The 70,764-nt window shown below is 46.6% G+C and overlaps 2 protein-coding genes across 3 annotated transcripts; both read left to right on the forward strand.

The window, feature by feature from the left end:
* Positions 1-6,293: 6,293 nt before the first annotated feature.
* PRPF6 (pre-mRNA processing factor 6) lies at positions 6,294-41,422 on the forward strand. Of its 2 annotated transcripts, XM_073308979.1 has the most exons (21): positions 6,296-6,550; positions 8,446-8,611; positions 9,279-9,397; positions 10,100-10,178; positions 11,187-11,363; positions 12,925-13,080; positions 15,079-15,173; positions 15,511-15,667; positions 15,918-16,080; positions 19,917-20,035; positions 20,724-20,942; positions 22,618-22,740; positions 23,649-23,770; positions 25,032-25,170; positions 26,234-26,353; positions 27,695-27,871; positions 29,091-29,224; positions 29,881-29,972; positions 34,104-34,218; positions 36,457-36,583; positions 39,912-41,422. In XM_073308979.1, exons 1-21 carry the CDS (start codon positions 6,369-6,371, stop codon positions 40,062-40,064), a joined length of 2,934 nt encoding a protein of 977 aa, XP_073165080.1. In that variant the 5' UTR covers positions 6,296-6,368; the 3' UTR covers positions 40,065-41,422. The 2 variants fall into 2 exon arrangements, with proteins under 2 accessions (XP_073165081.1, XP_073165080.1); XM_073308980.1 differs by lacking the exon at positions 26,234-26,353 and having other exon boundaries at positions 6,294-6,550.
* Positions 41,423-44,700: 3,278 nt separating this feature from the next.
* C13H20orf204 (chromosome 13 C20orf204 homolog) lies at positions 44,701-54,522 on the forward strand. Its single transcript, XM_073308839.1, has 5 exons — positions 44,701-44,919; positions 47,578-47,712; positions 48,191-48,259; positions 50,098-50,250; positions 52,185-54,522. Exons 1-5 carry the CDS (start codon positions 44,917-44,919, stop codon positions 52,332-52,334), a joined length of 510 nt encoding a protein of 169 aa, XP_073164940.1. The 5' UTR covers positions 44,701-44,916; the 3' UTR covers positions 52,335-54,522.
* Positions 54,523-70,764: the final 16,242 nt, after the last annotated feature.

Here is a 70,764-nt window from a genome sequence, read left to right on the forward strand (position 1 = left end):
AATTGGGAGGAAAATTGCTTTGCTCTTTCTTATGGGCCAGATCCTCAGCTGTTGTAAATTGGTACAGCTCCATTTTTTTTCACTGAAAATATCCCGATTTACACCTGGTAAGGATCTAGTCTTATATACTTATTTTCAGTTATTGTGCCTTTTATGTAGCAAAGCGAGCGGCACTGAGAGGGGTTTTTTTAAATCAGATTTAGGCAACGCAGACTCTCCTTCTTTATATTTACGAAAGCTCCTGAAAAAGCTTAAAATTTGGAATATACCAAAGGGATGAATGTTTGGGGATGAAATGGAGGACAAGAGCTATTATTTAGACCTGGATGGCCTAACTCATAGTTACCACATATAAAGAGGTCGATCCATCAAGCCATCTTCATTGCATGGCTGGGGATGCTAAAATTTGTCCTTCGTAAGCACTCTCCGGAACCGTCTGGAAATGCTCCAGCTATTGTCCAGGGACAGTTTCCACGGGGTGTCTTATGCCACTGATCTTGCTTCAGTCTCTATTGCAGGGCTTGCCTCAACAGGAATAATTTGTGAAGTAGTTGGGCAGTTTGTACCATCCATGATTGATCTTGGGCCAATATTGATGGGGAGGGTGGACTTATACCATTAGGGATTGTCCATGCAACACTGTGACCAGGATTATGATCTCCTTCTATCTTCTAAGCAGAACTGCGGTGCCGCAAAGCAATAGTGCTGAAGAGATATTAAAGCCCTTGTCAAAGGACTTATTTGGGTTGCTTTTGATTAAGTTCAGCTACGCTAGTCCTGTGCAATACTTCACTTTTCGTTTTTACAGTATCATACACACACGTTGTAAAAATGAAATAACTGCACAATAAAAATATTTTAAGAGGCATGTACAAAATGAATTACAATTGCCAGAGGATAAGCTCTTTCTTCTGCCCTGAGCCAAAACTGAAAATGTTGCTCTGTGCCAAGGGGAAGAAATAGAAAAACCATAAAGCCTTGTCCTGTCTCTGGGTACTTGTCCTAATTTTGGCAAAGAAGCAAAACATCAAGTAAGTATATGCAAGGATGCATTAAGTACAGGACATCCAGTTCACAGAACATCCAGTAATAGCAAAACGTACCATGGAGTCTGGTCAAACAGCTTTGGAAACATTTTAGAAGGGTCCAGAGTTACAAAGGGCGTTATGACAGGTTTCAGAGTAACAGCCGTGTTAGTCTGTATTCGCAAAAAGAAAAGGAGTACTTGTGGCACCTTAGAGACTAACCAATTTACCTGAGCATAAGCTTTCGTGAGCTACAGCTCACTTCATCAGATGCAAAGGGCGTTATGTGTTGCAATAATCATAGTTGTTGGGCAAGCCAGCAGAAGAATGATTCTATAGCTTGCTAGTTAGAGCACCCACCTAGGAGGTGAAAGACCCATGTTCCTGTCCCATTGCTCCAGTGATTCTTTAATTATTAATCCACAATGCAACATCTTCCATAGGAAAGAGTGAGGGAGACCTACAACAGAATAGCTCAGTGGTTAGCACCCCCCTCTCCCAAGAGGTGTTGGACTCCCCTATTCAAATCCTTTCTCCCCCCTCTGCCTGAAATCGGAATTGAACCTGGGTCTCCACATCCCAGGTGAGTGCCTTAACCACTGGGTTTATAAATTATAAAACCACCACCTGTCAGATTTTGAATGGGACCCAATCTAGTGGGCAGGCTATGAGCACACCTATCAGATCGTGCCCCATGGGTGAGAGGTGCTCCTCCACCTAGCTTCCCCCTGGTTTGTGGCTCAGGCTAGGGATTCGGTAGGATATAGGTATCTAGATGTGGCGAGGAAGGCAGCTGTGAGCATGCGCAGAGGCAGGAACATAGGCACCTGTGGAAGTTTAGGCACCTCCAGGGTTAGGCAACGCTGAAACAGTGGTTTTGTGAATTGTAGTGGTGCCTAAAACTGGGACTCATGTGTCTAAGTCAGGGGTTTAGGCATCAAAGTAATTTTGTGGCTCTGGGCTAAAGTATATATGTATCCGATTTCTCTTTCCACTGCTGTTGTTTCCTGCTGCCCCAGGTTGCTGCATGCACATGGGATAAAAGACTGAGCACGCTGCCAGTGCCAAGCAAATAATAACTCATAACAATGACACTGAGCACAGTCTAGAAGAAAAGAACACTCTCAGCCAAATGGAGTCCTAAAGAGAGAGCACGATCATTATTCACGACAGTGAAACCACTACTGACATTCAGACCCTATCTCCAGTGGTTTCACTCTTTTCTCCACACATGCCTTCCACTCTGGATCAATTATTCACATTAAAGACCCACCCTTGATCAGCTATGCACTTTCTGTCCTGCACTTCATCAGTAGTTAATGGAACCAGTTTTATGATTCTGGGGGACATCAGCATGACTTTTTAGGAGGATCAGGGCCTTCATAATGTCTTCCCTCCACATGCCCCATAAATCCCCTCAATCCATCTTTCTTTGCACCCCTCTCAATCTCCTTTCCCCCTCCCCCTGTAATCAATGCACTGACACAGCAACACACCCCATGTAAAATATCCTACTGTTTTGCAATTTAAGGCTTACTAGGAATGGAGTGGGACAGAGGGCTAAACTTATTTTGAGGGTCCTAAAAGCCAGCAGCAATAGTTAATTCCACCCACCTATCCCAGATATAAACATCACTGTAAAGTCCTACAAAGATGGTGATAGCAACACACCAGTTGAAAACCCTTTTGAGATAAGAATAGATTCCTAAAAGTGCTCTCTAATAGTACAATGGCAGTAATTGTCATGGTACTGAACGATGTTTGCAATAAATGGCACTTGCCGTTGATTAAATGCCATTGCTCCACTTCAGCATTTAATCAACAACAAGCTTTGCTTTGCATATATCAGTGCCATGCATATTATCCCTTAAATAAGCAATATAGCAAAATACACCCACACAGATTAAACTTAACTTCATACGGAGAGCTAAGATATGGCATTAATTTTCTCATAAAGATCTGTTACATGAGACACCAGTTCACTTGATGTACAAAACTAGGCTGTAATCATTAGGATGAAGAGTAGATAGAAATTTACTAAAGCTATGAAGACCTTTTTTCCCTTGAGTTTTGAATGAATTCTGGAAAGAAGTACAGTGTGAAGGTTTTATGTGCTTTCATTCAGAAAGGTGGGTTTGAATGTTAAGTGTGGACATGTAGAAAGAACCTTTAGCTTCTTTCTTTTCCTCTTCAACTATGCATCTGTAAGATGATTATTTCTGATGGACAAATTCATGTGTAAAGTGCTCCATCTGGTGGTAAACAAAAAAGCAAAGGCCATCAGGAACCATCAAGATTTCACAGAGAAAAGTCTTTACTCCTCAACAAATTCTTAAAAGTCTCTCACAGTGGAAGAGTAGCCACTTGAGAGCTGAGTCAATGCAGTGGAGTTTTGTAGAGCTCTGTAATATTTCTAATGCAGCTTTAAAGCAAATCTGCCTGTTTTGCTTCGTCATGCATCCGACGAAGTGGGTATTCACCCATGAAAGCTTATATTCCAATACGTCTGTTAGTCTATAAGGTGCCACAGGGCTCTTTGCTGCTTTTACAGATCCAGACTAACACGGCTACCCCTCTGATACTTGCTATAAATCTGTCACTCACTCCAGAATATGTTGAAAGTTCTGCCAAGGACATTTTTATGAAGTAGGGCTGAGATTCATTCCAGCGAACCTGGGTAGCTTTACTGGGTGAATGGAAACCAGGCAAAGCAAAGTAGCAGTGATGTTCTGACGATGCGAAGGACATGCTGACGTACAGACATCCCATTATCACGCTGCATCATGATGTGCCGAGGCAACAACGGGAAGTAAATGCCCTAACTTTACAATGTACCATTTTTCTCTCTCCGGACTACCCGCCTTCTCCACATTGATGAAGTGGGAAACCTCAGCTGTGCTTCAGAGGTACTTTATGAACAGAGGGCCAGATCCAGAAAGGAAACTATGCAGCTGCAACTCCACTTCCTTAACAGATTACTTTCTCCCATATCCCCATTGGTTTGGGCCCAAAGACCCCTGCCTCTCAAGTACTCCCTGAACTCTGTGCTACCAATGAATGGCCTCCAAGACAGCCCCCTTGAAAAACAAATCTGTTCATAATGCCCCACCCAACATACTCAGCACAGGTCTATGCAACACAGCTCTGGTCTACACTACAGGATTACTTCGGTGTAACTACGTATATAAGGTGTAGCTGCGCCGATGCAAGTTTCTAGTGTAGAGAAACCCACACTGCGTGAAACTCTAGTGGACACTTGGAGCTTTGTTTGCGCTCGCGCTCCCAGTTGCCGGCCCAAAAGAGCAGTAGCAACAGTGGGAAATTTAAGAAAAAAAGATTAGACCTAGTGTAGACAAGGTCCTGGCTTCCTCATTCAAAAGATCCCCTTGTCGTGGCGGATGCAGCATCCTCATGGCAGAAGCAGCATCTGCAGTTTGCCAGATATCCTGGGGCCTTTGGGGATGAAAGGTTCTGCATGTGCAATAGGGATCTTCGCAGGCCTGGGCTTAGGAAGGCTGCTGCCCCCTTCTGTAACATACTGAGGGGATGTGTATGTGTGTAACACGCTCTGTGTGTGAGAGAGTGTGCCGTTGTAATGAGCTGGGTTAAATCCTTGTTGAAACTGATGGGTGTGAACATGCCCTTCATGTAAAATACCTGTCAGAGACAGTTAAGGGGCCCTACCTAAAACAATCTATAATGGAGTCTGCTCAGAAATTAACACCACATGGGCAGAGGGCGCCACTGGGCCAGCGTGTGTGTGTGTAAAAAACAAGCTGAAGATGGAGTGCAGACATGAAACTGAGAGAGACTTAAAGGCAGAGCAAGAAAGCCACGGAGCAGCGTCAAAGCATGATGTGGCCCTGGAAGAAGTCCAGAAAGAGGCTTTGGGTCACGCATGATGGATGAATGAAGTTTGGGCTTGTACGCAAAAAAGCTATCCCCTGGTTTTGGTTCCTCCTGGTAAGAAGTAGAACCTTGTACATACCTTGTAAATAAACAAGATTGCATCAAAGAAAATACCAAACTCCATTGTCAATTTCTGCTCCCAACTGGAATAACCTACAAAGTCCTGACTAGCCATTCAGGTCAAAATGGGGGTAATAGTATATAAATAATGTATTGTGTGTGTATGTATATAATGCACTATGTGTGCCTGTGTGTATGTAATGCTGGGTGTTCACATGCATATCACTGTGTGAATGCATGGGTAATTATTGTGTGTGCATGTGCATAACACGCTGTATATATGTGTATGTATCTAACACTCTGTGTGCATATGTAACACACTCCAGATGCGTATGTGCATATGTAACACACTGTGTATACGTCTGTGTACGTAACACTGTGTATGTGTGTGTATGTCAATGTAACACTGTGTATGCAACATACTCTGTGTATGTCTATGTACATAATATTGTGTCTGTAGCATGTCTGTAATACTGTATGTAACACGGCGTATGACTGTGTGCATGTAAAATTGTGTAACACACCATATGGGTGTATGTCTATATATCACACTCTGTGTGTATCTGTGTGCAAAACGCTCTGTGGGTGTATATCTATGTATGTGACATACATCACATGTGTCTGGGTATGTAACACACACTGTGTATGTGTAATGTGGGTGTATATCTATGAATGTAACACACTGTGTCTGTTGTGTAACACACTGTGTAACACTGTAGGTGTATGTCTATGAATGTAACACACTGTGTGTAACATTGTGTGTGTGTATGTGTAACACTGTGGGTGTATGTCTATGAATGTGACAAGCACTCTGTGTATGTATGTAACATATGCTGTGTGTGTGTGTGTGTAACACTGTGGGTTTATGTCTATGAATGTGACACTGTGTGTGTGTGTAACATTGTGTGTGTATGTAACACATGGTGTGTGTATGTGTGTGTATAACACTGTGGGTGTATGTCTATGAATGTGACACACACTCTGTGTGTATGTAACACGTGGTGTGTGTGTGACAGTGGGTTTATGTCTATGAATGTGACACTGTGTGTGTAACATTGTGTGTGTGTGTAACACACGGGGTGGGTGCGTGTAACACGGTGGGTGTATGTCTATGAATGTGACACACACTCTGGGTGTATGTAGCACACGGGGTGAGTGTGACACTGCGGGTGTATGTCTATGACTGTGTGTGTGACACACGGGGCGGGTGTGACACTGCGGGTGTATGTCTATGACTGTGTGTGTGACACACGGGGTGGGTGTGTGGTGTGTGTGACACACGCCCGGCCTGAGGAGCGACACGGAGCCCGCCGGGCCCTCCCGGCCGCGCGCGGCTCGCCTGGGTAGCGCCGCCCCCTCGCGCGGCTCCCCAACATGGCGGCCAGCAGCGCCTCGGCCTCCGCTTCCGCCGCGGCGCCCCCGGGGGGCTCCAACCCGGCCGGGCCCGGCGGGGCCTCGGGCCTCACCGCCTCCATCACCGGCACCATGAACAAGAAGAAGAAGCCGTTCCTGGGCATGCCGGCGCCGCTGGGCTACGTGCCGGGCCTGGGCCGCGGGTGAGCGAGAGGCGGCCTGGGCCCCCCGCCGTCGCTGGGGACCCCCCCCCCCCCTCCGCCAGTCCCTCCCCAGCACTGCGGGCCCGGGAGAGCCGGGACGCTCCGGGCTCAGCGTCCCTATTTCCCGCCCCCAACTCATGTGGGTGTGTGCCCCCCCCCCCGCCATGCTGTGTGGGCGTGCAGGCCCCCCCCCCCGTGTGGGTGGGGGGCGCTGGGGCCGCCCGGCGTGGGTCCCAGGGCGGCCAAAGACAGCCCCTCTGCTGGCCCCTTAAGTCTCGTCCACATGAGACAGTTGTACCCCTGGGGTGAATTTAAACCCATTTAAATGGTGTACCTACTCCACTTCCAGGAGCGGCGGTAGAAGTCCTCCCGCTCTAAACTGGGGGTTGGGTTGGGGTAACTCCTCGCTCGGGGGTGGATTTGCGTCGGAAGTGTCTACACTGTGGTTGCTAGACTACCTTGCTCGCAGGGGTTGAAAAATCCACACTCCTGCGCGACCCAGCTCAGCTGACAGTAGACTGCGCTTCTGTCAACGTAGCTACCGCCTCTCGGGGGGGTGGGTTACCTGAATCAGTGTAGCTAGCCTCTTCGGGTGAGTGTAGACAAGCCCTAAATCAGTTTAAATTCACATCGTCGGTTAAAGTGGTGCAACTTTCACATGTGGGCAAGGCCTTAGGAGCTCAGTGTGAGAAACTCTAATGCAGTTAAAGAGCATTGGGAGAGTGGGGAAAGGCTAGGGACAGGGGACTTAGGGCTTCTGAGCAGCCAACAGCCTGCCCTCGGTCTTACATATTTTTAAAAAGGAGGTGGACCTGGAGGAGTGGCAGTGTTGGGATAATAGCTGGTGGGCGAACAGGGCTGTATAAAACCTGGGTCCATCCTGCACAAAACTGTCTCTTTAAGAGGACAGTTGTTCCTGCATGATATCACATCATTTAGCTATGGGGGCCAGGTAACATACCTGTGAATTACAAGTTTGTTCAAAATATTCTGGAGAAATGATCTGAAGCAGAAAGGATGAAATTCAATAAGGACAAATGCAAGTACTCCAGTTAGGAAGGAAAATCAGTTGCACAGATACAAAATGGGAAACAACTGCTTAGGAAGGAGTACTGCGGAAAGGGATCTGGGAGTCATAGTGGACCACAAGCTAAATATGAGTCTTCAGTGTAATGCTGTTGCAAAAAAAAAGCAAACATCCTTCTGGGATGTATTAGCAGGAGTGTTGTAAGCAAGACACGAGAAGTAATTCTTCCGCTCTACTCCATGCTGATTAGGCCTCAGCTGGAATATTGTGTCCAGTTCTGGGTGCCACAGTTCAGGAAAGATGTGGACAAATTGGAGAAAGTCCAGAGAAGAGCAGCAAAAATGATTAAAGGTCTAGAAAACATGAGCTATGAAGGAAGATTGAAAAAATTGGATTTGTTTAGTCTGGAAAAGAGAAGACTGAGAGGGGACATGATGATAGTTTTCAAGTACATAAAAGGTTGTTACAAGGAGGAGGGAGAAAAATTGTTCTTCTTAACCGCTGAGGCTAGGACAAGAAGTAGTGGGCTTAAATTGCAGCGAGAGAGGTTTAGGTTTGACATTAGGAAAAACTTCTCAACTGTCAGGGTGGTTGAGCACTGGAATAAATTGCCTAGGGAGATTGTGGAATCTTCATCATTGGAAATTTTTAAGAGCAGGTTAGACAAGCACCCGTCAAGAATGGTCTAGATAATACTTAGTCCTGCCATGAGTGCAGGGGCCTGGACTAGATGACCTCTCGAGGCCCTTCCAGTCCTATGATTCTAAGGTTTGTAATGGCTCACTTTCAGAGTGATTAAAACAGACATCTGTATATTGTAGCACTATTTCTACTAGGCTAAATGCTGGCTACCGGTCTCTCAATATAGTGCCACGGGTTTTACCACCCGTTCTGATATTGGCCCAGCTCGAGATGCCAATGACCCAGTGGATGATCGTCATGCTCCACCAGGGAAGAGAACTGTTGGGGACCAGATGAAGAAAAACCAGGCTGATGATGATGATGAAGATCTGAATGACACCAATTATGATGAGGTGATGTAACTGTAGCATTCCTGTTAGCTTTTTCCTCCTGGCTGAGGGAGGTGTCTATAATTCTGCTCCCCTTTACCCCTGCGCACGCGTGCACACACACACACACACACCCCAACCCCCTTAATCATGGCAGATCTACAGTAGAGGAGACCAGGGCAGAGTTCCTTGTAGAGTCACTTAACACTACGTTTTGTTTGTACAGATGCCACAGTGTTGTTTGTGGTTTTTGTTTTGATGTTTGTATGTTATGGTTTAATTGTCCATATCATGCCCTGAGTATCTTGGGAGGGATCTATAAATAAAACATTAGTCTCGGTACTTTGTGGGATACATCTTTCGTCTGCCTCCAGAAGTGAAATCTGAGCTTTGTTGCCCTTTGACGTGTCATTGTCTTTATTTGGACTGTATAGTCTCTTGAGTTGAACCAGGCAAAATTGAAGGAAATGGTTTTACCTTATGGGAATTTTTATTTACTAAAAGGTTTTGCTGTTGAAATTCATACAGTATGGGCAAGGGAAGGGTTGCTTTTATTTAGGGTTGTGTTAGATGGATGCTCTTGTTAGAAGTGGCTTGCTGAGGTCTTTTCCTTATCCCGAATGATGTTGATAACTGTGCTAGATATATAATAGCATCTTTAAACTGAAGTTATTGTTTTTAAAATTCTCAGTTTAACGGCTATGCTGGGAGCCTGTTCTCAAGTGGTCCATACGAAAAAGACGATGAGGAAGCTGATGCTATTTATGCAGCTTTGGATAAGAGAATGGATGAACGGCGTAAAGAGAGAAGGTATAATTATTGCACTGTCAAGAGAGGCATTATTTGCTGATTGTAGTGGGTCTAGGAGTCAGAACTTGTGACTTTTGTTTCCAGCTCTTCCACTGTCTCAATCTGTGTTCTTGGGCAAATCTCTAAAGGAAAAATTTTCAAAAGCAGCCACTGATTTTGGGTAGCCAATGTGAGAGATGGTGGGTCTGATTTTCAGAAGTGCTTTTTGCATGACACCTTGAACAGATGCTAATACTGACTAGCTTTTCTTGCATATGGTTGAAGTGGCTGAGGTTTGGTGATTTAGAGATATGCTAATCCAAAACTAATATGATTGAACTTAAATGCATCACACAACAAGTGAGATATTGTTAGAAAAGTCTTCTAATCTGGACGTTTTTTATGTTTATTAACAAACGTTACTAAAAACAGAGTATTTTATCAGATCCATAGGGAGCTGGGGATTAAGACTAAACCTGGATCCAAAGTTCAGTTTTTATTCTATAGTATTATTGCTTGAGGATCCTGAAATATGTCTTATTTGACTAGATATTTAATATTCTTCTGTAAATAGATAAATAACTTCAACTTGCTATATGCAGTATGTTAACAGTTCTCTGATACAGGCTTATGCCTTAAGAGCTCTGACAAACAGGTTTCTTTAATAATGGTACTAGATTTAGAGTTTCAGTGAGCTTGGCTTCAGCACTCTTTATTTTCTAGAGAACAACGGGAGAAAGAGGAGATTGAAAAGTACCGTATGGAACGTCCCAAAATTCAGCAGCAGTTCTCAGATTTAAAAGTAAGGAGATAACTGTCCTACACATTATGAAGAAAATAGCCCATTTTAAGAGTGAAGAGATGGACGTGACTTTGGGCATTTATTTGCACAGTTCCTATTCTATAGTATTTTGTTAAGAATGTTATGCATGTCCCCTGCCTTAAGACTAGAACTGATTTCCATTGAATAATAGACAAGAATGGGTATGAAGGTAGCAGCTAGTGATGCAGAAACCAATTTGGGGCTGATAATGTCTTAAGTCTTGTAGTATGATTTTCAGCAAATGGTTTTGGATTGGGGACACAGGTTGGTTTTTTTTTTTTTTTTTTTTAACTGGTCAGTATTGATTTAAACCGGAGTACTGTTGGTATATGCCGTTAACAGTAAATCAATATTATTGGTAGTTTGTGTGTGTATGTACTCTCAAGACTGGTAGGATTAAATACTTACCAGCCATTTAGTTGTAGGTGTATGTGATCATTGCCATTCCAAATGGGCATATTAGGGTTTTGAAATATACACAAATTTTGGTATCCAATCTTTTTGGCTCCACAAGTATAAACAAGCCCTGCACCCTGAGAGTTGGTTGGTCCGGTCACCCAGCTGAGAAGCTATGTTGCAATTCTGCTTTATTAAAATGTCCAGGATTGACATAACTGATGTGGAGGAAGAAAAATTTCAGTCCTGACTCTCAACGCTTTCAAGATGGACATTGCAGTTAGTCAGATTAAACTACATATTTATAACACCCTGTTAAAATTTAAAAACAATTTCTACCAATTAACAAGGCAAAAGTATAAAAATATCAGGTCAAGAGCCCAGTCTGTACAAAGAGGGTTCCTATTAAAAGTATACAACTCCCCTGTGCACTGAAATTCTTTAATGTTGACTTTTTATTTCAAAATGGGACTCAGTTGACCCTGAATTCTCTGAAACCAATGGATTGAGAGTCCACTAAACAATAGAAAAATTGTAAATTTTAAAAGCAGAATTTTCTAAAATTAGTAGTGACAGCTTTTGTTTGTGTAGAGGAAGCTAGCGGAAGTCACAGAGGAAGAGTGGCTGAGTATTCCAGAAGTTGGTGATGCTAGGAACAAACGTCAGAGGAACCCACGTTATGAGAAACTGACTCCTGTTCCTGATAGTTTCTTTGCTAAACACTTACAGACTGGGGAGAATCACACTTCTGTGGACCCCCGGCAAACGGTGAGCATGAAAACAAACACGGAGAAGTTACCGCTTTACTCATGGTAAATTGGAGAAAATGTTTAATAGTAGCTAGAGACAAGTACTTGGCTGTGAAATGTGCCTTATTCTTTGCCTAGAACACATCCTGCAATTCCATTTAAAATAAAGACAAGGCACTAGGTTTATAACCCTTTCTTAAGTGAATAGCATATGGAAAGACCTCTTTAGTATGAGAGCCTTTAGAAGAAGTTGCTGTGTGTTGCAGTCCCAAGCTTATTGGAAACTTCTATTTTAGTCGGCAAACTCTGGAGCTGAGCAGAATCTGAGCAAGAATAATCAGACAGCCTTTTGTTTTAACATCGGAAGCTTCTAAAAATCCTTTTGTTTTAGCTCCGTTTGGCTAAGGGATGTCCAGAATTAATTTTGGTCAGTAAACCAACATTGTATTTTTTATTGACCGAAACTTTTCCAAATACGTAACACGTAGCGGAATCTAAACTTCCCTTGGTGGCTGCTGTATTCAATTTCTTCTAGAATTAAGACATTTCACTTTCAGTTGACAGGTCAATGGTTGAAGTTTTTGGATCATAATTAATTGTTTAAATGGATGCAGAGTACTGTGATCAGCTGATAGAAGAGAAAACTTATTGGACTTAAATTGACACCAAATGATTACATGACTTTATTGCTAATATTCTTTCAGTTAATATTGTCATGATCATCTTTTGACACTTAATGAAAAAAATCTGAGAACATACCTATTCTCATGTTTTACTGTTGAATAGTACCACTTGATAGTCTATAGGAAGTTATTCAACTCCCAGTATAAGAACCACAGTTCATACTGTGACTTGGCGGCAATTGTTCAACTTGTACTGGCAATACTATGGGAAAGATTTTCAAACTCATAAACATCTAGCACAGGGTGGTCAAACTTTCTGGCCTGAGGGCTGCATCTGGGTATGGAAATTGTATAGCAGGCCATGAATGCTCTGTGGGGGAGGGGAACTCGATGGGGGTCTAGCATGGGGGGATCTAAAAGGGATGTGACTGGGGAGGGGGGCTCTACAGGGTTGTACCGGGGACTCCTAGGGGCCCTGCTGGCAGTGACACCAAGGCTGTTGTACCAGTCACGGGCAGAGGCACCCTAGCTGGGATGGGTGCGGCCCTTGGGTAGTTTCGAGGGTGGGGTCATAGGAAACTGGGAGGGGATTGGGCGCGCTGCTGCATGCGGGGTGGGAGGGAGGGCTGTCGCCGCGTAGGGGCAGGATTCCAATCCTGGAAACAGCGCAGTGAAGTCACGCCTGCGCAGTGTGGCTCTGCGTGCCAGAAGGTGGTTCTCATAAAGGGAATTGGGAGTCAGGGGCTGGGGAGTTCCAGGTGGGTAGAGCGAGGCAAGTCCCCAACCCCACTCACTGGTGGGAGCTCGAGGGCCAGATTAAAACGTCTGATGGGCCATAGTTTGCCCACCCCTGATCTATCACCTATTGAAACTCCATAGGAGCTGAGCATCTAACTCCCTTGAGTTCTGTTGTAAATCCCAGCATAAACCTTAACATGATGTCTCATTTTTTGGCAGCAATTTGGCGGTCTGAACACTCCGTATCCAGGGGGTTTGAACACTCCATATCCAGGAGGAATGACACCTGGGCTAATGACACCTGGGACAGGTGAACTAGATATGAGGAAGATTGGGCAGGCCAGGAATACCTTGATGGATATGAGACTGAGCCAGGTAAGGGCACAGGAACACCATAACCCCTGAAAGGTGTACCTGTTTTGTAATGAAGCCTGGTTTTGAAAAACTATTGTTTTATTCTTTTTGGGATATTAAATAGTGAAAAAAACATTGAAAAGCAGGGCAATAATAATTAAAAGAATACCCTACAGCCCTTAGCTACAGGCCTGTTCTAGAGGAATTCTGTGGGAGATGGGTCAGTGCATTCTGGATCATCACAGAGGAGTTGAGCATGCCAGTCGTGGCAAAAATGAACATCAGACCTACAGAGTCAGTTTTTAGTTTGATGCGATGGTTGTTCCTCTTATCTTAATTAGTGAACCATTCAGTACACAACACTTATTCTGAAATGGTATCATGGAGTTCTATATTTATTTCAGTGATTTGAAGAGCAAATTTCCCTGTGCTTCCGAAGTGAAAAGATGGCATTTCTAACTATCAGCACTACAGTCTCCCATGGGATCTGAGTCAAGCTGTGTGCTTTTTGACTCTGTGGTGTATATTTGCAAATATTAAAGATTTGTCAGGCTAAATTGCACCTTTTGTTCTGCTTGGCCAACCTATTATCTGAGAGGGATTGCACAGTATAACTAAAGGCAAAATTTGGCCAGATGTTTGGAACTTAACTAACAGTCCTGTTGATTCAGGTGAGAGAACAGAATCGGTCTTCCTTTCCCGTATCTGTGTTAGTTCTACAGTGCTGTCACAGAAGTAAAAAATGCACCGTATCATTAACATCAGATATGATTGAATACATACACAGAGTATGTTTGTTTTTACATAGTCATAGAATGTTGAATGAATAGCTGCATGAAAGGCAAATGCCTATTATAGACATAATCATGGGGATGTTTCTGTAGACAACATTACAAAATTTTTTTCTCTAATTGTCCCTTCTCCCCAGTAAAATCAAATATTTAATTACTTTACTCTTCAGCTAAATTTCTTAAGGAAATCCCAGGAAAGGATTAACTAAGCAAGCCAGCTTCATGTTATCTTTAATTGCAAGCTGGTACCAGTGCCATTTCTTGTAAAATCAACAGTTCTCATGGATTTGCCAACTTTTTAAAACATAAAACTAGAGCATATGTAATATTAACAAATAACAGTTAATGGCTAGGGTGACTATCAGCTTTGGTGCCTGCAGCAAGTTCTCGTGCCTTTGACAATTCTCTTGAATGAAACCCAGTCAATAGGACAGGTCATATTAGATTCCCTTAACTTCTCAAAACTGAAGGTCTTAATGTCTAATGTGATCAGCTCACTGAAGAAATTAATGGGATTTTTTTGTAAGTCTACACCATTAAACTTTTGGTGATGTGTGTCAAATATCAAATGTAAATATTTTTCTGTAATTGGCATTGCATAGTAAGTGCACCAGATTTCAAGATCGGAATTCAGCGGGAACATGGAAATTCAGTCTGTCATAGTTACACATATCTACACAGCATGTGCAGGCTATTTCTGCCTAGTTTCTCACATATAGAGAGGTTTGATTGCATTGCCTTGGTTTCAGTTCCTATTTTCTGATTGTAACAGGGTCTAGCTAAAAAGCATCCTCAGTGGACTGGCTCCATCCTGCTTCACAGATGTTTTTCTTCTCTACTCAGTCCTCCCCTCTCAGCTTCTGTACCAACACTAGTAACTGTGTAAAGGAGCAGTCTTCTCTGCAGCTGCCATTTGGAGCACCCTTTCTGGATCTTTTTACCTCAGTAACTTTCCCTTTAATTTCTAATCTCATTTGCATACATTTTTCTGCTTTTGATTAAGCCTCTTAATTCCCCTCTCTGTTTGCTTAAACTCTGATAATATGGCTTAATTGTGTAAAGATTGTGCAAAGTTTTCCAGTTTACTCCATTTTGGTTTTCATATCAGATGACCATGTAAATTAAGAGGGAACAGTTTTTGTGTGTTTTCACTCTTACTGTATTTTTCATTGCCCAAACTGTAGTGCTCTGACTGGTAATTTCATCAGCTTTGGATTTACTTTCCCAGGTGTCTGACTCTGTGAGTGGCCAAACTGTGGTAGACCCAAAAGGATATCTGACAGACTTGAATTCTATGATACCTACACATGGAGGAGATATCAAGTAAGTCTAGTTTGGGGTGAAGTGGTTTGGCATTTATTAATGGTTGACCCTTCTGCATGTAAATGGAAGTTTATATTTCTAATGTATCTGGCCAAAATGGGTTAAATCTCACTTAAATATACACAACCTTCACATTGACCTCAGTTACATACAATATATTCTCCACAAAGGTATAGTGGTAGTATACAATGTGTTACCTGTGTGCAAAAATGTCTGAGGTCTGAGTTAATGTGCATCTGAGTGTGATTGTGAGGAACTGGGTGTGGGGAGCTTATTGGTGAAGGAAAGCTGTTCCTTAGCTTACTAAAAGCTTTGTTTGTATTTTCTCTTTTACCAGTGACATCAAGAAAGCTCGTTTACTTCTGAAATCTGTGCGGGAGACCAACCCTCATCATCCACCAGCTTGGATAGCTTCAGCCCGCCTGGAAGAGGTCACTGGCAAACTGCAAGTAGCTCGAAACCTCATCATGAAGGGGACAGAAATGTGCCCCAAGGTAAGAGTTGTTTTGCCTCCCTGTTGATTGTTCCAAAAAATTGTGAAAAGAGTATGGCTAGCTCTTTTACTAAAAGCATATTTTCATCCATTAAGCTTCTTGGTATAGATTAATATAACCTCTCCTGTAACTTATCAGAGGAGCTGGAACAGTGTTTATCCAAAAGCTCTGGTTTAAACTTGTTATGGAACTTTTGCCACTGTTTGCGCCGATGGAAAGGGTGTCAATTTCACTGTTTGCTGACCCACAGAGTGAAGATGTTTGGTTAGAAGCTGCCCGGCTGCAGCCTGGAGATACGGCTAAGGCTGTGGTGGCCCAGGCAGTCCGCCACCTCCCACAGTCTGTCCGGATTTATATCAGAGCAGCAGAACTGGAGACAGATATACGAGCAAAGAAACGTGTCCTTAGGAAAGGTGAGACCTTCTACAGGGTTATAACAACTAACCCTTCAATTTCCTGCAAGCGTTCTTCTAAAAATATAATAAAACATAAACTCTTTAGGGCATGGCCTGGGGTTTTAAATGTTGTTGTTCATGTCGTCAGCAAGAACATATTCTTTCACACTATGTGTGATTAAACTGTGGAAATCATTGCTACAGGAAGTTGTTGAGGCTAAGAACTTAACAGGATCAAAATGGGATTGGATATAGAGTTATAGTTTTGACAACAAAAACTTTGGAAGGGATATTAAACCTTGTGCTTCAGGACTTAAGCCAGCCTCTAACTATTAGAGGCTTACAAGGGGTGAGGTATTATACTTTTCTCTGAAGCATCTGGTCAGAGGATCCAGGAGATTGGATTGGATAGATCTCCAGTATGGACATTTCCATGTTCCTATGACAGATAGCTTTTCTCTACATTATTTACTCAAATGCTTGCATCTTTTATGCTGCTGCCATCACAGCTCTCGTCCATCTGAAGTGTACTGCCTCCTTCAAACTCATAATGCCTGTTCCTTAACTAGCACACAACAGCATGGCTGGCACTTCTCTCTCATGACCATTCATCCTGGTGTGCTGAAATTAGAGGTCTTGCCCATGGCACCACAGCATTAATTCTTTGGCTGTTTGAAGTCAATCTGCTAGTCCCATTTCAGAAGAGACTAAAACTACCTCCCTGTCAAGCTGCTGAATCCTAGCATTTAAATTCTGTAACAAACACTCAGAGTTACTGCAGTGTTCTAAAGGTCTAGGGAGAAGGTTAAGGATTTAATGTTTTTGTAGATCTTCAATATGCATCAATCCACAGTATTAAATGACTGCATAGCATCTAGTATGATTGCTGCAAGGATTAGGACCAAGGGAAGTAAATTACCTCCTACCTAACTGTTGCAACTTAGTTAGTTATCTGTGATGAAATGACACTTGTGTTGTACTTGCCAACATTTGAATAAAAGACTTGCACTTCAGGGTTGCAGCTGTTGTTCTGGAACTTGCAAGAGTTCAGATATTTATTTTGTGTGTGGCTTTTTAATTACGGGTTAGATGCTGCAAAAGAATTTGTTCTGCAATGTGCTGCTAAGCACAGCTGCTGCTATTAAACTGTGTGTGTGTGTGCCTATAAGAGTTGCAATAAGTATTAAATAGAAAAACAGATGTTAGTCATATGAGAAAGTGATAGATTTCTGGATCTGACTTGTGAGCTGGATTATAACAATGATTTACAGCATGTTAAGTACACAAGTTATTTTTTTCCGTCTGATGTTTAAATTATTAGAGAGTTTGTATGTTCTGTGAGAAGCTTTTAGTTTTCAGTTCAGAATATTATCTGGTAAAAAGTTTGGTGTATAGCTGTTTATGTAGGTGGAAAAGAATACAAGTTTATCATGCTGCTTCTGATTTCCACACGTTACTATCAGCTTCATGGTGTTCCTAGGCTACTGCTTCCTATGGTGCAGCACAAAATTGATGCCTGGAGGTATTTGGATCAGGAATCATGTGAGGACTGGTGATTTTAACCAGTATTTACCAGAAAATAATCAGGGCTAAGTGCCAAATAACAGCACTGAAATATGATCCTGTAATGTGCTTCTCTTTTGTTTCTGTGGGTTGTATGATCCTATCACCCAGCAAACACTCTAGAGCTTCTAATGCTTTTATCGTCTCTAGTGAGGCAGCAAGCTGAGTGCTAGAATCTATTTTGAGGTGTAGAAATTAATGCTCTTTCCTGCCAAGTAGCACTTAAAGCTATCAGAGGCTGACATTACTCATTTAGAATACTTTAAGAAAAGCTCCTGCCACTATAAACTTGATGAAGAACAGTTAACGTCCAGCTAGTCAGAATACCATAATAATTTTCTATATGTATTTCTCACTGGTTTTGAGTCTGAGAGAAGCTCGGGATAACAATCTTTGTCTTCTCTGGACCTTTGTTGGAACAATTAAAGGGACACCTTTAACTTGAAACCTGCTCAACTTCAAAAACTGAGTTTAAAAGTAATTTCAGATGTTACACTTGCCTTGGAATCATCTTTCAGTTTTTTTGTGGTTTTACAATCACGTTTTCCTGTTTTAAAACTGTTTCTCTTCCCCGTTGCTATAACATTCCCATATAAGCATGGAAAAGACTAACCAGAGAGGCAAAACAATGAAACTGAATGTACACGAAGTGCATCAAATAAAAAACACCTGAAAAGTAGAGAAATATTCTGTTGTTGTTATCTTTTGGTGTTGCTTGTAGTAAGAAAAGATTTTAAAAAAAAGTTTGATTTTTTTTTTCTTAAGTTCACAATGTCACTTTAAATTCCAAGGTATCAAAAGGTGAGCTGAGAAAAGTTTTGTTTTGAAGTTTAATGTTTCAGACAGCACATCCAGGAAAATCTGCTGGGAATGCATTTCTATCAAGGATAAAAACCGCTTGGACAAGACTAAAATAAGCTGAAAAGCTCTTGGTTAAATGGAATCTTTACTGAAAGGACACTTAGAATTCAGTGGCTTGTATATTTTTAGTGTTGGCCTGGAACATTTTTTTTCAAAGCTCTTCCAAAACCATAATTTATATATTTTTGGGTAATATGTTGATAGATGGCTTTGGGGAAAGTTAAACCACTGTCCATTAAACTGTCAGCAAATGCTTAAAAGAGAGCTTAATTGTTGAGGGATGGTTTTGACAATTAGGATGTGTTGTTAGATGTTTGGCCGCGTGTGTGTGCTGTCCCAGCTCTGCGCAGACAGCCGGCACAGCAGACCTCAAGCAAACTACCCAATGACCGCAAGATCCGCGAAGGTGCAAAGGTGCCCGGCCAGGTTTAGGTGCCCACTACTTTCGCTCAAGTCTCATACCAGGCCTCTAATACGAGGACTTGTATCTCAGGCTCTCTTCCTACTACACGATGGTGTCTAATGCATGATGTACTGGTGAACAAATTTACTATTGAATAAAATCTATACTCTCTGGGATGCATGACTCTTTTATAGGAACTTTCAATGTTAAGGTGTTTTGCATATGCTCACACTCCAAGATGTCTATATGGCAGAGACAAGGAGGGTTTAGGACGCTGTGGGTTTCATGCTGTAGTGGATAAGATTTGTTTGGATGGAGGAGGAGGAGTAATATATGTCTGGTACATTAATCCAACTTCAGCAGCGAGAGATTGTAAATAAAATATAGAACACCCTCTGTCATATCTGTCTTTGTCAGAATTAATCCCTGCGTGCTTCTTTTTATACCTGAGTGAAAGACGCAGTAACAAAATGCCTGTCCTAAGGAGCTAAAACATTTATCATAATGTTCTAAAATTGATTTGGACCCTATTTAGATCTGTAATATCTAACAGCTCTAAAATCTCAAACTGGGCACAGCCAAGATTAAATGGAAAAGCCTTTAACTTGCACAACAGTTGTCTGAAAATCACTTTTGTTTGGCTTGAATTGGGGAAACAGTGCTTTATGGCTTCCTTGCTTTCCTGATTTTGTGTTCTGACAACTGTTGAAGCAGTTTCTGAAAGAATTAACAGATGTTACCAGTTAAGACTTCTGCAGCCTGTGGAATTTCAGGCTAGATTTTGCTCCAATTCCATCTCTTGTACTGGCTGAAGAGAAACAAGAGGACCTTCTGGTTTGGACAAACAGTACTTTTTCTTCCTCTCCAACTCCACTTTTATTTTTCAGTGAGCACAACTTTTAATGATTTTTTTTTTTAAGACTTCTTCTATGAAAGAAAAGGGATAGCTATATTTGCAGAAGTGATTATTGCCAGTACAGCATTCTCTCTCTTTACCAAGATTCATATTATTATTTCACCTTACTAGCCCTTGAGCATGTTCCGAACTCAGTACGCTTGTGGAAGGCAGCAGTGGAGTTAGAAGAACCTGAAGATGCTAGGATAATGCTGAGCCGAGCAGTGGAATGCTGCCCAACCAGTGTGGAAGTAAGTCAACAAATCTCTCTCTGCTACAGGTTAAGGATGTTCCTATAGAAAGGATCTGATGTTTACAAGGTTTGAAAAACAAAGTTGACAGTAAAGTGCAATGTGCGGATTTACCAGGCATTTTAACTGACCAGTAAGACAGGTCTGGCAGTATCTTTCTGGGTTAATTTGCACGCCTCAGGTGGTGGTTTTCAGCATGTTTTTACACCTCATTTTGTTGGGTACTTGTTACTGTAATTGTACATGTAAATTGGGTAATTGTACCCATAAATGGCTAGTTAGGCATATTTGCTTGCGCAGTTACCTAATTTGCACATGCATTTATGATAATTGCACAAACACACACACATTACTTAGGCCACTGTTTTATTCACTTTAAAAACATTGAACTATATATTGAGCTATAAATCCAACTGACAGCACAACAGAAGATATTACTGCAGAAGTCCAACAGAGACAACATATTCACAGATTTGGAATAAGAGGTATTGAATTTTCAAGGCCAGTGGTAAACGCTGATTATTTTATTACTTATATATTGGCATCTTGCAGCCTAGCTACAATGTGGGATGGGGAGAATCTACCAAAGTCTTCTCTCTCTCTCTCTCTCCTGTTGACTGGGCAGATACTGCTGTATAAAGTGTTGTCGTCTCCTTGTTTTAATATATAATTTGTTGTTGCTGTCCAGCTCTGGCTTGCTCTGGCAAGGCTGGAGACATACGAGAATGCTCGCAAAGTCTTAAACAAAGCCCGTGAGAACATTCCAACAGACCGTCACATTTGGATAACTGCTGCCAAACTGGAGGAAGCCAATGGAAACACTCAGATGGTGGAGAAAATCATTGACAGAGCTATCACGTCCCTCAGGGCAAATGGGGTAGAAATCAACAGGGAGCAGTGGATCCAGGTACTTGTGTGTGTTCCCTTTTTTAAAAAACCCTTCTGTGCATCCTAGTATTGAACTACAGTCACGTTTCAGATTATTCATTCTCTTCCCGCTCTGAAGTCTACTGATGCTAAATAATATGGAACTTAACATTTCTGATATAAACCAGTGTCCATGTCTGAGTCACTTCTGATCAATAACTATCTGAGCTGGAAGGAACCAGGCTAGTGCCATGATTAAGTGGTATGTCTGGGAGTAACGTGCAATCAAGCTGGAGAATGTACTTTACTGTAGTCAGATTTACATCTTTTTTTTTTTATTATTTTTTATTTTTTAAACCGCGCTACTTCAAGCAGCTGCTGTATGGGGATGTTGGGGGCACAAGCCTCCAGCTGTGCTTTTGTGTATTACCTACACCTGGATTTATTGGTTTAAGAGCCATCTACTCACCAAAAGGAGACCTTTTCCAACAACACATCACAAGAAATGGGTGTAATAGATTGCATGTGGAGAGCAAAAAGTAGGGGAGTGATTTTGTGCAGTGTCCATATCTGAATGTTTTGGATAACAATGATGCCTGCAAAGCCCCTGGATTGGCAATAGCCTCTGTAATATACCTCTCAATTGGCTTAATATTCTAATCCTTCTGTTTAAAAAATTGCACTTGAAAGGCAGAAAATTATTTTAAAATAACTTATTTTATTGGCCTAAAGCACTTGGTGGAGTGCATGAAGGCAGCAAAGTGTTTTCATATGCTACGCTCTTGTTCTGAATGCAAACTAAAATTCAAGTAAGGCAGTGTCTGAGCCTACCCTGTTAACTTTAATCTCATATATGCACTAAAACCAGGTGGGTGAGGTAATCTATTTTATTGGATCAACTTCTGTTGGTGAAAGAGACAAGCTTTTGAGCTACACAGAGCTTTTCTTCACCTGTGCATTGCACAATTGGCACACCACTCAAAAGAATTTCAGTAAGGAAACTATATCTTTGAATTATAAAACTACCATTCCCATTATCATTTAAACCAGATACAACTTCATTTATAGCAATAGGAGCCAATCTAATGAGGGTTGAAATTAAAATTCCATTATAAACCTGCTGTCCTCCTCCTCAGATTTCTGTAGTGCTGGAATTTTCCATGCTGGATGTCCTGTGAGAAGCAGAATTTATTTTTCAGGTTTCAAGAAAATCTGTTTAGCCTTTTTTGAGTTGTGTATATTAAAACAAACCTTTTCTCCTGTGAATTCTGATAAATGTGCCAAATGTTTCTTAACTTGGTGGTGGCCGACAGCGTTTTATTTAAACATTGAGATCTGAGAATCAAGCCAAATGTAAAGGAAGATCAGTAATTTTGAGGTTATGAGCACTGATGCCACCATCCTCAATTTGTGTATGTTTTCACACACAGGATTTTTGTTAGGTTTCACGGCTCAGTCTGTCTTGGAACGTTTCTTATCTTCTCGTGCTCTCTCCCCTCACTTCCCTTCATAGTTTTCAGCATTTTATTTTGGAAAAATCCACAGTTGGGTCAGTCCAAAGGGAATCTGTGAAATAGAGCACCCTTCCAGGCTGGAGAGGTCATGCTTTGTCAGTCTTCTCCTGCTCAAAGGATGCTACAGAATGTGCTGTCTCCTTTGCTGGCTTTTCAGACGGAAATAACAGATTGTCTTAGTGTTGCTCTCATTGTCTTTAGGATGCTGAGGAGTGTGATAAAGCTGGGAGTGTGGCCACGTGTCAGGCTATTATGCGAGCTGTGATTGGGATTGGGATCGAAGAAGAAGATCGGAAACATACCTGGATGGAAGATGCAGATAGTGTATGTCCGATTATGGCCTTTCTGTTCTCTTTGAATTATAGTAGGGGAAAGGGACTGACAATTGGGAAGGTAGGTCTGTTTTTTATGAAACCGAAGGGCTGATATTACTGGCCAGATACCAACAGACTCTGTGCAAGCTTGTCTCTGAGTTCTGTCAGCACTTCTCAATTTTAGTTGCAGCAACCTTCCTGTTCTAGAGACTGCTAGTTGCGCAGAAATTTTGCAGTAATAGGAGTAGATATTGTAGGCCAAGATGGCAATTTTCAAAGGAACCTAAGGAAATTAGGTGGCAGACTTCCTTAGGCTCCTCTGAAAATTCTAGCTCAAATGTTTACATAATCTAACTGGATTTCTTTGTCAGTCTGGACAGACTGAATATGCACTGATAACTAAATTACCAGTATTACTTTTATAAAACTTCCAAAGCTACATTTTCAATATGTTAACCTGGAATTGAGCCTACAAAGCCATGTGTGCACATGTAATCATGCTCACCAGTGAGTTCTGTAGGTAAGCAATGCATATGCAAGCATATAGGACCAATTTTAAAAACATTGGATTTTAAAAATCACCTAAGTGATTTAAGAGCACAAGCCCAATTGAAAATCAATGGCATTCATGTTCCTGAGACTCCTAGGTGCTTGTGAGAATCCCACCATTGCACCTTATTTAGAGTTAAACATTATTCCGAATCCAGTATATATTTAATTTTCGCTAAGTGATTGTTATTCAGATGTTTGTCCTGTTGCTAATATATGGACTTGATAAATACCAGTCACCGGAATTCTTGTAAAACCTTGAGCTCTGTGTCACCATTGATATGTTCGTCATTCTATCCTGCACTTTATATCTCTAGGCCCTCTACTGACTCCCTTTTGATTTACTCCCCTCCCTTTGTTTTTCTCTAGTGTGTTGCTCACAATGCCCTAGAGTGTGCTCGGGCGATTTATGCTTATGCCTTACAAGTTTTCCCAAGCAAGAAAAGTGTTTGGTTGCGAGCAGCCTACTTTGAAAAGAACCATGGAACCAGGTACGTATGCTGCATGTTTCTCACGCTACCAAAAGGGTGTTCTTACAGTTCTAAAGTGTGTGGGTTGGGGTTATTGTAAGCAAAGAAGCTAATAAATTGACCACAAACTATTGAATAACAGGATTTAGAAAGTCTCTGAGCTGATGAAAATCCATTGGAACTGTATGCCGAGATGAGTTTAATTTCTTATGGTGGTAGACAGCACATAATACTGGTGTGAAGTCATTAAAAATCCTCTTGGTGATTGGGGCTACCTGGTATGTGGGAATGATATGGACGTGGTGTTAAACTGTTTGGGAATGGGACATATGAGAAATGGTGGGAATGTAGGATGGTAAGTCACTTAGAAATCTAGCATGTGTTTCATTTAAACTTCTCCAAGTACACTGGGTGGTCAGTGAGCCAGTGTGTGTGCAGGGAGGCCCTCAGTCAGGTTTTAATTACAAAGTTTGCTAATTTGTATCAGATAACTGTTCTGATTAAGATCACTCTTGAACTTAAATTTAAAAAGAAAAGAAAAGCCACTGCAGATAGCATATCTAAAGCTTGTGCTGTGTCACATGCATCTAATATTTTCTCCTTAGAAAGCTTGGAAGAGGGGCTAAACTTGTAAGGGCCTATGGCCACAATCCTACAAACACATACACACTCGCAAGTAATCCCATTAAAGCCAATGAGACTACTCAGATGTAACTGATTGCGGGATCTGAGAGTTAACTTGTAATGTTTGAGTGCTTTCTCAGCACATTTGTTTGTTTTTTCCTCCACTGCTGTCAGTTGCCTTTCAAGTTTCCTGGTGGTGACTGACTTTTACCCCCGCATTTCACTTGTAATATAAACTTTTACTCTACTGAAAACATAACTTCTTATCAGTGTGATCCAGGCTACTTCAGCTGATACTGCTGGAAAAGACTTCTTCGTCAGTTGCCCCCATATGTAGTACGGTTTACTGTTGGGCTGAACAGCACTTTCCAAGACACACAAGCTGTATATGAGGTCTCTCCATAAACCCTTGCTTCAAATGATGGTGTCTTAACAACGATTCATTTTTTGTCGAGCCCTTTTCAGAAGTTGATTTTAGAAACTTCATGGAAAAAGAACCCATCCCCTTCTCCTTATGACATGATTTATCAGAGTTTACAGCATTGGACTTTGCAACAATAACTATTTATAACATCGAGTAATAATTGAAGTAGGGTCTGGCACTTCAGTTTTATAGCTGTGCCTTCGAGTTATCGTAGCTCACATTTTCTCGTTTCAGGGAATCGCTGGAGGCTCTCTTGCAGAGAGCGGTGGCTCACTGTCCTAAAGCAGAAGTGCTGTGGCTCATGGGAGCCAAATCAAAGTGGCTGGCTGGAGATGTGCCTGCAGCCAGAAGCATTTTGGCCCTGGCTTTCCAGGTGGGTGTAGCCTTCATTTAACAGACTTGAGCACTTGGCAGATGCATAAATTAATTACTGCCAGGGTGGAACAGAGCAAAGCAAGTGAGTAGGTCCTTTCTAGAGAGGGCTCTGAGCTCCCGCAGCAGCAAAGTTATCCTTTCAAAATGGCAAAACTCTCATTCCTTTTTGTTTCTGTGTTTCCCAGATAGAAAAGAGAAACAGGCTGGAAGGAACCCAGTAGACTGCAACCCTTTCAAAATTGCCACTCCCAGCCCAGTTTCTCCGATTAGCAGTCTCCCCACTATCAGCAGGTTCCTCTGGATGAATTAGTCTACTTCCTCCATTCATTGAAATGTACAGGTTTGGGTTCCAGAACCAGGATCATACCCACAGATAGTGCAGTGCCCTCCTATTTGCCCCCTGTAATTGTCTGTAGCCTGGACCAATATAGTCAGCCTACTGCATAATGAAGGAAATTATCTTATAGACACTGAAAGGAGTGGGGAGCTCCATAATGCTGATGCTGAGGAGAGTGGGGCCTCCAGAGCAGAGTGGTAGTAAAACTGAATGACAGCAGAGACTTGTTCTTACTGGAGGTGACTGATTTTTGATTCCACAGCTAGGTTCTTGGAATTTTTAATTGTTCTTAGAGCTCTGAACCTTTTCCAACATTGATGCCCTGAAGTTATTTTGTATTGCAGGAGCACTTACAGACCCCAGTCAGGGATCAAGGGTTCATTTTGCCAGGCACTGTGTTCAGGGGTAATAAAAAAAAGTCCCTGCGTCAGCGTTATAATCTTTTCACTGTAATTGGTGGTTCAGAAGAAGGTTCAAGGACCAACTCTTCTGTGCAGTTTAGAAATTAAACGTCCAATTCCTAAACTGGCGTAGCTCCTTGGATTGTGGGTCTGTTTGGGAGAACTCTTTGTAACCTTAAAAGGCCATAGATGATTGGGAAGAGCTTGAGCTGAAAGAATCCTGGTGCAGATTGACAAGGGCCTGATTACAGTTTTAATCTGAACCAAACAAAGGATTAAATCTTCTGATGAATCAGAGTATATATTTCACTCTGTTCTCGTAGGCCAATCCCAACAGTGAAGAGATCTGGCTGGCTGCTGTGAAGCTGGAGTCTGAAAACAACGAATATGAAAGAGCGAGGAGATTACTGGCAAAAGCGCGTAGCAGTGCCCCCACAGCCAGAGTAAGAACATGTGATGGGTGGAACGACAGTCTTCTTCTGATGTGGGGGAGAGGGGCGGGAAGAAGAGGAAGTTCCTTCACTTTCCTGGCCCCAGAGACTTGGCAGATGGCATCCTGCTATTTGTGCTTTGCCGGGACATGAGTGATTTGTTAAAGTGCTTCCCCAGCGCATTGCAACATGAAGTAAACGTATTATGGAGAAAAAAGACTAGGATCAAATAAAACTTTAGAATGTTACACAGATGGCAAAGGTCAAGAAATTCCCAGTTACAGTGGACAGTTTATGTAATAGACATGTTACATAAAGCATGTCTTGCATTTCATTTCTCACGTTTAAAAATGAAACTATCCTATTTGTAGGGAAGACTTTCTAATGCATATTTTTTTGAGTTCCTAGTACAGGCATGTTATCTAAAAGGCGAGACTCTTCTGGTTTGTGATATAAAACTACACTGGTGTGTCAATCCGTAGGATTTAGCTTGCAATATCATGTGTAGGCAGAAGTTATTTTGCCAATTTTCAACTGGGCCATTTTAAAACAGCCTCCCACCGCACCCCTCAAACAAAATAGATCTAGTCTTTGTAATAGGGAAAATAAAGCAAAATTTAATTAAAAAAATTTACCCCTCATCCTTGATCTTTTCAACATTCCTCTCTACCTGGCAGTCAGGGTTGTGAAACTTTCGTATGTCAGATTTGATGCTGTTGCTCCTTGCATGGGCTATTGGGGGTGTTCAAAGATGTGGGAAGCTAATAGTATCTAAATGTCTTGCAGTCTGTATTTGATTTTTGGTTTTAGTCTTTCACAATCTGGACCAGCAAGAAGCACATTACCTCTCAACAATGGCCCTTCTAAATGGTAAAGCGAAGAATTGCAAGCAGTATGTGGCAGTCCTTAGCCTTCTAGTTCAGAGCTTTGGAGTGTGGGGAAGGAGGGAAAGAGGTCCTGGGAGCCACATTTACAACTGTGGTAGAGACCTGGTAAAGGAAAGTGGGGTGTGGTAGGAAAGCCGGTGAGCAAACTCATGTTCATATGCTCTTCTACTGCCTAAATATTTGTGTCTGGAATACTTCTTTAATATCACTTATATGCACTCTGCTTATAGTTGGGGCAAAGGTTAAGTTTGATCATGTTGTTCCAGCTCCTGGATAACTTTTGTGTTGATCTCTAGCTGTTGCTGACTTCCAGAATTTTTTTAGCCTTAATTTTCCTGTTTTCAGAAGTCTGTTCCTAGTCTGCTAATGTAATAGCTGTATGTTTGTGGAACAAGGAATCCACTGCATTGATATGTTACTGGATCAATAACTGCTAATGATAAAGCACCTTCTTGTCTGGTGTTAGGTCTTTATGAAATCAGTGAAATTGGAATGGGTGCTTGGGAACATTGCTGCTGCCCAGGAGCTCTGTGAGGAAGCCCTGAAGCACTATGAAGACTTCCCCAAGCTGTGGATGATGAAAGGGCAGATCGAGGAGCAAGATGAGCTAATAGAAAAAGCTCGGGAAGCCTATAATCAAGGGGTAAGAATGGATATGATTCCATCTCTGCTTTCATGCCTCCAGTATGAGGAAATTGTGTATTGACTGTCTTCCTCAAAGCAAAAGCCATAACTTGTAGGAATCTGTCCCTGGCAAACTGGTAGGCTGGATGCTGACATCTTGCTAAAATGGTAGAATGATCACATAGGAATAGCTAGGTGAAGAGGTTGAGCAAAGTATGAACATCTAAACCAGAGTCTCTGGATAGAATTTATCCTCCACTAGAGTAATATTTATTCCAAGATCCTTCCAAGTTACATGTATTTGGTGCATTCAGATTTGTCTGTGTAAAATGAGAGGCTAATCTCTTCTTCGCCACACATTCATGCTCTGTAGTATAAACATCAAACCACACATCCAAGTAGATTGACTATGGTTATGCTATAACCGAGTTACCTATTCTTTCAGTTGTATTGACAATGTTAAGAGGAAGCTGGCCATATGCTTGTTCTTGATTGGGGGGAGGGGGAATTCAAGCTCCCCTTTAAAATATTTACTTTTTCTATTCAATATTCTAATGGCTACCAAAGCAAAAAAAGTACCCGTTGGTAGGTTTTACGAGGAACAAAGTGCAAGGAGAGAGCTTATGTAGTCCAAAGAGATTCATTAGCCACCAAAAAGGTGCATGCTGCCATATACCCCAAATATATTTGGGGCACGTCTTGGGAGTGATGTGGAATAAGAGAGTGAATGCTCTTAAAATTAGCCATGAAACTGACTTGGAGACATGTTAGTAATTGGAGGCTAAAAGTGGCCTAAAGTCCCTTAAAGTCAAAGGAAACCTAAATTTGGATGCCATGTTCTCCTCTGCTGATGCAGCACTTTATGTTCCATCTCAAGGCGACACAGATTTTGAATACACCCATTAGTCAAGGTGTGTTTCCACATAACACTGAGGCAGCTCAGTAATATACAGTGCATTGCCCTTTTTTTCCCCTGGAACTTCAAGAGACAAGACAAAAAATTATTTTTCACAGGGATTCCTATCATAAAACTCACCAGAAAGGCTGTGAAAAATATCAAGTGACACCAGTGACTCACATTTCCCCCTTCTCCCCATACTTCAGAGTTTCACTAAGGATTCGCTTCTCTGGAAGTTGCTCTGCAGCTTTGGCATAAAAAGTAGTCAATTCTATAAACTCCCCATTGTCCTCTCTCCCTGTTGCCCCAAACCATGGTTTGTTTGCTTTCTTTTAAACAGTTGAAGAAGTGCCCCCATTCCACGCCCCTGTGGCTCTTGCTGTCCAGGCTGGAGGAGAAAGTTGGGCAACTGACCAGAGCAAGAGCCATCTTGGAGAAGTCTCGCTTGAAGAATCCAAAGAATCCAGACCTCTGGTGAGTAGTGTAGAGCTGAACTGAGTACACATGAACAATAAGGGCAATGTATTTTTTATGCTGACCACCTTTCACCCTTCCCCAACCTCCTGCCATCCAAGCATGGATTCTCTATCCAAATTATCGCATATAGCCAGAAGGAAATCCTGGGTATTTCACTCTTTTGCTTTGGGGACAACAATTCCCTTCTGAATACCTGCAGTCCTCTGGGGGGCTCTTCTAGGACACAGCTGCCATCATGTTACTTGTTTGGGGAATGCAGTTGGTTGCCAGCTGTTTTCTTTTAATGGAAACTGTAGATTAATTTAAACTAACGTTCTGAAACCAGGTCTTTCCTTTTCCATGTTAATTCAGTCTCCTCTAAATGTTTTTATCTAAGATGACAGTTACAAAATAAAGGTCACAATTGTCTCTTAACCCAGGGGATGGAAAAATTATAATAGTCATTGATTCTTCCATGATTTCCTGCTGAACACATTTAGCCCAATGAGCTTATGAGAGTGAGCAAAATTAGTCTCCTGGAAGCTGTGCAGAGAGCACTGGTAGATGTGTTCTTAACAAATCCCATGTCCTTCAAATGAAATGTCTCACTGGTGGGCTCCTGCTTTCTTAGATACTGAATTGAGATGTTGACAATGCTATCTTTTCCACACCAGGTTAGAGTCCGTGCGATTAGAATACAGAGCTGGACTAAAGAACATTGCTAATACGCTGATGGCCAAGGCATTGCAGGAATGTCCCAACTCGGGTAAGGAGGAGCTGATTTTTCTGAAATCCAGTTATTTTTGCTTGGTGGATAAGAGGGTTCCTCATCTCTCTAAGATGTTTCTACTAGCCATGTCGTCTTATGTACCGGTCAGATTATGATATGCTGTAGGAGGTGGTAATTTCCTTCTTCAGAAGAAGTGTTGCAGATCTGTTAGAGGTCTTGACTCTTGCCTGAAGAAAAGGGCATGGATTGTTCACAGGTGGTTCAGTTTTTCTGCAGTGTTGCTTGGATTGTGATATCAGGCCTGTGTCCAGTTTGTGGTTCCTGGTTTCCTGAGAGAGTATCTTGGACATGGGTAACTTTTTTTTCCTCTGAGAACTAAACTGATGTCTCCTGTTTAAAAGAGGTGATAAGTTCTGGGATTGAATGAAAGCACTCTGGGTTAACAGAGATCATTTGTGCAGAAACTGTTCAGCAGGGTATGATTTAGTGGAAAAATTATGAGATTTCTTTGCATCTTCCATTACGAGATGTGCACTCATAAGAATTCCTTATATCGTAGCTTGTCGGCACCTTCACAACACTTCCATGGGATAGATAAATACTATCTCCATTTTATAGATGGGGAAAACTAATTGTGTGCACTTGCTAAGGATAACACAGCAGATCGGTGTTGGAGCCAGGACTAGAATGCAAGTGTTCTGACTCCCACCCTCCCACTAGGTCAAGAGTTTCTGAACATTTTTGTAGCATGAACCACATAGAAGTATTTCGTCCTGAACCTCCTTCCCTGCCATTCATGATTGCTGAGTTCTCTTCCTAGTCACCATTGTATAACAGCCCTGTAGCAACTACATAGGTAAATAATCTTGAGAAAGAAAAGCTTTTTATTTTAAGGATCTTTTTTTCCCCCTGTTGTGGAATACCACAATAGTCATAAAACACATGGTCAGGTCATGGACTTTTCTACACTGGTACAAATATACCCTGCAAGTAAAGGGAAGCCCTGAAAGAGACAAAGGGAAAATTCTTGCTCTAAACGATCAGTGAAATCAGAATAAAGTTAGAGAGAGAGAGAGTGTGTGTGTGTTTGTGTGTGTGTGTATGTGTGTATACACACACACACACACACACGGTTAAGGCTACGATTATGTCACAGCGGTCGTGGAAGTCACAGAATCCATGACTTCCAGAGTCTCCGTGACATTGGGGGCCCTGCAGTTGACCAATTGCTGCAAGCAGCAGGGGACTGCCTCAGCAGCCGAGCCTCTGTGGATGGCGGTGGGCCCCCCCGCAGCTCCCAGCCACCACGGGGACCCCAGAGCTCCCTGGCCACTACTGCTGACGGGCCCCCCCACAGCTCCCCAACTGCCACCGCTTGAACCCTTCCCCCCACCCCCAACAGCCCTGCAGCTCCCAGGCAGGGGGGCAGAGTCCTGGACCCTCCTCCCTCCCCATTTTGTCAGGGATGTTTTGAGTAAAAGTCAGGGACAGGTCAGTGCTTCCATGAATTTTTGTTTATTGCCTGTGACCTGTCCATGACTTTCACTAAAAATATCCGTGACAGAATCGTATCCTTACCTATGATGCATACATGGCTACCACTTACAGGAAGCTATTGCTCTGAACCTCCTGATGGAATCCTGACAGATGTAAGACTTCTAAAGATTTTCATAGATTGAGAGTGTTCCACAGGTGTGGCTGGCTGACATGTGAACCAGAAGATTTCATGCTCCTTTGAGCAGATTTCCTTTTCAGCTTTTGGCAATGAAAGAAAAATTCTCTGGGGATGTGTAACCTTAAACTTCTGTGGGCATTTAGAGCAGTTTTTCTGGGCCTCCTGTGACTGGCCTGTTTGGCAGCAGTGTACAGTAAGGATCATTGGGAGGACTTCAGCGTTCTTCATCAAACTCTTCCAACTACTTCCAGGTGGTATGTTTTATAGCTTCTTAATGTTTTTCCTCCTGAGGGTAATTACCTGTCATATTCACTTTGAAGACATAGATGTAGTGTGTCCCGTACAATTAAAATTACATACTCAACAATTTCACTCCTGCCTATCTGAGAGATTTGGTTACCTTTTTGGTCCGGGTTGTTCACTATGGGCTTGTCTCTCTAGTGCAGATGCAGAGCTCTCTAGGGCAGATGCAGTATAAGCTGGCAGAAGTTCTTCTTCTGCAGGCATAGCTGCTCCAGCTCATTCTTCTGTCAGCATCGTTGCATCTACACCAGGGTTTTGGTGGCATAACTGTGTTGGCTATGGGGTGTGATTTCCACCCTCCCCCGGACTCCTAGCCAACAACTCTGCTGGCAAAACTTTGTAGTATAGACCAGGTTCAAGTTTAGCTACCGCCAATCTGCCAATAATGACTTTGTGTGGTCTATTATTTTCATACTAAGTGCCCCCTTCATAGCAGACTACTAGAAATGTATATATTTTCAAGGCATTTTAGCTTTGCTTCTAATAATTTGTTGGCAGTGGTGTTGGGAAATATACTGTGTGCATGAAGAGAACTGTGGAAAGTTTCATCAGACTGTTTATCCCTTCATGCTAACCACTGGAAAGCTGATGAGTGTATCCCACCTTTTGGCACTCATGAATTAACTGAATTAGTATGTAGGCAAATGCATGTGATTTGTCTGTACAATTAAAACATTTACCTGCACTTGTGGGATAACCGTGTTCAAACATTGCTTACAGATGCATCCATAAATGGCCGATGGCCACCACATAACACCAATCGTGTGTTGCATGATGCAGGGTCTCCAGAAGAGGTTTGAGGATAGTTCTATATTGCACTGTTCCCATTGTGTGGTGGTCTCAGCTGAAAGTCTTTGGGGCCGGCACATACCTAGTGTATGAAGTACCAAAAAAAATGGAAAGCTAAGAGTGTGTATTGTGGAAACTCTTCAAAGCTGGAGTCTCAGTACTCAGGGAATAGCAGCTGATACTGCAGAGCACAAAATAAAGAAACATTCAGTACAAAGTTAGTGAGTTTTGGTAAGAGCTATTTGAGCATTAGGTTGGTTCATCACAGGATGACTATGAAGCACCAATATGATGCGGCTGTGAAAGAGGCTAATGCAATCCTAGGATGCATCCGGCAAGGTATTTCTAGGAGAGATGGGGAAGTGTTGTTACCATTATACAAGACACTGGTGAGATCTCATCTGGAATAGTGTGTGCAGTTCTGGTCTCCTGTCTTTAAGAAAGACAAATTCAAACTGGAACAGGTGCAGAGAAGGGCTACTAAAATGATCAGAGGAATGGATAACCTATCTTACAAGAGGAGACTTAAGGAGCTTGGCTTGTTTAGCCTAACAAAACGAAGTAGAGGGGGAGATATGATTGCTCTCTATAAATACATCAGGGGGATAAACACCAGGCAAGGAGAGGAATTATTTAAGTTAAGGGACAACATTGGCACTAGAACAAATGACTATAAACTGGCCATCAATAAGTTTAGGCTTGAAATTAGATGAAGGTTTCTAACCATCAGAAAAGTGAAGTTTTGGAACAGTCTTCCAAGGGGAGTAGTAGGGGCAAAAAACCTAACTTATTTTAAGACTGAGCTTGCTAAATTTATGGAGGGGATGGTGTGATTGCCTACAAAGGCCTATGGCTCATCCCTGACTGCTATTAGCAAATATCTCCACTGGCCAGAGATGGGACACTAGAGGGGGAGGGCTCTGAGTTAAAAAGAATTCTTTCCCAGGTGTCTGGCAGGTGGTTCTTGGCCACATGCTCAGTGTTTCATTGATTGCCATATGTGGGTTGGGAAATAATTTTTCCCCAGGTCAGATTGGCAGAGACCCTGAGGGAGTTTGCCTTCCTCTTCAGAGTGAGGCGCATGGGTCATTGGCTGTTTTGAACTAGAGTAAGTGGTGGATTCTCTGTATCTTGAAGTCTTTACATCAAGATTTGAGGACTTCAGTAACTCAGCCAGAAGTTATGGGCCTCCTACAGGAGTGGGTGGGTGAGGTTCTGTGGCCTGCCATATGCAGGAGGTCAGACTAGATCATCATGATGGTCCCTTCTGGCCTGAAAGTCTGAGACAGTAAAGACACTCCATTCTGGATTTAAGCTTCTATCATACTCGTTATTCTTGGTAATGTGGCCTTTTAATCTCTGATTTAACAAAAATTGGAATCTTCCTATTTGTTTTTTAGGAATCCTATGGTCAGAAGCAATTTTCCTTGAGGCAAGACCACAGCGAAAGACCAAAAGTGTGGATGCCCTGAAGAAGTGTGAGCACGACCCTCACGTCCTGTTGGCTGTAGCCAAGTGAGTTGCTATTCCTATTTTAATTAAGTAAAAATAGACATTTTGTCTCTGTACACAAGTTGAGGTCACATACACAACAAAAACACTGCTGCAGATTGGTATCACGTGGTCTTGCTTCAATACAGTATTGATATGCCTCAAATCCAGGAACAACTGATGCATCTGTGTAGCTGCCTCTGAGCATCAGTGCAGATCAGCTTCTTTCGCTTGGTTGAACACAAGCTGTCTGCCTTTTCTCAGAGTACTAATGTCAGCTAGGAAGTGTAGGAGTACAGTGGGGAACACAGTGGATTCATGCTGAGATCTGTTCTAGTGTTAGGTTTATGTACACTGAAAACATCACTAGCAGGAGATACCTTGGTACATAACTTTGACAAAGACTTGAAGACAAGCTGTCATTGCTTTTACTTTTTAGGATATGTTGTTCATGCCTATGGAAGCATGGGGCTGCTTGCGCTGGCCACTGTGCCAGTTTAATGTGGACAGGTTATTTAAACTCCGTCTCTTCCCCGCCTGCCCTCTTAGTCCCCAAATTCTGCCAGTGGCCCATAATCTTGACCTGCTGTATTCTGCTTTTCCAGCTCTGCTTCCGTCATCCCATGCTGTTTCATTTTGGGCATTTCCTGTGTATAAGCTGCCAATTGTGCTGAATTTGCTTCTGTGAAGCAGGCAAATGTCCATTTAGGAATTGAAACAAGACTAAAATATCATTTTTCTCTTGTTGCCTAGACCAAATTTTGAGTTATCGAATGTTGAAGGGCTAGTACTTTAATACACAGTGCTTCATGGCTTTTTTCCTGTTCTTTTATGTTAAGGGCCTCCATTCAAGTGCAGGGCTGATTTTAGTGCAATAGTGATTGAAACCAGCTGTTTTTTCTTTTGTAAATACCAGAAGAGTTTAATAGAGGAAGTGTGTAAAACAGTGCCCAACTCTTTCACAACTTTTCTTGTAAGCCAAAGCAAATCATACAGGATTCACTCCAGTTACTGTGGCACTAGGGTCTGCCAGACAATGACAGCTGACTTGTTCAGATTTGTCGGCAAAGGAGAAGAATTTTAACTTTCGCTTTAGGGAAACTGGTTCCAGGCCCTTTCTGGTACAGCCTCAGACTATTTAGTAGCTAAACTAAACCCAGCACAGGTTGCTTCCGCCTCCCATAATGAGTCTTATGTATGTATCTCTGATACCTAGGGCTGTAACATGATTGTGAAGAGCTTTTGTTAAAAGTAAATAAGTTACTGCAAATTGTTACTTTGCAGGTGTTTTGTCTGTTTCCTATCAGTGTTCATGCTCTTTAAATCACAGTTTATCTAACACCGAACAATCAAGAGTATCATAAGGCTTAAAAATCAATCATGTTATCAAACCATAAAATGATACAACTTAGCAGCTTAGCCAATCACACAGCCTCCTATTCATAAAGACCTCGCTAGTTTTAATTGAACTCTATTTGATGTACAGAAACCAAACCCATAAAATATTGACACAGTTGAGTAGTTCTTGGGGGGGAGAAGTTTTGAAATTCATGAGAAAATTTTAGAAATGGTGACAGGCAATGTGAGTGCAAAAGTTGGGTTTAAACATCTAAATCCCACTCCTACCCTTTTGCATTGAAATAGATTTTCAATGTACATCTGTTTCAGTAGATTTTAGTATTTCACTATATACATGCATGGTACGATGGGTTCTGCTTTAGAGCTTGGCCTTCGTAAATCTGGACACACTTCTGTAGGTACAGGACTTAGATAAGCTCCAAATATCTAAAGATTGTACATAGCTTGTTAGATAGGTACAAGATCATCTCAAAACATGAAGAACGTGGGGGTGGGAGATAAGATTGCCTGCCTAATCCTGTCATTTTCTGACTTTGGGGAAGCATGATTGACTGACAATAAGCAAATGAGGGAGGAAGATTCTGTCTGGGTTTCAAGAAAGTAATAACATTCTTTCTTCAGAACATCTGACTCTCCCACCTGCTTCCTTTTTGGGTTGGGGGCTAATTTACCCTTTTAGACTCAGCAATCAGCAAGGAAACAGTGGGTGTTCCATTTCACCTCTGTAGTCCCTCTTCCACCTTCCCAAGCAGAAGGATCTCTTTTGCATAGCTGCCCCCTTTGTTCTGGGAGAGCCAAGAGCTGAACTTTTTAAACCGTGTCAGATGACCAGTTGTCTCTGCAAGTAGAGAGTGACCTGCCAGCTGCCCACTTCTGCTTTTCTCTCTTTCCTTCCCACAACAGGTTGTTCTGGAGCGAGCGTAAAATAACCAAGGCCCGAGAATGGTTCCATCGGACAGTGAAGATAGATTCAGACCTGGGGGATGCCTGGGCTTTCTTTTACAAATTCGAGCTCCAGCATGGCACTGAGGTAAGAGAGTGTGTGTCTCTCTCTAGAAAGAAGCCGTGACCTCCTGGGGAGTGGTGTGGCGTGCCCATCCCATCTTCCGCTGGCTATCAGGACTGTTTTTGCAGCCCATCGTCACTACAGATTAATCAGCAACAGGAATTACTGCTCAGCCGTTAAGGGCACCCTGTTCCTAGCAGAGAGTGCGTTGCTCTGCATTACACTTGGCCTGAGGAGTGAGAGGCTGAGACTGCTTTTGCTAACTAGATAATTATGAGCAGTGTGACTTAAAACGTGATGTTTTTAAAACCAGCATTGTTAATAGATGGAATTACTTTTTAGATTTCACCTTCAGAAATTGCCAACTGACTGCCTTTACAAAAGGAAAATGTAAACCTACAAATGACTTAATCATTTTATGAATCCAGAACCTTTCAGAACAGCTATCTCAAAGCTCTAAACAAAAAAGGTTATGTATCTTTACAGACAGCTTTATGTGGCTGGGAAACAATTGTGTGCAAGCCTAGTGTTTGATTATAGATCAGAGCAACTGTAAGTCTAGTGTACCCCATCTGTGTTCTCTATGTGGTTCTGCAGGAAATGGTAATTGTCAAGCCAAATACCATCTTGAATGCTCACTGCCATTGCACATCTACTCTTAAACTGAAGTGTGTAGTTTCTGCTTTTGAAGCAGAGGATGGGGGATTCTTCAGGATCAGTTAGCAATGCCACAGCTCTTAGAATCATAGAATCATAGAATATCAGGGTTGGAAGGGACCCCAGAAGGTCATCTAGTCCAACCCCTTGCTCGAAGCAGGACCAATTCCCAGTTAAATCATCCCAGCCAGGGCTTTGTCAAGCCTGACCTTAAAAACCTCTAAGGAAGGAGATTCTACCACCTCCCTAGGTAATGCATTCCAGTGTTTCACCACCCTCTTAGTGAAAAAGTTTTTCCTAATATCCAATCTAAACCTCCCCCACTGCAACTTGAGACCATTACTCCTCGTTCTGTCATCTGCTACCATTGAGAACAGTCTAGAGCCATCCTCTTTGGAACCCCCTTTCAGGTAGTTGAAAGCAGCTATCAAATCCCCCCTCATTCTTCTCTTCTGCAGGCTAAACAATCCCAGCTCCCTCAGCCTCTCCTCATAACTCATGTGTTCCAGTCCCCTAATCATTTTTGTTGCCCTTCGCTGGACTCTCTCCAATTTATCCACATCCTTCTTGAAGTGTGGGGCCCAAAACTGGACACAGTACTGCAGATGAGGCCTCACCAATGTCGAATAGAGGGGAACGATCACGTCCCTCGATCTGCTCGCTATGCCCCTACTTATACATCCCAAAATGCCATTGGCCTTCTTGGCAACAAGGGCACACTGCTGACTCATATCCAGCTTCTCGTCCACTGTCACCCCTAGGTCCTTTTCCGCAGAACTGCTGCCTAGCCATTCGGTCCCTAGTCTGTAGCTGTGCATTGGGTTCTTCCGTCCTAAGTGCAGGACCCTGCACTTATCCTTATTGAACCTCATCAGATTTCTTTTGGCCCAATCCTCCAATTTGTCTAGGTCCTTCTGTATCCTATCCTTCCCCTCCAGCGTATCTACCACTCCTCCCAGTTTAGTATCATCTGCAAATTTGCTGAGAGTGCAATCCACACCATCCTCCAGATCATTTATGAAGATATTGAACAAAACCGGCCCCAGGACCGACCCTTGGGGCACTCCACTTGATACCGGCTGCCAACTAGACATGGAGCCATTGATCACTACCCGTTGAGCCCGACAATCTAGCCAGCTTTCTACCCACCTTATAGTGCATTCATCCAGCCCATACTTCCTTAACTTGCTGACAAGAATACTGTGGGAGACCGTGTCAAAAGCTTTGCTAAAGTCAAGAAACAATACATCCACTGCTTTCCCTTCATCCACAGAACCAGTAATCTCATCATAGAAGGCGATTAGATTAGTCAGGCATGACCTTCCCTTGGTGAATCCATGCTGGCTGTTCCTGATCACTTTCCTCTCATGCAAGTGCTTCAGGATTGATTCTTTGAGGACCTGCTCCATGATTTTTCCAGGGACTGAGGTGAGGCTGACTGGCCTGTAGTTCCCAGGATCCTCCTTCTTCCCTTTTTTAAAGATTGGCACTACATTAGCCTTTTTCCAGTCATCCGGGACTTCCCCGGTTCGCCACGAGTTTTCAAAGATAATGGCCAATGGCTCTGCAATCACAGCCGCCAATTCTTGTACGGTTAGGCCGAATATGCACTTCTCTCTACATGCGCGCTCTGGTGTTCCTTTACCAATTTCACTAGATATCACAGCATGGAAAAATAATATAGATTTTAAAAATTAGAAACTGCTACCCCAATAATAGCTGCAGTAAAATATGCATTGTTGAGCACTGACCCCACGCACACTAATTTTTCTGTGTGGTCCTCCAAAGATAGTATTTCCACTCAGTCCACCAGGAGTGAATATCACAAAAAACACCACCACAAAGAACGCGACACAGTTGGCAGCCTGTCTTGGCCATCCACAGTTACATTAGCAGATACAAAAATGTATGAGATCAACCTTCATTCTTCAAGGCGTAAGCCATCCGCTAACTGCTTGGGGTTAGTAAGAAGCTTCCCTATAGGTGTTGCTGGATAATTGCCCCTTATGAGGGTTTTTATCTCATCCCCTGAAATATCTATATGGGTTGCGGTTGGAAGTAGCATATCGGATCTGATGGACCATTGTTCTAATCCAGTATGGCAGTTCCTATGTAATGCTCATGAGAAACCTGGTACTGAGCTGATGTGAGACTTCTCAGCTTCTGGGAGATGAGTCCCCCTCGATATGCGTGATGTGTTAAGGCAACACAAGGAAAGCGTCCACCACAGTTGCTTTGATTCTGCCTGAACTGTGAATAGGGAAACGGTTTCATTGTCTGGCAGCCTAGAATGTACTAAGACTAGGCTATAGAGCACCGTATTAGATTCATAACTCCGCAAAATATCCATTTTTGTGTGTTCTCTCACCACAAATCTTAGATTCTGTGAAGAGCAACTATGTAAAGAATGTGGGGAAAGGTAGATGGTGGAAAACCAAAAATAGTTTGTCAGCCATTGGGCTGCTTTGCAAAGCAGAACAGTTGCCATTGCTGCCAATCTTTAACCTTCAGTTATTCCTAACCCTGATTTCCACCGCTTTTTCTTTTTTTAATGGTTTGTATAGGCCCTTAACTTCCAGCACAATGTACCAGTGCGTTAGGAGGAACGGTAGGATCTGAAGACCTTCTTGCTCAGCTAGGGGAAAGAATTGGGGGATTAAGGTAGTCCCAGCCTGTTGTTTTCCTTCCTCCATAGGAGCAGCAGGAAGAGGTGAAAAAGCGCTGTGAGAATGCTGAGCCCCGCCATGGAGAGCTGTGGTGTGAAGTGTCCAAGGACATAGAGAACTGGCAGAAGAAAATTGGAGAGATCCTAGTCGTTGTGGCTGCCAAAATTAAAAATGCCTTCTAGAGTATGCTGTGTTCAGCTGCGTCAATCACCCCTGGAGGACACGGCCCCTTTGCTATACGTTTCCAACCCTGCCAGCAACACAATTGCGTAGAGTAAACGAAGGAAGTTGGTGGAACAAAGGAGGACCCCTGGTTTTCCAAAAAAAATATTAAGATGAGGAGACAGTCCCTTCCACTTCTGCGGTAGCCCTTGAGACTGCACATTGACGTCGTTGGTGTGGCATAATCAGATGCATTTGTGTTATGGTGTCTTCTGTGAACATTGCTGGCAGGTGGTGGTGCTGAGTAATTTTGCATAGGTTTGATGGGCATTCTCATTCGGATGTGTGAACCCATTCTGTAAATTCAAACCTTAATTATTACTTGATCACTTTCTGATGACTTGCAACTCCTCTGGTGTCTTCCCTGGCACGAGTTCTCTTCCTGTCAGCCAGGCCTTCAGTTTCTTGGTGTTTGGCCCATTTAATGACTCATTGTCAACAAAGCTGTCTCCTTGATATTTAAACATACTGAGGCTTAAAGTAAATAGAGGAACCAAAGAACAATAATCGGTGGAAGACATGCCTGGAATTTTGGGGTGGAAAGAAGGGCATGGTGGCAGAAATGGAAGGCAAAAATGTGTGTTTGGTGTGACAAAGCTAGACTGGAACTGCCTCCTCAACTTTTGGGGTAGAATCCTGGTCAGATTTTTGTGGAAAACTATTCATAATTGAGCATTTTGTGAAATTCAATAACCAGAACCTATTTTTAGTGATATTTTCTCTAATTTTTAAATGTATAATGTAAGCATATTATTTTAATAGAATAATTTCACTGTAATACTACAGCAGTAGTGTTAAAACAACATGGTAAAAACAACTTGAGGCTCTCTAAAGAAAAAATCTTTATTCTTAGAACCATTAAGAAGCCATGTGCTTTAGCAACTGAAGCTGACCTCCAGGATGGATGGATATGAAAAACTTCTCCAAACTCAAATGGAGAAACTAGCTTGTTGCTGGGATGATCTTGGAGCACATAGATTATCTCTGTGTCTGTAGCCCCTGTAAGTTGTCTTAGGTTCATGAGTAAGGTTTTCTAAACCTATGAGCAGTGCCATTTTTTGACCCAAAGGGGTGACTTTCGGTCTCTTGATCCTCCTTTGAGTGAAAAGAAATGTCCTCCAGAGAGATTGTGTCTATTTTCTTCACCAACTGAAAGATACAAACGTCTCCAACTTCATTTAATAGCATGTGTATATTAGGATATAGTGATTTTTTTTTAAGTATGTATCATCATAGAATGTTGCTTGAAGAAAACCTGTCACTTGCCTGGAAAACTGTACAGATGTAATGGGATGCTATAAAATACAACTGTCTTGTGTTTCGCTTTGAATTCTATTTGAGCACCATTTCCTCCATTGCACTGACTGTTGCGTGTCAAAGACTAAATGCAGGGTGGTTGGATCTGACTAGTGGGTGGGTATCCTATAAAAGGCCAGCTACACTCCTTACAACGGTGCCCCTGTGAGGAATGTATCTGTCTGCCAAGCTTTCTCATGTTCTTTTGCTTTAAGTGCCACATTGTTTAAGAAGTGGCCACTCTTGATGAAAGTTTTTCTTCCAGATTTATAAATGCGAAATGAAACCCATGTGTTCTCTCTCAGGTATCTGGTGAGAACATGTGCAATTGCACCTTCATTAAGAAAAGTATACCGCATTGGTGTGCTGTGGGCTTGTAAGCTTTCAAAGGCTCAGGCCTGCAGCTGTTAGGGCAAGCAGCATGGAGAGGGAAGACCTCCAGTATCCCAAGAGATTCTCCACCACCAACAGTGACTTTCCTTCCGTCGCTGGAGAATGGGGACTTATGCAGAGGGAGAGTGAAGGTTCTCTGCATGGGGGATGCAGGGGCTGAGTCTGAGTCTGGGTTAACCGTACTGAGAGAGGACAGGAGCGTTTGTTGGTTGGGATGGGGAGGGTATAGATAAGGGGATAGTTTAAGTAGGATTTCCCAGAGTTGGGTCAAACTAATGTTCTGCAGGGGGTCAGCTTGAAAAAATTTGTTAACAAATTAGACTAGATGGGTGAGGTAATGCTTTATTGGACCAACTTCTGTTGGTGAGAGAGACAAGCTTAAAGCAATGGAAGTTGGTCCAATAAAAGATACTACCTCGACCACCTTGTCTCTCTAATATCCTGGGACCAATATGGCTACTGCATATATTAACAAATGGCATTTACATATTGAGTACCTGTGGGGCCTATCCTGACCCCTCTGCTTATTGATGGTATCCCTTCCCTGTCTTTTCATCTGTCCTTTGTCTCTTTAGGTGGTAAGATCTTAGGTGGTAAGGGGAGGGGACTGTTCCTTTTGGTTGGAAAGTGCCATAGTACTGGAAATGTGCTAGACAATCTACATACAGTAGTAATCAGGGCAGCAAGCTTGGGCTTCAGGGTCACCCAGGTACCGAGGACCTGTGAAGCCCTATGTGGCACTTAAGTCCTGCAGTGAGGCTGTGTTGGAGGGAACACAGTGAGGTTTTTAACACTCTGCTTTGGAATGGGCTGGGGAAGGGCTGTTGGCTCCAATGTCTGGGAAACTCCCAGATACGGTTGTAGGGTTAGGACTCTGACCTCCACAGTGCATCCCTGCCCATTGGTTGAGGGCTGAATTCCATCCTCCCCTTCCCTTGCTTTGTTCCCAACACAAAGGCCATTCATTAAGGCTTTGTGTGATATTGGAGTGAACTTTCCCTAATTTAAAGAGCATAAAATGTAGCAACATACTAATGCAAAAATTCACCGTTCAGGGTAAATGTACTCTCTCTCCCAGTGCTGAGGCACAGAATGGGGTATTGAAAGCATCACGATGTGAGGGCGATGTACCAGCAGGTGGATTCGTTTCTTTGAGAGCATGAAATTCCTCTTGCCACCCAGTGTTTCTGCCTTTCACCTTATCTTTCAAAAGGCCCTTAAATATTGATGCTTATTTTTTTTAAAATGGACCCTTCCCTTTACCAGCTTAATGTTTTTAGATGTCTTAAAATTTTGAAAATGGATTTTTGAACCTGTAAATTTGATTTATGGGCACATAGAGCACAATGAACATGTCTGGATCCAGCCTTTAGTGGTGTGTCCTTGAGTGTACATAGTTCCTCCTGCTTCAAGCAATGATCCAGTAGACCATTCCCTTCTGGGAGGCACAGTTCTGCCAAGACGTCTATAAGAATTTAGTTGGGTTATTCAGGTATCCTACGAAAAGCCACACATTTTTGCTTCATGGTTCTGTGCCCTCTCCTTTGCCAAGTAACTCTCTTTATTGCTGTTAACCCAGTTCTCCTTTGTTGGTCCATTAATCTTTGTTGCATCGTGTGTGAACTTAGATTGTAAACTTGTTGGGGCATGGGCCATGTCTTATTAATACCCAAGGGCGAAGCATGCTTTTGGTTGCTGTCAAATCTTTAGGTTAGTTATCCACAATTTGTTCTGTAAAAATCATGGTGAAAAGAATTTAAATTAGGTTTAGCTGACTTCACACTCCAAATACGATTCTGGGCTCATTCGTCTGAGGCCAACAAAGGTACCTTTTTAACCTCTATTTGTGTGTAAACAGTGCTAAAGTGTCTTAACCATTTCACACTGGCTACTCCCACTAAGGTCTATAAATTGATAACATGTAGCAAGATTTTATAGGACAAAGTGCAGTTATGAGCACTAAAGTAGGTTAATTCCATTTTAGATCCACTTTCAGAAATTGCTAATGATTAAAACGTGTTGCTAGTAGAAACTGAAAGGGAAAGGTCTGCCTTGCCATGATCCGGGGTCTTTGACCACAGTTAGCCCCACAGCAAAAATCCTCAGCCCTGAAAGGTGGTTCTCGGGGAACAAGGATGGAGCCAACGCCTTGTTTTTAAAGCAGAACTTGCAAGTGTTTCCTCTTGCTTTTGTTTCAGGATCTTCAGATCTCTGGCAGCTTGGCCTAGGCATGGCTGTCTTCAGCAGCAGTAGTTGCATAGTGTTTTGGAAGCCTTACCTGGCCTGTGCATGCTTGGTGAAACCAGCACCGAGGACTTCGGGTTGAGATTGGCTTTCAGGAGCCTTTCTGAAACATTTAGGAAGGGAGATAGTTATTTATTACCTGTAGTATGGTAGCCCTGTCCTGGACTCAGAGTCTCTGCAATCTACATACCTGGAACAAGGTCCCTGCCCCAAAGAGTTCACAATCAAGGTTTGAAATTTCAGTTGAAACCCAGAAGGGACTTGCCCTGGTTGCTCCATATACAGGTCAAAAAGCACCTTCTTCAACCAGGTACTTCTGGGGCACACTGAAAATCTGACCCTCCACCCACTGGGACTTGATTCCCAGCAGTTTGCACTGTAAAGCAGAGCGGTCTGACCTGACCCTCCATTCCCAGGCCCAGACTTGCTTCTCCATCTCCTCTCTAGACAAGTTATAATCTCCTGCCGTGATCCTACCCCCCTGTCGAAGCTTTAAGAGGCTGATTCACCTCCCCCCACACCTCCTCCCCGCCCCCTTTTCCCTTCCTCCAGCTCTGGGAGGGCAGGTGCCGGTCTCCCCCTGGGATAACTCGGTCAGGCAGGATCTGGGGATGGGGAGGGTGGGACTAAAGCCGCCAGTGCTTTATCCCCTCCCACTCCTCCTCCTAGATCCTGGAGCCAAGTTCAAATGCTGGGACCCAGCTGGAGCAGGGGAGGAAGCGGCCGGGGCTCGGAGGGGAGGCAGGGGCACAGGTTGAGACGGGCCCCCCGCGCCAGGCATCCTGGAGCTTGGAGGGGCGGGAAGGGACCATGCAGCTGGGCACCTCGCCTCCCTCCCCGGGCATTTGCAGAAGTGGGGATCGGCACCGCGAGCGATAAATGGTGAGTGTCCCCGTCGGGGGAAGAGGGAGGGGGGCGACTTGATCCTAGCCCGCGGCAGCTGATACCTGGAAGTTTGCTGGGGGAGGGGGCTGAGAGGGTCGTTTGGGACCATGTGGGGGTCCCCCGCCCCCGCATAGGAGAAGCACCGATTCCAGCTAGATCCAGGAGAAGGAAACTGGAAATTCCCTCTCAGCACCGGCCCCCGGGGACGGTTCCCGTCCAAGCGAGAAACCCCGCGTCCCGCGGGCCAGACTTTCCTGTAAATGTTCCCTCTTTTCAGCAGCGGCTGCTTGTTTCTGGAAAGGGCAGGATCCCCCCCTCCCCGCAGCCCTGGTGCTGGCTCCTGGCTGGAGCCGGCTGGCTCGGGGAGCGTGGGCGGGCGTAGACACTGCGGGGAGCCCTGGGTGGAAACCGATTTCCTTGGGGCTTGCCTTCGTGCTTCTCTGCGAGGTTTCAGGCAGAGCCAGCCAGACCCCTGCTGCCCTCCAAGCTACCCAAAGCTACAGGGCCCACACCCCCGGGCAGACTTATCAGGGCGGTGCAAGTCAGGACACTGGGGGGGCAAAGTGATTTCTGCCGGAGCAGGTTCTGTGCCGCTGAGGTTAACGCATGAGCCACCAGGAACTGCTGTCCATACTGGTGATTTCCCTTATCTGTCAGTGTTTGCTAGAGGATTAAAGCCGGGAAAGAAGAAACTAGCCCCTTCAGGCGTATGCAAAGCACAATTTAACAGGCTGAATTTTTCGACCTAGCTGCCTGTGCCCTTCACAGACCTGTTCTTAACCTTACAGATAAGCCCTGGTCCTTCCATGGGACCAGGTGACTTCTAAACCCAGAATGAACTTTTCCTGGATGCTACTGACAAACATTAAGTGAGGCCGATTTTGAAATGTTGGGGGCGGGGTGTGTGTGTAAGGGGGGCCAGGGACAAAGCCTTCACACGGTCATGGAGAGAGAATTAGTAATCCCCGGGCATGTGAATTAACTGTAACAACTTTTCCCACCTCTGAACAGTGCCAGTTACTAAGAGAAAACAGTTCTCATGATTTGTTCATTAGAGTCTTCCTTCCACAAGGGCGTATCTCTTAAGTGCGCCCCTCCACCAGGCTGGTCACATGAGTTGTGAGAATCGCGGGTCATGGCCTTTGAGAGTGTAGCCAGCCTGTCTTTTTAATGGCAGACTGTGTTTCTTCACATATTAAGTACTGAAAATGTAGTACCCGTCCCAGCTGCTTGGAAATGGTGCAAGTGTTGCTCTGTTCCGGAATTTGATATTTATGGAAAGAGTCCTTTACTTAATAGTTCCAGTGAAGTGGCATGGCCTTCTTTCCTCTGGGGGAAGCCTTCCAGACTAGCAACCCTTAGACTTTGGCCGGTGTCTGTGTGGAAAGGGATATTCCGTTTGCAGCGAAGCTGGCATTTTGATGAATGGCTTTGAGCATTATTTATATCTTCTGTGCTGTTTTGAAGTTTGCTCTGGAGTGATATCTCCCTTCTCTTGGGGAAATGTACAGAGAAAACAAAGGTGTGGAACTGGCGTATCTGAGAAGATTCTGCCACACCCAAATAGCAATTCCACTCCCTGCGCTGGGGCAGAAGGAAGTAAACCTAGACCATCCCTTGACATGTCTGAGGATCATGGATTTTTCAAAGACAGGACAAGCATTAAGATAAAATTTATTTACTCCAGCCACTCAACAGTCTCAGATATCAAAGCTTTGGCTTCAGGGCTATGTCACAGCTGGTTTCAGTACTGCGTGGAAAGCATGAAGCCTGAAGGTTTGACTAGGGATCCGTGCTGCACCAATGAAAGCAGAGAGCTGCATAGGCTATTTCCCCCCTCATTTAGCCATCAAGAGCGTCTGTTTCATTCCTGTGGGAGACCACTGAGCACCTGGATTAAAGGACCCTTTTGAAAAACTGGAGCAGACGCAGAACTACCTAGTGCAGAACAATTGCACAAGAGACCACGTCTCACCGGATTTTATTGCTCCTGTATTTTATATTCAGCACCTTTTTAAAATGTGACAAAATAGGCTTCCCACACAGCAGCCATTCTTCTGCCTATTCAGGCCTCCTCTGTTCCTATGCACCATTGTGACAGCTGCCCCCAGTTTTGTTTGAACACATAAAAACACCTCTCCAAGGATGGAGATGCTCTTGCCATTAATTCTAAATGAAGTCTTTGGATCTGACCCTGAAATGTCCTAGGACCATCCTACTTAAGACTGCATCGCTCCCATGCTGCCAGAGCTGCAAGCTGGGGTGAAACGGAAGCTTCTTTGCTCTAAAGGGAGAAGGAAGTGCTAGCAGCAGGTCCTCCAGGATGGCCTCTCAGCTTTGGAGTTTCCTCTCCCCTGGTCTGATAAAGCCCAAATCTGCTGGGAATGCTGCACAACCTGGTTAGCTGACCCAGGGACACATATTCCCGGAGGATACCTTATTTATACTGCAGTCCAATGCACCCTTAATGCTTTCCACTTCTTATATAGGAGCTCCCCATATGCACTTCTGGAGTCTGAGTCCATGCTGACCTCTCCCTGTCCTGCTTTTAAACCACACAAGAGAAACCAGCTTCCTTTCAGCCTCTGTGGCACAGGGAAGGCAGGTCGGGCACTAGTGTACAATGCGGAAGCTGAGTTGTTCTTTCCCATCTAGATTCTCCCCAGGACTCTCCTTTGTGCTGTTCTGCTGCTGCTCGTATCGGTGCTGAGCAAGGGCAAGGCAAAGTGCAGCATTGTGGAAATCCTGCGGCAGTACCAAGCCGTGATCTTCGATGAGCTCCAGAACCTGGTGAGTGGACGGTCCCCGGCAGGTGGGCGGGTATAAAAATGTAGCTATCTGGCCATGTGGCACAGGTTGTCTTAGGCTGCCTCGGTCCTTTGGAGCAGGGACTGTGGCTTCACTGATGTGGGTACAGCGCCCAGCAGAATCGGGCCTCCACCCTACCTGGGCCTTTAGGCATTGCTGGAATATAACAGTGTTCCCTGAGAATGGGAAGCGCACGCCCAGAGCGCCACTGGAATGCAGCTGCCAAGGCAACAGCAAACTCCCCGCCCCATGAAAAGTGCCAGGAGATTTTTGTAAGGAGCACTCTCCCCACTCTCAAGCCAGCCATAGAGCTTCATGGGGTGCTCTGCTCAGTTCAGTGGATCTCTTCTCCCCAGTGCACAAAGCCTGCGCTATGCACAGAGCGCGGGACAGTAACTTCAGGGGAGCCGTGGGGAAAGGCCCAAAGCTGAGCAGCTTGTAATCCTTGTATTTTACACAGAAAAACTTGACGGGATCTGCTGGAACCCCAAGGAGGGGGAGAGCTGGCCTAGCCTGCCTCTCTAACAAGGTAAATGCTGGCTTCTAGACAAATGCTTTCTCTGCAATGTACTTTGGTGGGGGTGTGGGGTTGTACACCAGCATCCTGTACTAGATGAAATCAGGACTGCTCAACTGTGTGTCATCAGCCCTGTACTGCTAGCTAACAGCCAGTACTTCCCTTTAGCTCAATGAGCCCTGTCTGTGTATGTGGAACAGGGTGATCTGCGTTCTCTTCCTGTTTTCACACAGGTTTTGCCATTGAACGGGTGTGTGTTTGTGTGTGAGAAAAAGCATGGAGGCTGAGATGTGAGTCTGTACAATACTGGGTCACACATCAGGCCATCCTGCAGTGCATGGAGGCAGGCCGTTTGTCTGGTTTTAAGCTGCAGAGTCCTCTTCTTGGGTGGTTTGTTCCCTGTCCAGGACTGAGACAAAACCAGATGTGGTTTTGTCAAGTATTGGACAGGGCTGACATTTTGGAGAGCGCACCGCTCCACCCGTCCTTGCTGTGACCTTGCATACCCGGTGCATGCGAGGTCACGTGGCAAGGCTGGAACGGCATGCTCTTCAAAATGGCGTCATCTGTGCAACGTGACCTCATGCCCGCCATGTGTGCAAGGTCACCCCAGCGGGAATGGAGCGGCGCGCTCTTCAAAATGGAGCCCGCAGAGCGATTTCCTGTGCCCCACGTGCACAAGGTCGCGCCGATGGGGTGGGCCCACGCCATTCCCGGAAGTACCGGAAAGCCAGTTGTTGTGGGAATGTGTGAGTGGCCACCCAGTGACTAATGCCAGGGCCACTCAGCATTTCGTGGCAGCAGGGACACGGCCAAATCATTCTTATCGCACTCAGCAGAGGGCCGTGACTGACGCTTGCTCTCTAGCCAGTTCGACACACTCCCCTCGCTAGACAAAGCCCAGCCACGAGTGTCTGAGACTCACAGAAGTTCCCGTCTCACTTTGACCCTGGTGTGACAAGTCCGCAGCCAGTGTTGTCACTGGGCTGTACACCAGGGCCCCTCAGAGCTCCGTGGCTACCGAACTCCAAACCCCTGGGACTCCGAACCGCCATTAACTATTGGAGCAGTTACGATTCCACCCAGGAGGAGGCAGTAGAGCATAGACGCACTAGCCAGTTCACTGTGATATGTGCCCCTTTCACTAGGGTGCCCAGACAGCAAGTGTGAACAATCGGGACCGGGCGGGGGGTAATAGGCGCCTATATAAGACAAAGCCCCAAATAGAGGGACTGTCCCTATAAAATCGGGACATCTGGTCACCCCACCTTTCGCACCGTTTGCTGCTAACACTTGAGGATTTTGCTGTTTGCTCTGTTCTGAGTTCCTGCCCCCCAGCTTTTGTGTAGCTAATAACCGAGGGCTTTTTCTTTTGTATTCAAACAAGGGGAAGTGTGTGTGTGTGTGTGTGAGGGGGGATCCTCAAAAAAGGGAAATGGACGTGCCCATGACCTGCCCTTTGAGGGAAAGGCTGCGGGTCTCTTTAGCGGCTGGGGTGGCTCCTGCTGGGCAGCAGCAATGCTAACATGGCAGTGCAGGTGGGTGGGCGGCAGGTCACGCTGGTGTCGCTTCCCCGGTGACACTGCCTCATGCCTTGTTCCCCAAGCGGTCAGCAGAACAGCTTCCCTCAGCTGTATTCTAGTGGGCATTACGGCACAGAGTGGGGGAAGGGAATGGGGGGGGGGGCAGGGGTGGCCAACGACTATATTTTAGGGCACTCTTTACTCCAGTGATCTAAGAATCTGGGACCCCGAGCTCGTATTAAGCTAGCACTGGCTCATCCACTAATCCTAGTGTTTTCTGCTCGAGTTGGCTCTGCTCATCTGGATTTTGCATCCTTCTTTGTTCAGGAGCAGAAAATCCTGCTGTCTATCTCCACCATGAGCATGTCTCTCAGGGACATGGTAAGAGGCCCACAGAGGCATCCTGAAGTGGTGGCTGTGATGCAGGTGGTCAGCAACACGGAGTCTGTGACCAAACAGAACTGCAAGAAAATCTACAAGGTTGGGGCTTGCTTTTCTCTTCTGCCATGCAGCTGGGACAGTGCAAAAAACAGCAGCCATGGGTGGGGGGTACAGGGCAGTGGGCAAATCCTTTCCCACAGTCCTGATTGTCCAAGATCTGGGCCATCATTTGAGTCTGGGGTGCAGCTGTCCGGCACCTCTTCCCAACTGAAATTTGAGCTCAGTGAGTCTGATTAGCTCCCAAGCTTTTCACCTGGCATCCCAGTCCAAAGGAGTACTCCCAGTGGAGGTTTAGCCCTTGGGACTCCTGGGCTCTGATCCGCTCAGAAAATAAATGCAAGGAAAAGGAAAGTGATCTTCCTCCAGAGTCTGTGCCATTCCCAGCAGCTGGTCCATGGAGCGGATCTCCCAGAAGGCTGATCCCTATAGAGGAACCTGCCCCCTTGCACCAGACTGCACCATGCACGTTCCAGCAAGACTCCAGCATAGAAGTGTAAAACCAACAGAGCCCGGTAGCTGGCAGGCAGGATCGAACCTGGGACCTCTGGAGCTTAGTGCATGAACCTCTACTGCATGAGCTAAAAGCCAAACGGCCCTTAGCTAAGGCTGTAGCAGTGACTCCTTAATCTCTCTCTCTAAGTAGTGTCGGTGCCACTCGGTGGGACAACACCACACCCAGGAGGTGTGTGGGTTACAGAAACACAGCTGCAGAAAGCAGCAGCCTTTCCAGGGCTCTCCAGCCCTTTCAAAAATGTCATTCGTGAAGACGTTTAAGTGTTGTGGCCCTGTTGGTCCCTGGATGCTAGAGAGACAAGGTGGGCGAGGTGATATCTTTTGTGGGACCAGCATCCGGTGGTGAAAGAGACAAGTTTTTGAGCTCTTCTTCAGGTCTGTGCATGCAAGCTCGAAAGCTTGTCTCTTTCACCACCAGACGTTGGTCCAATCAAAGATATTACCTCACCCACTTTGTCTTTGTTGAGCATCACATGCAGACCTGGGGCAAGATCCAGCGTCTGCCCTGGAATGATGCCTTTGAACTGTCACTGAGCTGTTCCGTTGTGTCTGAAATGAATTCCCTTAGCCTTCTCCTGCGGGAGAACCTTAGGGAAACTCCAAGCTGATAGCCACCCTCTCCCTATCTGGCACTTGTGTAGGGTTCATTAACGGATGCTCCTCACCTGGGAGAGTCGTGGGGGAAAGCCCAAGCTGAGGGAATCCATTCATGTTTGATGCCCTTGTGCAAGAGTCTGCCGATGAGCTCAGGTTACCTGGCAGTCTCAGGGAATCCCTGGCTCCGCCCCTCCTCCATTCAATTTGTCAGAGAAATTAATTTATTTAGTGTCGTCTCACTGGGGAATGTGGCTGACTGGTCTGAATAGTCTATCAGAGCACCTATGAATGGAGACCTATACCTGGGGGAGGGAACCATTTCAAGTCATCTGGGGAACAGATCTTGTATCTTCTCCACTTGCCAGGCGACTTTCCTCCATACTAGATGTGTGTGGTCTGCATTAATTAGCCAATATCCAACGCTGGGATTATTTATGAGGATTTTAGGCTGTTGTTGAAATATATATATAGAGAGAAACACCTCCATGCCCCATCCCCATCATTGGAAGTTTTACCTTGGGAAGTTCCACCAGGTTGGAACGCACCCACCCTCTCTGGAGAGTGATGCTCGATGGAACAACACCACCCCTCACAGGTGGCTTCTCTCCTGTACTGCCAGATGTGCATGTGCCCATTGGGATGAGTGTCCAGGTTTCCAGCAGAGTGCATGCAACCCACTGGGAAGTGTGTGTGATACAGGTCCCACCGTTACCTGTGGGTTACATGCATGCTTGGGGACCCTCATTTTCCAGTACTCCCCCGGGGTACGAACAGCCCTGAACTGGTCTCTGTCCTGTTTGGTGTTTGTATCTAGGCCATGGTTTTCATTGCCGTGACTGTTTTCTTTCTTTGCATGCTAACAGAAGAGTCTGTCAACAGCTACAGAGAAACCGCGACACAGAGGCCAGGGCAACAGGAGAAAGCAGCTGAAGGAGATAGCGCGAACGGTGGAAAACTTGGTCACCTGCTGGGAGAAGCTGTTCTCTCTGCACTCAAAGGACTGGGACACATAGGGTCAGTAGGAAGCCATGTATGGTGCTCTCCCCATGGGTGCTGAGCACCTGGGATTGTACCACCACCTCCATACTAGCCAGTAAGCAACACTGATTTCATGGAAACTCCTTGCCTTCTGATTTCTTGGTTCTGCCGTTGGGTGAAGCAGGCAGTGCTGGGGCTTGCTTTCCATTGCATCCCATCCTTCTCTGTGGGGATTGGAGAGGGACTTCTCTTGTGTTCATGGCCCACTCTACTACTCTTCCAGGTAGCAAATACTGAGGGTCAGATACAGTCCTGAAATCAACTGAGTGGTATCGACAGAATTTGCTCCTTTGTTCTGAATAACACTTTGTGGGACATTTCCACAGTGGAGGTCTCGGCTCCGACGGGTCTGTATGTTAGGAATTTGGAAGGACAGGGCAGTGAAAGAAGAGGGTAATAGGGTAAGAAGAGGCTCCCGGATCATGAAAATGCTTCTTGTCTGCTAGGAAATCTCTCGCACTGTGTAACGCTGACGGACCCTGATTGGTAGGATTGAAGCTGGCACCCCTCTGGAGCTTAGTCCATGAGCCTCTACTGCATGAGCTAAAAGCCCCCTGGCTATTAGCTAAGGCTGTGGAGCAGACTCATTTTATCTCTTTCTTTAAGTGGTCTTGGTACCACTAGATGGGACAGAACACCACACCCAGGAGGTGTGTGGGTTGCAACTGCACCACCTGATCATGTCTGCTGCTTTCCCAGGACTGTTCATTGACATGCAATATTGGCTTCCTATCCCAGCAGGTGCTGGAAAGAAAGCCATCTAGCTCCCGAAAGGCTGGGCATGGTAGCCATAGTGGCAAGTAGTCTAGGAAATCTTAGATCCCCTGATATTCCATGGGTTTGAACTAGCTCTCTCTCCATCGTTCTTTCAACCTGAGCTCAACAGGCTGGTCGGAGAATGAAATGGACTTTCTACAGCTGCTACCATCTCCTGGAAAAACCAGGAAGAATAGGCAATTGAGAACCACTTATATCTCCTCTTGGGGCCGGGTTTCTCTTCGCGTCATTCTTTGTGATGGACACTTGCAAGAGGGCAAGGGAAAGCCAAAGGGCTGTCGGAGGTGGGGTTAGTGACTCAGTAAGTGGTGCTCTTCCCTCCGGGTCAGGGCTGAACGGTCGTTGCCTCGTGGTGCTAAGGGGAAGGCTGTGCTGCCGAGATGTAAAACCAGCCTTTAGTTGCTCATCATTTATGTTGTTGTAACTACTGTCCTCTTCCTGCCAGCAAAACAAATCCCCTGCTTCTAGAACAGAGGCACCAGACCTCACCCTTTCATCCGTTATAGAAAACCAGTTGTTGCTGGTAGGGCTCCAGGCCTGGAGGCAATGCTGCTCCCATTCGCTTCACCAGAGGGCCCGACTTGCTGTGAATTCATGCTGAGCCATGCAGTAGGATATTCAGGGACACCCTAGCCAGTGGCTGCTGAGAGCAGTCTTGTATCTATATGAGGTGGCATTGGGACTTGGCTCCTGCTTGCAATGCTAGAGGGCAGTGGTTCAAATCCCCCTGTGGCCGTGGCAGGTGGAGTGAAAAGTGTTTGATCACAGTAGTTCCTTTTGGCCTTGGAATCTATGAATCTCCTTCTCTCTGCTCTTCATGGGACAATGCCGTTGTTGTACTCTGCATCCTTACTGGTGGCAACCAAGCCCCTACATATACAGATGGCTGTTGGCCAAGATATCTACTTGGTTAGAAACGCAACACCAAGGGCCAAATTCTTTGCTGGAGTTAGGGAGTGCCACTCCATTGCTGTCAGTGGCGAGTCTGAGTTCAGGAGGAGCTGCTCTGAGATTCACTGAGCACCTGCAGCTCTTCAAGAAGCACTCAGGCAGCCTCGTGCAGACAAGTGACCGTCACAGGTGGTGAGTAGAGATCGTAAAGAAACATCCTTTTACTTACTGGCTGCCTGACATTTCAACATGAGCCTGCCGGAAGGAGCAGCGTTGGAAAGGAACGCGTTTTCCATGCACCAAAACAAAAACTTCTGCAAAAATCCTTCAAATCCATGAAATGCATAAATCCCCAGTGTATCCAATGTTGAAATGCCATAATGGTGATAATTAAAAAAAAAAACCCAGGTGGTGGGGGATTGGATAGTTTGTTTCATGAATAACAAATTTTCTCTTACCAACACATTCTGCCTTCTTTCAGTTCTTCCGTGTGAATGCCCCATTGTTTGCAGCTTCTCAGAAGCTTGAAAATAAAACTTCTTCCCTTACCGGTTCTGGATATTTTATCTAGAAAACACAGATTTCCCCCCTCTCTTCTAGAGTTTATACAGCTGGAGTGGAAGTCCAGGCCTCTGTGCCTTGGCTGCTGGTTTCAGCCATGCCAGTTGAATTAAAGCTAGCGCAGGTCTGGCCTACAAGAGCTGCGGTTACGTCTTACTATCATCCTTTCCCTTCCTTGCTGCAAAAATACTCTTCAGTCTGGGGACCAGATTTTATCACGAAACTAGAATCCCCCCTGCTGGCTGAAGGAGGTGGTGCAGACTCATCGGAGCATCCTGTGCAACTCCCAGTTGTTCTGTGGGGCTGTCTTGCAGGTACGGTCCCTCTGCTGTAACCGTAACCCTTTGCAACAACCTGTCTGGGTACATCTTTGGCTCTGCTTCACCCACAGGCCTCAAGGAGTTTACCCTCACAACACCCCTGGGAGCAGAGACGTGCTATTATCCCTGGAGTGCAGATGGGGAACTGAGATGCAGAGAGACCAGCTTATGTTTACGCTGCAAAAAACACCCAACAAAAGCCTGCCGCCGCAGGTTTCACAGCCCGAGCCTACAGACGCAGGCTGACGCTAAGGCACTAAATGGAGCCGTGCAGGCGTTCCCGCTTGGGCTGGAGCTCGGGGTCTGAAAGCCCCCCATTCCCCAGGTTTCAGAGCCCCAGTGGGAACATCTACGCAGCTATGCTGAGCACCATACTGTGAGCCCCAGCCTGCAGGCTTAGAGACTAGCCGCTGCAGGGTGTTTTTTGCAGGGTAGACGTCCCCTAAGTGACGTGCCCAAGGTCACTCACAGAGTTGGTAGCAGACTCAGGGAGGAGAGGCCAGATCTCCTGGCTCCCAGTCCTTGTTTGAACTCCTGGATGATGAGGGAGAGGTGAGCAGGACTGCATTCAGAGAAGTGGCATGTGCTCTCTGTGCGCCTCCCAGGCCTATGAGCCCCCCACTCCAGAGCCACCATGGCTACAGGAGAGCAAGCCGCATCCCACGCCTCTCACACCTCCCGCCCCATCCCTGCTGACACAACCTCAACTGCTGCTGACGCTGGAGTTCCTAGAGTAACTGTGGCAGTCTGGCCTAGTGGTTAGAATAGAGGGCTGGGAGGCATCATTCTGCTGGGTTCTGTTCCTGACTCTGCATCTGGCTGGTCTTGGGCGAGTCACCCAGTCTGTTAATCTCAGTTTCTCTTGCTGTAAAGCAGGTATGATACTAATCGCAGGACTTGTCATACAAACTTGGACCAGGGGACAATCTAAGCTGGTATCCTGTCTCTGGCTCTGGCCAGAACCAGATGCTTCCGAGCAAGGTGCAAAGAACACTGCAGCCTGCAGGAATGGGAAAACCTGCCCATGGAGCAAGTTTCCTCCTGACCTCAGTTAGTTAGAAGCTGGCTCATGCACTAAAGTATGAAGGTTTAGATCCCTTTCAAAACCCTGGGTGGCTTTTAGTCCTACTGTCCTTTCCCTATCAATGCCCAGTCCTGATCTGAACCCTGCTATCATCTGGCCTCAGTGCTATCTTGTGGCAGGGGCGTCCGCAGGCTAGTTATACACAGGGTGAAAAAAATCCCTTGATCAGTTTTAAGTGAACCTCTCCCCAACTGCCTTCGAGGGCACTGTACACATGCAAATGATACTGCTGGTTTTTCTAGCAAGGATGGCTTGTACCCTGAGTCAGCCTGTTAGGAACCGGACAGGGTGAATAAACAGGGAGCCCCATGTGTCGTTCCTGGGGTGGTGGCAGGTCAGAGAAGCGGCACCTAGGGCTGGATGGTCCATTGCCAGCATGCAGCTGCCCGTCTGTTTGGAACGGAGCCAGCCTCCCTTGTTCCGGGACGCCACGCTGCCCGAGTGAGGGAGGCAGGCTCAGGCAAGGGCTGTGACTATTCTCTCAACACCGGAGCGACAGCCGCGAGCGGCCGAGGGCCCCCACGGTGGGAACACCTGGTTTGGGGCTGCTCATCACTGATGCAGCAAAACCCCCTTCCTCACTGGCCCCTGTGTAAACCCGCCCGGAGCGGGGCGGCTGGCGCTGCTGCTAGAGGGTTAATGGGCCTGGCAGGCTTGGCCTCTGCCCTCTCCTGCCCCCAGCCTCCACCAATGCACCTGGGGGATGTGTGATAAAAGGATGGCAGTGGCTCCTGTCCAAGAGCCAGCGATCTCCCTTCTAGAGCAATGCACTTTCCCTGCCCCCAGCAAGGGGGGGAGAGCATGGGCTAGTGGTTAAAGCAGAGGACCGGGTGGGATGGCATCTCCCCACAACTCTGCCGCTGGCCCTCTTTGTAACCCTGGGCAAATTCCTGCCTCGCGCCCTGCCTGGGTTTTCCGAGCTGTGAAATGGGGCTAATCTCTCTTTATTTAATACTCAGGCTCAGGGAGTGCCCAGAGGCCCTGCTCAGGATCCCAAGTGTGCTGAGTGCCGTACAAGCCCAGAAAGACCTAGCCCATGCCCCAGAGAGCTTCCCCTTCCTGCTGGGCTGAGCCAAACTGACTGTTTGCAAAGTGCTCGCAGCCCCTCTGCGAAAGGACTGCTCCTCCCAAGGCCCGAGTCCAGATCCCAGCACTGGGGGCCAAACACTGACCCCAGCTGAACCTGGTCAGGGCCACTGACGCTGGTGAGCTAGCATGGGGGCAGGACAGGGCAGAACTGGCTTCTCTTAATCCAGCTCGTCACTCTCCTTCCTAGGCCCGCTCGCTGCTGGGGGCTTTGTGCAGCCGTTGCACTGGGGCCAGGCCTGCACGTGGAGCAAGGCGGGAGATTGGCATCCAGAGCCACGGCCTGTCTGGCTCTGTGTCGGCCGGGGGACGGCTGTGGTCCATCCGCAGCCTCTGCAGGACGCCCGTCCATCAAAGAGCACTCGGGCTTGAGAACCAAGCCCGGCCAAGGCCCTTGGACAATCTCAGCCTGAGAGCCAACGTAAGACAACACGGGGTGGAGCACAGAACCTGGCCCTGGTCTCCTGGCGTTTGCACGACGCTAGATGGCAGGAGAGGGCTGTGCAAGGCTGTGCTAGAGAAAGACTGTGCAGCCAAGCGGCCAGGACCTTGGGATTTGAGCCACGTTAGCTATGCCACGCAGCGTGGCTGGCGGCCACTGTGTGGGGCTGCCCAAAGAATTGCTGGAGGGTGGAACTCGGATTCCCGGGGAGGATCCCAGCCTGCCACCCCCACCCTCCTTATGTTCTTGGTCGGGGGAAATCGTCTGCTCGCTCGCTCGCTCGGAGTGAAGTCAGTGCGATTTCACCAGAGAGGGGGATGGAGGGTACTCGTGGGCCTGTCGTGCCCCCGCTGCTGGGGGCTCGGTCCCCAGCAAGACCTAGCGCTTCCTTGTTTCGTTGGCTACTGGCTGCCACGTCGTTGTAACCAGAGAGGAAGTGTCCCTGCATCAATCGGAGGGGCATCGCCAAGGGGAGCCTTCCGAAAGCCTGAGCCCAGCTCCAGAAAGGCTTAAAAATCACGAGATCTAAAAAAACGGGGCCTCCTTTTGCTTTGCCTTCTGGTTCCTTAGCCTTTAGGGCACCCTTGGCTCATGTTTGCAGGCAATGGCTAGAAACTGGGGGGAAAAAAAAGTGAGAGAGAGCTGAGCGTCGCCCACAATCACCTGCCTCCAGGAGCTGGGGCTTTAAGGAAAATCAGGAGACCAGGCCCCTTCCCCACCCTGACCCAGTGTCATTAGCAGGAAGTGCTGCGTCAGAGTTGGAGGAAAGAGATCTTTACGGGCAGAGAGGCCACTGTTGGCCAGCAGCACGGAGTGCCAGGTGTCTCACCAAACTCGCTCCCTCTTGACACCTGACCCTCTGTCTCCAGCCCCGCCCCTGTACTATGCCCCTTCTGCCTGCCTGCCTGCGCTTCCCCTGTCCCGGTCTATGGTGGCTGGGTCCATCTCCTTTCCTCACAGTCTGGGGTTCTCTCCTGGTGGCAGCTGCAGCCTATACAAGGATGTCAGACTCACATGGGCCCTGGAACTGGAGTGGAGTTTATGCCCAGGGGTGTGTGAATCCTATCCAGGGAGCCCGTAACTCCCAGAGCCCCCTCCTGTCCATGCCCCCAGGCAGGCCTGGCAAGTCAGCGGGGAGCAGCGCTTTACCCCGGCGTCCCCCTCCAGCCCAGCAAAGTTGGCTGGGAGGTGGCCGGGGTGGGCAGAGTTTGCTGCTTGGCTCCCAAGAGCCAGTAGCTGGTGCAGAGAACAAACACGGGCTTGTTTTGCTGATCCACATTCTATCAGCTCTGCAGGGGGCTTTGCATTGAAAACATTGTTTGGATTTGGGCTTTTTTCCCTAAACAAAAGGTCAGATACAAAGAGCATTTTAATTGTTAAATGGAGGGGGAAGAGGGGGAGAGAGACCAGCTATCCCGCCCCCTAGCAACCACCCCCCTGAGAGTCCTAAAATAGCAAAGATTTCGCCAATTTACATCCCGGTTTTATAACAATATTGGGGCAGGGGTTCCTCAATTGCCCCCAGGCTCAGCCATCAGCCTTTCCAATGCACCAAGGGAAGCATGATTCATGCAGGTCCTGCGGAGCGAACGTTTTCCCTGTTTGTTCCCAGCAGCGGTAGGCTGAGGGTGGGATGGCGGGTGCTGCTTAGTGTGCCCCGGGCGTCCCCGCTAGTGCCATGCGCTGTCCCCTTCTCTGGTGCAGAGCCTGCGGAAAAGCCAAGGGGTTGCATAGCAGCCCAGTGATTGGCTCAAGGCTGCCCTGAGGGAGCTATTTTAGGCAAGGTGCTTCGCAGCGTTAGCCGGTGCTGCCCCATGCATTGCTGCAGCTAGCTGCGTTTGCAGCTTGCAGGCAGGGCCACGACGGAGACGCTGCTTGGCCTGGTGGGACCGGCTGGCCCTCGGGTTGAGTGTCCGTCGTTTGGGCTGTGGGGGCAGATCGGTTGCCGAGGGCCTGGCAGAGGGGCGTGTTCGCTTAGGGGTTGTACATACGGGGGACAGCAGCATGTTCCCGTCACACAAATCCCACCAGTCTCTGAAAGGCATTTGGGCTCTGGACCATAGCCCTCCACCTTCTACGGGGATCCAGACGTGGCTGGGGGCCTCCGTCTGCCAGCTCCCAGCGTAACGGGTCTGGTGGCTCCATGCGACAGGACGGGCTGTGACTTGTGTTGTCTGAACGACTCGCTCTGTTCTTCACCGGAGCCATGGAGCCAAGTCCCCCCCGAACTGGCAGCATGGTCCCAGAGAAAGCAGGGCAAAGCCTGGGCAGATTGTGCCATTCTCTTGGCCCATGGCGCATAACGTGGAGCGGCCGTGAAACTCCCAGGCTGCTGCTTGTCCTGGAAACTGCAGTCAAGGCCTTGCATTGCCTAGACGGGCCTGCACTCGGATCCAGGCACTCCGGCGTGTGGGTGCTGCTTGGATTCACGTCCGGACGTCATGGCTCAGGCCCTGCCTCAGAGACCTAGGATAGCCGCAGAACGATCAGGCAGCAGGGTGGGAGCAGCGGCAGCCAGAGCTGGCAGGCAGCTTATGCTGACAGCAAAAGGCTGAGTTATCAAGGGGAAACGTGACAGAGGCCAGGGCGGTTACACGGACGTGGGAAGCGAGATGTAGAACGCACTGGCCCCGGGGACAGGGGAGGAGGTGTCCTTCCAGCGGCTGCCCGAGACCATGGCACCACCAGTGATGAGGGCTTTACAGTGATTGCACGAAAGAACGGCTAATAAACACCAAACCCCTGCCCCTCTCCTGTCCGTTCCTCTCACTGCTCCATGCGGCTGCAGCTCCGCCATCCCCTGCCGGCTGGGAGCAGGGTGCGTGGGGCTTGGTGGAGACTGAAGCAAGCCTGGGGGGGTGTGGGGGGGTCAGAACCAGCACCAGGCAGGCAGAACGTTATGGACCATCAGGGAGGGATGAGTGAATGGAAAGGAAGGAAAATGCGAAAGGGAGGGAGGGGAAAAGGGAGGTTGGAGCGATGGTGGAATTGCAGCAAAACAGCCGGAAAAAGGAAACGGGCCTGAAAAGTAAAATAAAAATAGAAGGGAGGCAAGGCCAAGTGCGGGAGTGAGCACATTTCCTTGAGGGCGCACGCTCCCTGCCCGGCGGCTGGGGCTCCTGGCAAGTGGCCCCGATCCCAGCTCCCTGGATGGCTCCTTGCAGCCCGTCGCCGCTCCCTCTCGCAGTGCCAGGCGGTTGGCTGGCACTCAGCAGGGTGCCCAGCTCTGGGGCATTGGCGCTTTGTAGGATTGCGCAGTCTTTGCCTGCTGGCTGCTGAATTTGAAAAGCAAATGTATGTGTGGGGGGAGGGGTGTGTGTGTTTTGGGGCAAAGGTCTGGGATTGCCCTGAGTGTGCTTTTCTATATGTCTGTGTGCAGGCAGGCGTGAGCAGCGGTGCCTGTTTGGGTCCATGCCCATGCCCGGGCCACCGTGTCTTTTATATTCGATGCGTGTGGAAGAGCACATGTGTGTGGCCATCACGTCTCTGCGTGCGTGTGATGGGATGCGTGTGTGTTGCAGAGGTCTATTTAACGGCTGTCACAGATATGCTCCACACACTTGATAACATCCGAATCCAAACTTCCTTCTCTGGGGCTCTTGTTGTGTAATTATCACTCATTATGCCGTCCTTCGGCTGCGCCGGGGAAGCAGCAACAGTGGGATGGGACCAGTATGGGGTAGCTACTCCTTGCGGATGCTCCAGAGGATTTGTCCCAGAGCCTGTCTCCTAACTGGGGTAGAGCAGGGAATGGTTGGGTAGGTCGTGGCATCAGCCTGGGAAGTCACAGCTCCCAAGGGGATTGGGAACCGATTTCAAGGGGGCCGCCCCCTCCCTCTGCCCTTTCCATGTTGCTAAATGCAGGCCTGGCTAGATTGACTGGGAGCTCTGGGGTGAGATGCCCCAGTATGGAGAAGTCCAGTGATCTGTTCCTTCTGGAGAGCCCTGGGGCACTAGCCCAGCCCCTTTGATGGATGAACTGCCAAAGGGTTAGAGCCAAGATGCTATTGGCTATTTTGCTATTCCCCAAAACTCTTAGACAGGAATCACGCCTGGAAGAGCACAAACCTGGTCATCCTGTTATGGACCCATTCCTGGAGACTCAAAAACACCACGAGAACATCCCAGGGCAGCTCATGGGCTCCTGGAGCTGGAGAGCATGAGGATGTTGAAGCTGGGGAGGGAGAGGGACAGCTGCAGTTAAGACAACTGTTTCTAATGGCCAAAGACGTGCGGTTTGGGTCTGGGTTCTGATGGCGTCCAGACCAGCTGATCCCGTATCTGCCCATGTCCGGTGACACGCTAGGGACCCCTCGGATTGGCGCTGCAGCATTTCCTCCTCCAAGGATGCGATTTAATAACATCTTTCACCCTTCTACAGTGCTGTTCACCCCAAGGGCTTCACAATTGCCAGGGACTCTGCCCCACCAAAATGCAGCTGCCTCTGGGGTGAAGGTTTGGCTGAGTGCAAACGCCCTTGGAGGCGCATTTACTTATGGGGCCGACTCTTGGTTTCAAAAGCCCTTCCTGGAGTAAACCACAACGATGCTCCTTTTGTCGGCCTCCAAAGGAAGGCTGGTTGGCTTGACCCTGGAACTTGTACCTGTAGTTCCCGAGCACCTGTGGGTGTGCCAGACCTGGAAGGTGGGCTCCTGCAACCCCCACCCCCACCCCCACCCCAGACAAGCTTGAGCGAGGGACACTGAGGGAGAAGGGAATTGGCCTGGCATGTTAAGTCTGTGTATGACAATGGGAACAGTGTGTTGTTCTCTCCCTGTCTCTGCGCAGCGTCATAAAGCTGTTGAAAGCCCAGATTTACAGTGTGATAAACGCTAGGGGCTCTGGTTAATATTTTACAGCTCGATCCTTTGGAGAGCAGTTGTTTTTGGAGAGCCCTGCGACGCGCCCATCTGCAGGCCCTCCCTGGCTCCGGCTGGAGGAGAGGAATTCCTCTGCGGGCAGGAGCCCCCAGGTGTGGAAAACAATGGGAAGACACGCAGACTGTCCCCATCCAATGCAGCTGTGGAAATCCACGATGCGAGGGGCCAGGTCACAAACCCTGGAGGACATTTGTCCATCCCCACAATCCCCGACCCGCCGAGATGTGCTCTTCACAGCTCCGTGCAGGACTAGAGTAGCAGGGATCCCGTAGGCCTGCATGGCGGTGCCTCGCCCGTCAGGGCGTCTGGCTGTCTCTGGTGCGGGCTGCAGCCGGGGAGGGAGGTGCCTGAGCAGAGCTGCTTGGAGACACTCATGCTGTCTGTTAGCTCCATGCCAGGCTTTAGGCAGCGCTCTGAGCCCATGAGCAAGAAACACACTGAAAACCTCAGGCTAACTAATAATAAAGAGGCTCTCTGGGTGGGGGAGAACCTCCCCCTTTCCCTGGTCCTGCTGCTGGGTTTCCAGGCTCCTGCATGACAACAAATATTCCTGCCATCTGCCAAGCAGATTGAGTGCCACAAAGCGTGGGGGCCTCCCTGGCGTGCCTGCTCTGGGACTCCATTAGCAGGATGTCCTCAGCGGGGGTGCTCCTTTCAAGGGACCAGCCCTTCCCAACCACACCAGAGAGGGGATTCCAGCCCGAGCAGCTGCTACAGAAATCAGGAGACATCAATATCTCTGCAGCTCCAACCCCCATCTCTCCAGCCCCACCGAATTCTCTGTGGGCTGGTCCCAGGACACCTGCTCACCTGGAGGCAGGCACCAGACTGGGAGAGGAGCCAGTGGGTACATGTTCTGCTGGATAACAATTTCTCCAACACCTGAGCTCCTGTCACTCTCTGGGTGGCTGGGTCTCCAGAGCTGCACAGCGTTCCTGAATGACAGATGAAAATGGGTGTCGTAAATAGAGCTGAGCCGACAGTTAAAAGAACAACAACCAAATAGTTCCGGGGGGAATTGAAAATAAAGGATTTCAAAATTTTTGGTCCCTGAAAAAGTTGTCGGGGGGTGGGGGGGAATCACCGCAGGCCGAACAGAGCGTTTCATTTAGATCCTGAGGGTTTTTTTACATTTTTAATTAAAAAAAAAATAAAATGAACGGACGTTCCGAATCCAAAGGGCGTTTCGAATAGAAGAATTGAAGCATTTTTGTTTTGAAATGATCGAAACGAAACCTTCTGATTTTTTTTCCTCTGACCAAAACACTTTGGAGAAATTGACGGGAATTCGTTAAATGTTTTGGTGCAGCCGAAGCTGCATTTCTCACCGAAAAATGTTTCAGTCGTAAAATGTTGCCCGGTTCTAGTCATCAAAGGGCCATGAGGGTGCTGAACTCCCTCCAACCCTGTCATACACTGAGTTCTCTGGAGCAGAGATGACTTGTGTATGTGTGTGGAGGGAGAGTGAGTGAGTAAGTGCAGTTGGCTTCAGCAGTGTGATTGGGGATGCTCAGTCTATGTGACCATGCTCTGTACAAGCCAAACAGCAAATTGGGGAGGGACGGGGCACATGATCCCCCCGCCCCGCCAACATGTCACCTCTACTCTGGAGGGTCAAATTTTCAAAAGCGACTTAGGTTCTTAAGTCTCTTTGCAAGCGAATAGGACTGAGGCTCCTAAATCACTCAGACCCAGATCTTTCAATGGGAGTTAGGAGCCTAAATACCTTTGACGATTGACCTGGGGCACTTTTGAAATTGTGACCCTGAGTCAGTGAGGCCTAGGCTACACCCAAAGTGACACTGTTTTAACTAAAGGTGTGAGCTGAAACTGATGAGGTGAACCCAATGTAATGTTGTGTGTAGACACTTAATTTGATTGAATCTGGCTTGGAGCAGTTTATCTTGGGGCCAAGTGAAACCCATGTAAACAGTTTCAAATACATAGGAGTCTGCATTGATTTTGCCAGTTTGAATGTTGATGTGACCTTAGGAGAAGATCAAGCTAAACTACAATAAGCCGATTGCACAGACATATGGGTGTCCACACTGGGTTGAAGCGAATTGATTTCAAACAGGATCTAGATTAAACGTTCTGTTGGAACAGTCAGACAAAGGCCTGAGCCATGGGGCCTCGTGTGGAGTTGATGGGACACAGAAAAGAGGGAGCCCACACAGCTCTGAGTTATACCTCTCCCAGCCCCAGTGGGTCAGTCACCCCACCCTGTGGCCTCCACTTGGACGGGCCCATTGCTCTCGGGGAAGAGGATCCGGAGGGAGAATCCCTTTGGGTGAGTTTAACACTCTTTTATTCTAACAATTAACAAAACAACCCCATGGCACTTGGGCCTGTTTCTGATTATTTCAGGACCAACTCCCAAGCCTTGCTCTGGGTGCTTCCTCTCCATGGCGCTGCGCCAGGAGGAGGGGAGATGCTCACAGTGCAATCCATCAAGTGGGGTCTGCTGGCTCCAGGCCAGCAGCTGGATGCCCTGTGTTCTGGACCTCCAGCCATGCAGAGACTCCAGACTCCTCAAGCAAGGGCGAGGGGGAGGAGGGGTGGTTTGGGGCACCCTTGCGAACAGAACACCCTCTGTGGCATTGTGTCTGCAGCAGTAGCAGGATCAGAGGGGACTAGCGTCACCACATGGGGTCATGACTCATATGCCCTTTGCAGAAAGGGGTGTGCAGGGGGGTGGGCAGGGGGAGGTGCTGCTCCCTGAATCCCAGGAGCCTTTGGGGGGATGTTGGCCACTCATGGAGCCACTGCTCTGCCTTCCAGTGGGCAGCCGCTCCCTTCCCTCCAGTCCAGTCCAGATTAAGAACCAGTTAAGAATCTCACTGGGCTCTCCAAGCCCACCCCTTCCTGGGCTCCTGTCTGGGCAATGCACAGGGTGTCTTGCCCAAGTGGAGCCTCAAACAGGAGCCAGCGCTTCTGGGGAAGACTCAAAGACAACGCACACCCACCGAAGTGCGCCACGGCGGGAGGAGCAGTCTGGGAGCGACCAGGAAGCCGCAGAGAAGCAATGAGGTTTGTGCTGCTTTGCCAGCCCTCCTGCTGCAAGGACGGGGTTGCAGTTTACATGGATCTCCGCTGCAGTGGTGTCTTTTTTCTGACATTTTTGTCTCCTCTCCCCTAAATTTTCACAGTCATGGGCAGGTAATGGGTATGGGATTCCCCTTGCAGCGATGGGGCAATCCCCTCTGCACTGTCCTGTTTACAGCTCTCTCTGGGGCCAAGCGTTTGCTTTGTGCCCAGCAGTCGGCATCCTCTTTCTGTCTTGGGCCAGACTCTGAACTGCTGCTCCGCAGCCCCAGCAGAAGAAAGCAGGAAACTTGCTCTGTGCTGAGGAGGGGCTGCAGCTGGTTATACTTTGGGAGACATGGCCATAGGGGTGCAGGCCTGTGCCCCTATAAAAAGGTCCCTAGACCCCTCTTTGGTATCTGCATCGGAGAACTAGCCACCGCTGAGCCCTCCCTGACACATTCAGATTCTGGTGAGGCCCCAGCAGCCCACCCAGGAGTTCACCAGGTAATATACTTTGACTCAGCAGGTCGAAAGACAGAAAATGAAAGTTTGCCATCAGCACAATAAAAGCTTCCGGATAGCAAGAGCTCTTAGGCAGAGAGCCTTCCGCAAGGGAAGTCTTTGGAGGATCCATGACCGGGGACGTTTAAAAGCAAGACTGGACAGAGGCGAGATATTTGTAACACGTTTGCGCAGTGTGGGTCCTGTCTCCCTCCAGCAGCCAGACCGCAAAGAGATAACAGTTGGCTACTGCTGCCAGCTCGTGGAGCTGCTCCTTTAGCACAAGCAGTAGAGGTCTATGCGCTGGTGCAGAATGTCCCAGGTTTAAAGCCTGTTGAAGGGGGGGGGGGGTCACTGCGCATATATATGAGCCAAACCTTAGAGTAGTCTCACTAACCTTGTAGATTATCCTCCCTAGGAATCAATGGAGATGGGTCCTTTTCCCCATAAAGAAGAGAGGGGGGATTGGTAGGCAAGAAAAGTAGAGGACTTAGATTTCATAATCCAAAGGAAACATGGTGCAGGGACACTGTGAGGTGTTTTGGAGGAAGACAAGTGAGTCTCACCAATTCACGGCTGAGGGATCTGGGAGATTGTTTGCCTGGCAGCCGGCAGCCCTAAGAGCACGTGAGCCTCTGGTTCATAACAAGATGACAAAAAGCACGGAGGGTGTGCAGAGGCAGTTAGCAGCACAGGTAGAGACTGGTCCCCCAGGTCTGCCCTAATACCTCTGTCTCTGTTCCCTTGCTCCCCACCCCTTGCCTGTATGTGTGCTCAGTGCAGGTGGACCTGGCTGCATGGGTGCTTTCCCCAAGGCTTGGGGAAGGGGCTTGGTTGAGACCCCGTTGCAATGTGGGACTCATTCTGGCAGCCCAAAGCCTCCCCGCTGGAAAGTCAAGAATGAGACAGAATCCAATCCAGGCCCACATGTGACGCTGTTTTGATTTGAACAGCCAAGTTGCCTTTCTGTGGATTTAGGTCATTCCCACCTAAAGCAGAACAAGGGAACAAGATAGACACAATGCGAGGATGCAGCATCATTTAGATACAGCCATGGGAGATAGGCCTGGAGATATCAGAGGCCAAGTGGACACAGTGAAAGCTTCTTGCGCCTCCTTCTTCAGGGACCAGTACAGGCCGCAGTCACTGAATAATTCAAAGTGCCATGCACACACAGCTCCCTGTCAGGGAGAGGATGAGGGCCTTGATCTAGCTGGTGCTTGGAGAGGAGGTCAAGTCGGGCCTGCAGCCCCAACAGAAGAGGACTGTTAAACCTTGTCATTCATTGGCAAGGTGAACTTCCTGATGGAGCTTAACAGTGTCCGAGATCTCAGTCGGATGCAGGATCTTAAAATAAAGAGCATCATCAAAACAGAGGTGATCAGATGGTGGGACCAGGAAAGGGAGTTTCAGAACCAGCCCACAGAGGTACCCTCCAAAGAGGGACACCGCAAAGGATGCCCCGAAACCTTCAGCCTGGTAGAGAACCTGCTCTGAGGTGCTCCGTCCCAGTCTCTTCCCCCTATGAGGATGCATCCAAGCTGACATTGCCACCTGGCCAGTCACACAGAGGGAAGATCTGGTAGAGGTGGGGGCCATAGATCTCCTCAGAAGCAATCCAGATGTCCACCATCCCGCCCATGGTGCCAATGACGCCACACAGGTCATGTGTTAATGTCACACTGGTTGCTGGAGATGGAGTTTCCCAGTCAAGAAGGGAGTCGCAGGATGCATGCCAAAGAGGAGATGATGTCCAGGGTGAAGGGTAGCAGCTGGTGTGATCATCATGTTGGCCAACGCCCCAATGGCCATGCCCCCAACGGAGGTAGCACCAGGCGGGTGGCACATACTCAGCTTGTCCTGCTTCTCCAGAAGGCGGGAAGCCGAGACTGTGATCAGAGCACCAGCGCTGAAGGTGATGAAGTTGTACAGCCCAGCCTGGTGCTAGGCATCCCCTGGCTGGGCAAGGGCTGCCACAAAGATCAGCCAGAAGATCCAGAGAAACATGGTTCCTACCAGGGACAAGAGATTGGACTGGTAAGAGGGGGTCTCTTGGGGGGTGCTCCTGCCACTTCCCCGGCAGGCACAGAGCAGCAGAGACAACAACTCCAAAATAGCAAGTAAAGACAGGGAAAGGTATGGTTTCTCCAACATAAGTGACCTTCAGATGGGCTTTGACCATCCATTTGCAGGCTACATAGAAGGGGATTTCACACAAAGCTAGGAGGAGGAGCTGGAAGGGGCTAGTTCTGCCAAGGCCGAGGTGAACCTAGCTATGGTGGTAGTCGTGCACAAACCCCTGCATGACTAAGGCCCACTGGGTGGAGAAGCTGGCCAGTAAGATTGGCATTGAGCCCATCCAGCTTTGTTAAAGCCAGAAGGAGGCCCTGTCCCTCCAGCTGCATCACCTGCATGTCCTGGAAGAGGGGAAAGAGACTGTAGAGCTGGTTACCACCCAGGGCTGGCATCTGCAGCCTGAGAGGCGGTGTCTATGTGGTCATCATAGGTCAAAGAGCACCAGTAGGGCTCACTGAAAGAGGCCAAGCGACACGCACAATCGGCAGCAGAGACTGGGGCAAAACACTTCGGACATTCTGCACTGGGCTGTGCCAAGCAGATTCTGTGCAGAGGAGATTAGGCAATAAACCAGCAGACGACACACAGCCTATGAGTTAGTTGCCATTCTGGGCAACGTCCGCCATCTGCCTCCACATTCACTCGGAATGGAAACCAGCCCAACCTGTGCCAGGCTCATGTGCTGGGCTGAGCACTGAGGCACTCTTACGTTTTAGGTTTTGTTGCTACAGTTAAAATTTAATCAGGGATACACTTTAATGCTCTAGGAGAGCAGACTTTTAAAAAAGTAATACTCATAAATTGTGGCTTGTCTCATTTTGCAATAATAAAAGCACACACAAGGGTTTTAAGATTTCCAAGAGATAATAAAGAAATAAATAAAAATTACAATGTGAGGGGACTGACCACTTGAAACATGTACAATTGGACCCAGGGTAATTGCATTATGTAACCCTTCTGCCAGGTGGAGCCAGCAGCAGCCAGGGCTGGGTTCAATATCTAGGGGTTCCTTTTCAACAATGCGACACAAAACCGACTTGAGCTCCCACCCAGTAACCTGGGAAAATTCCATACAACTCCTGGGCGCCTCTGAGAGGCAATATTCCTCACTCACAAGCACAGAGTCTGAGTGTAGAAAAGAAACTTTTAATGAAAGGAGAGAAGTCACCTGACATTAATTAGGGAAAATGCCACAAGTAGGATTCATAAACATAAAACTGTGAGCAGGACGCCCACCCCAGAGTGCGTGGGGCAGAGCCTTCTGCCTCATGTTCTTGAGTTCTGCAACCAACAGTTCCTTTCCTGCGCCCCCCTCTGCTCTCTGACCCCACCCCACTCACAGAGGTTGTCCTTGGTTAGTGAGGACTCAGGGTTCAGAGGTGCAGCTGTGTGAGTTCGCCCCCCAACCCGGGGAAGAAGGCACCTGGCTTGCTCCACCATCTGAGCACTTGCTCTGGCTGGCCGCTCCTTTAAGCCACCTGCTCGCTGATTTCACTGGCCACTTGCTCGTTGCTCTTGGCAGCCACTCTGGCCGCCTGTTTGCTTGCCACCCTCTCCTGCCGGCCTCCTGCTTGCCGGCCCCTCATCAGTCACCTTCTGTTGCTACCTGCCTCTCTACTGTGATTGCTCAGGTCAGTCTCCTAGTGACTTTTAGCTCTTAGCAGGCTGGGCAGAAACACAGACTCACCGCTAGTGATTTCAGCTCTGACTGCGCATTTAAAATAACAAAGAGGCTCCTATTGAAGCCTATTTAGCTCTTTCTTTGAACAGTGGGGAGGAACAGGTTAAACCAGACAGGCGACTTTTGGGGTGAGTCCCCACCTCCTGGCTGGGATATCTGGCCCCACCCTTCTTATTTTCACAGGGCACTGGCATTCGAGCCCCTGGCTTAACGAGGTCCTTTCAGCTAAGCGTGACCTCATAGAATATCAGAGTTGGAAGGGACCTCAGGAGATCATCTAGTCCAGCCCCCTGCTCAAAGCAGGACCAATCCCCAAATTTTTTTGCCCCAGATCCCTAAATGGCCCCCTCAAGGATTGAACTCACAACCCTGGGTTTAGCAGGCCAATGCTCAAACCGACCTCCTCATTTGGGACAGGTTAAGCACAGTTCTGCTCCCCTTTATTCATATAATGACAACAATATTGATAACAGCATTTCACTACCCCTGCATTCAGCACTAAAGTGATTTGTAACCCAACACCAGCCAAAGTTGTTCACTTTGAGCAACACTCTGCTCTAACTGCTGGATGTTTAAGCAGAGTAGGCATGTTCATGTAAATACAGTTTGCTCCTGAAGTCTCCTCCCTTCCCAGCTAGCTGTCAGGGGAGAATCCATTCAGACCCTGTTTACACCATAATGATTAGCATCCTGAGGTCCCAGCCATGACTAAGGCCTCATTACACCAGGTTCTGCACACTCACAATGAGAGACAGTCCTTGCTGAGAGTTTATTGTCTAAATGAAACAAGGTGCAGAAGAGGGGGTAACAACCAGTCAGAAGGAACAGAGGAGGAGGGATGGCGGTAAGACACAGGAAAACCAGGGCTAGCCAGGCTAGCCATGTACCGCACTTTAACCCTTTCACTGGTCTCTGGGCAGACCAAGCATAATCTAAGAATTGTTCTATTTGGTATGTGTGATACTAGGCCAGGGGCAAATTCAAGGGGTCAAATATGAGTCAGCAATGTGAGGTGGTTGCAGAAAAGAGACTAATATCGTTCTGAGGTGTGGTAACAGGAGAGTCTAGATACATTTATG

The sequence above is a fragment of the Lepidochelys kempii genome, chromosome 13, assembly GCF_965140265.1.
Source record: "Lepidochelys kempii isolate rLepKem1 chromosome 13, rLepKem1.hap2, whole genome shotgun sequence".
In the NCBI taxonomy this organism is placed as follows: domain Eukaryota; kingdom Metazoa; phylum Chordata; order Testudines; family Cheloniidae; genus Lepidochelys; species Lepidochelys kempii.

What these genes read in the sequence shown, in the direction of transcription:
- PRPF6 (XM_073308979.1), top strand. Translation starts at nt 6,369, where the DNA reads ATGGCGGCCAGCAGCGCCTCGGCCTCCGCTTCCGCCGCGGCGCCCCCG. An exon ending in CCAAAGAATCCAGACCTCTG is followed by an intron (nt 29,225 to 29,880) that starts GTGAGTAGTGTA and finishes TTTCCACACCAG; the next exon opens with GTTAGAGTCCGTGCGATTAG. An exon ending in GCAGGAATGTCCCAACTCGG is followed by an intron (nt 29,973 to 34,103) that starts GTAAGGAGGAGC and finishes TTTGTTTTTTAG; the next exon opens with GAATCCTATGGTCAGAAGCA.
- C13H20orf204 (XM_073308839.1), top strand. An exon ending in TAGCCTGCCTCTCTAACAAG is followed by an intron (nt 48,260 to 50,097) that starts GTAAATGCTGGC and finishes TTCTTTGTTCAG; the next exon opens with GAGCAGAAAATCCTGCTGTC. An exon ending in ACTGCAAGAAAATCTACAAG is followed by an intron (nt 50,251 to 52,184) that starts GTTGGGGCTTGC and finishes GCATGCTAACAG; the next exon opens with AAGAGTCTGTCAACAGCTAC.